The sequence below is a fragment of the Peromyscus californicus genome, unplaced genomic scaffold (genome assembly GCF_007827085.1).
Source record: "Peromyscus californicus insignis strain IS unplaced genomic scaffold, ASM782708v3 Scaffold_4__1_contigs__length_199733344, whole genome shotgun sequence".
NCBI lineage: Eukaryota > Metazoa > Chordata > Mammalia > Rodentia > Cricetidae > Peromyscus > Peromyscus californicus.
In genome coordinates, this window is record NW_026294562.1 from 77,212,529 (window position 1) to 77,278,241 (window position 65,713).

General features: G+C 48.9%; 1 protein-coding gene across 1 annotated transcript; it reads right to left on the minus strand.

The window, feature by feature from the left end:
* Positions 1-28,258: 28,258 nt before the first annotated feature.
* On the minus strand, positions 28,259-52,094 carry Sbk1 (SH3 domain binding kinase 1). The gene is made up of 4 exons (XM_052763002.1): positions 51,555-52,094; positions 33,711-33,943; positions 32,003-32,205; positions 28,259-31,418 (listed from the first exon to the last, which is right to left on the minus strand). Exons 2-4 carry the CDS (start codon positions 33,934-33,936, stop codon positions 30,609-30,611), a joined length of 1,239 nt encoding a protein of 412 aa, XP_052618962.1. The 5' UTR covers positions 33,937-33,943; positions 51,555-52,094; the 3' UTR covers positions 28,259-30,608.
* Between the last annotated feature and the right edge of the window lie 13,619 nt (positions 52,095-65,713).

Sequence of the window (65,713 nt, forward strand, 5' to 3'; positions counted from 1 at the left end):
TTCTGTTTATCTCTGCGATATTCTCCGCAATAAATCCTTCTATCTAATATTTCCTGCTGCTCGCACTCAAGAAAACTCTGGGGAACTGTGGGGTTGGTGGGTAAACGCCCCACAGTACTGGACACAAAAGGCAGTAGTCACAAAAGACAGATAAAAGCCAGGTGCTAATACTCTGGAACATAACCAGCTACAAAGCTCTGCAGGAACTCTTGCTACAAATGTTCATGAGGGAAATTGGTCTATAATTCTCTTTCTTTGTTGAGTATTTGTGTGGTTTGGGTATCCAAGTAACTAGCCTCATAGGAATTTGGCAATGTACTTTCTGTTTCTGTTGTTTGGAACAATTTGAGGAGTATTGGTATTAGTTCCTCTTTGAAAGTCTCATAGAATTCTGTGCCGAAACCATCTGGCCTTGGGATTTTTAGGGTTGGGAGACTTTTAATGACTGCTTCTATTTCCTTAGAGGTTGTAGGTCTATTTAAATTGTTTATCTGGTCTTGACTTAATTTGGTATGTGGTACCTATCAAAAAAATTGTCCATTTCTTTTAGATTTTCCAATTTTGTGAAGTACAGGTTTTTGAAGTATGATTCTGGATTTCCTCTGTGTCTATTGTTATGTCCGCTTTTCATTTCTGATTTTTTTTTTGTTTTGGTTTTGTTTTTGCTTTTTTGAGACAGGGTTTCTCTGTGTAGCTTTGCACCTTTCCTGGAACTCACGCTGTAGCCCAGGCGGGCCTCACACTCACAGAGATCCACCTGCCTCTGCCTCCCAAGTTCTGGGATTAAAGGCGTGCGCCACCACCACCTGGGCATTTCTGATTTTGTTAATCTCTGGATATTCTCTCTGCCTTTTAGTTAGTTTGGATAAGGGTTTGTCTATCTTGTTGATTTTCTCAAAGAACCAACTCTTTGTTTCATTGATTCTTTGTATTGTTCTCTTTGTTTCTAGTTTATTGGTTTCAGCCCTGAGTTTGATTATTTCCTGCCATTTACTTCTCCTGGGTGAATTTGCTTCTTCTTGTTCTAGAGCTTTCAGTTGTGCTGTTAAGTCACCAGTGTGAAATTTATCCAAATTTTTTATGTGGGCATTTAGAGCTATGAATTTTCCTCTTAGCACTGCTTTCATTGTGTCCTATAAGTTTGGGTATGTTGTGCATTCATTTTGATTAAATTCTATGAAGTCTTTAATTTCTTTCTTTATTTCTTCAATGACACATTGATAATTCAATTGAGAGTTGTTCAATTTCCAAGAGATTGTATGCTTTCTGTAGTTTGTGTTGTTGTTGAACTCTAACTTTAACCCATGGTGATCTGATAAGATACAGGGGGTTATTCCAATTTTTTTGTATCTGTTGAGATTTGCTTTGTGACCAAGGGTGCTGTCAACTTTAGAGAAGGTTCTATGAGGTGCTGAGAAGAAGGTATATTCTTTTGTGTTTGGGTGAAGTGTTCTATAGATGTTTGTTAAGACCATTTGAGTCATAACATGTTAGTTCCCTGACTTCTCTGTTTAGTTTCTGTCTGGCAGACCTGTCCATTGGTGAGAGTGGGGTGTTGAAGTCTCCTACTATTAGTGTGTGGGGTTTGATGTGTGATTTAAGCTTTAGTAATGTTTCTTTTACAAATGTGGGTGCCCTTGTATTTGGGGCATAAATGTTCAGAATTGAGACTTCATCTTGATGGAATTTTCCTTTGATGAATATGAAATGTCTTTCTCCATATCTTTTGATTAACTTTATTTTGAAGTTTATTTTGTTAGATATTAGAATAGGTACATTAGCTTGAGTCTTAGGTCCATTTGATTGGAAAATTTTTTTCCCAACCCTTTACTTTGAGGCAATGTCTATCTTTGAAGTTGAGATGTATTTCTTGTATGCAGCAGAAAGATGACTCCTGTTTTTGTATCCATTCTATTAGCCTGTGTCTTCTTATTGGTGAATTGAGTCCATTGATATTAAGCAATATTAATGACTGGTGATTGTTAATTCCTGTTATTTTATTGTTGTTGTTTTGGTAGTGTTGGTGGTAGTGTATGTGTGTATGTTTCCCTTCTTTGGATTTTGCTGGTGTGAGATTATCTATTGCCTGTGTTTTTGTGGGTGCAGCTAACTTCCTTGGGTTGGAGTTGTCTTTCTAGTACTTTCTGTAAGGCTGGATTTGCAGATAGGTATTGTTTAAATCTGGTTTTGTCATGAAATTTATTTTTCTTGATGTTCTATAGGTCTTTGAGAACTAGCTCTAAGACTGCACCCAGGGTTTGCAGAAAAATCCATGAATGTGGCAAGAACTAAACCTTTCTATTGGAGGGGTAGAGAAAAAAAGCATGTGTTCTGATGATAACTTTCTTTGTTACTTCATCTTGAAATCTCTCTTTCCTTGTTTGTCTTTACACACACACACACACACAATATGTGTGTGTGTGTGTGTGTGTGTGTGTGTGTGTGTGTGTGTGTGTGTGTGTGTGTTGGGATATACCCCAACAGAAAGTTCTAGACAATATGTGAGTTACATTTTGAGGGTCACATTACATTTCTTGAGTAAACAATAAGAGCAGAGCCATTCTGATAACACACATGAATTCACACTGTTTCTCTCAGACTTGGAATGTTGTGCTGACAGGGCAGCTGCCGTGGCTGGGAGTGAGTAACCATGGCAATGCTTGACTATCAGCCAGATTTCCTGGTGAGCAGGCTGTAAAGCAAAGATGGGGGCCATGCAGTGCTCCATGCTTTCTTGAGGGACAGTGACCTTAAAAGCATTCCAGGACCTAAACATAAACAGTTAGTTGGCTGAACCTTGAGTCATGTGTCATAAAACTGAGATTAGGAGTTTGTGCAGAAAGTTAGTTGCAGAGAGAATTTGTGAAGGGAGTTATGTCTTCAATGCTATCAGCCAGAGTTTAGCAAGTGGGGAACTGGCACCAAAGTTGCTTTACGCCTGACCTTGGTTCAACAACTCGACACCTGGGAATTTGTCTTTGTGCAATTCATTTGCAGGGGCATCTTTGAATTTGCTCTGAGATTTTAAATCAGCTAATTATATATGATTGTCTTGAAGCCATAAAACAAAGACCTTGCTATGAAAGTAGATTTATTCACCAAAATTACAGTGTAAGAAGGAATCATCTTTCTGTCAATCCACAGACATAATTGTGCCCAATATATTCATGGAGAGAGCATACTACCAATTCAGCCTATGGGAGGAGACCCCATAGCTATTTTTAGGGAAGAATTGTGGTATCATACAAGAAAATTACAGACAGAAGCAGATAGCATTCATAGTCTGTGGCCCCATAAGCCTTGCTTGATGAGGTTCATCCATCAGAGAATCATTCATCTGGTGGGTTGAACTTATGAATATCAGTTGTCATCTGCTATATATTCTTATGGCCTCTGGCATTCATGTCTTCTTCTAACTGGAAATATTGAAAGCACTCCTCAAGAAATTTCTATGGGAGTGAAATTAGCTAGTAAATTGTTATGTAGCAATTTCCTCTGACTTGAAATATTCCTTCCAGGAGATTCAGAAAATAAACAACTCACAAGTCTCAGGAAGTTCCTGAAAGTCACAGAATTTACCCACCAGATCATGGGCACAGTAAATAACTACCGGGGAGGTGAGACTATTGATCAGCTCAGAAGCATGGCTATTGGGAAGAGTCTCTGACATGCACAACGGCCTAAAAGTCCCACAGAGAGCTCTGGGCATGCAGCTTTTGAGTAGCCATGCAGTGTTTTGGTGATGCAGCTGCCTTTGACTCACACACACTGCCGTAGGGCCCTCAGGATGGCTCAGCAGGCAAAGGCACTTGTTGCCAAGCCTGACGACCTAGGTTGGATTACCGGAACCCTGATGGTGAAAGGGAAGAACAGATGTGATGAAGTTCTGCTCTAACCTCTGCTTAGGTGCTGCATCACACACCACCCCTCACCTAGATAAACAAATAAATTAAAAAACAAAACAGGGCTGGAGAGATGGCTCAGAGGTTAAGAGCACTGGCTGCTCTTTCAGAGGTCCTGAGTTCAATTCCCAGCAACCACATGGTGGCTCACAACCACCTATAATGACTGTAGGCAGAATATTGTATACATAATAAATAAATAAATCTTAAAAAAACAACAACAACAACAACAGTAAAAAACACCCCTGTTTACCATTTCCTTCTTGTGACCATGAGTCACGCTGTCCTTATCCTCACTTGCCTCCAGGAATTTACAGTTGCTATCCCTTATGCTAATCAGTTTCTGTTTCTGGGCTTAGTCTGGGAACTCTTTCCAAACATCTGATACCTCTCAATTTGAGTTATGCTTTTCCTTCCTCGTGTTGGTAAAATACCCTCCACATACTCAACTGAGCAGTTGCCACAGTCTGGTAAACAGCGAGTTGTTTCTATGCAGCATTTATAGTTGCTGTCTCCCTTAAGCCAGCCCTTAAATGGAATACCAGAAATTTTAATGTAGATCACCTTAATATTTTCAGTTCTGATGCTAGCATAGTGCCTGAAAAGTGGGAGAGGCTTAACAAATGGAAGCAGTCGACTTCTTACCTTATTGTGGAGAAGGGACTAATCCAAAGATAGAAAGCGAAGGGAAAATAATAAGTTTCTTGAGTGTACCATCCACTCAGAGTGAATTTGTTCCTTGTCTTTGTATTCTCCTCAAAGAACCTAGTATACAGGAGCTACTTAGTGTATCTATTAAAGTTGAAATGGAAAAAAAAACTAACTCATAAAAAGAAAAATTAAGAATGCTTCAGAAATAACAAAGGATTCTAGCTGGTGTTTTCTTTGTAGTTTGATGACTGATTGAGATGAGGAACATTTCAAAAAATTAGAGTTCAGAGGGGATTGAGAGACAGCCTAGCAGTTAAGAGCACTTGATAGTCTTCCAGAGGAACCAAGTTTGGTTTGCAGCACCCATATGGTACCTCACAACTGTCTGTAACTCCACTTTCAAGGGACCATGCCCTTTTCTATCTTCTGTGGCACCAGGCACACACATGGTACAATACACAGATGCAGGCAAAATACTCAGACACATAAAACAAAATAAGCATATTGAGGGGGGAATCAAGTTTTGTCCCATCCTGGTACCACAGTTGTGAGGGGTTAACATGGAGCAATCAGGGAAGAGGTCAGAGGGAGAAAGAAAACATCCCTACCTCACAGCTAGACTATAAAGAGAGAACACCCTCACCTTACAGATGGCATTCCTTCATGAAATATCACTTGACTTTGTTACCCTTGGTGAAGGAGGTGAAGTAATGGGAAAGGGCAGGAGAGGAGAGCTGAAATGAATTATTTCATGTCCAAGTTGCTTTTGGCCATGGTGTTTGGCCACAGGGGAAGACATTTGTTTTATCACAGTAATAGAAAATTCTAATAAAAAATGTCCATCTCCAGGTCTGGTGCCAACCTTAAGATGAAACTCAAGATGTGTGGGAGCCTGTGTAAGAAAACTGAGAATATACTAAGAACTTGGCATTGGGCAGAGTGAAAAATGTTCTTCCCATAAAGGGCTTCCTAGAAAAAAATGCATAAACTAGGTTGAGTGAATGCACTTACAAGCAAAAACATGAAGGGAATGCCCTGGCATGTCCACATTATCTCTGTGGGAATGGCAAAGGCCTGGGAGGAATATTCTTGGTTCTTTTCACATGACCAAAGATGATAAGACATAATTCCAGGTGTATTTCCTCACTGTGCTTATATTTACTTAAGTTAGCTGTAAACATCACCTTATTTTTTGCTTGCTTTAATATTAATAATGAGAAGTGCTTTGTTGGCATTACTCAAACTCAAATTGCTGGAGTCCCCAGGTTATCCCCACATATCAGTTCTTTTGAAAATTTCTTTAATCTTTGGAGACAGCCTCACTGACTGATGGTCAGTGGACAAGTGTCACCCAATGTGGGGCTTGAAGTTCAGGAAGATACCCAGGGAATTGTACATAACATAGGGTACAATACCAAGGCCACCAACGAAACAAAATTGGGGCAAAATCGATGTGCAAGTGTGGAAGTTAAACCCAGGGATGGTTATAAATTGTTAAGAGCTTTATTTAAATCATCTGGAGTATGAACCTCAGGGGGGACTTTCAAGTTCTATGTAAGTGCATGAAAAGACACTGTTACTAAGGGACATTAAGGGGGAAGATCGGAAAGAGGTGGTGTGGAATTTCCAACAAGCTCACCAGAGGGGAGAGGTCATGCCCCTGCAGATTCAGTCCCTTCATAACTTGATCTCTTTAGTTCTGTAGTCAAATCCTCAGCCACTTCAGAGACTGGGGACCCGTTAATGGAAGGAAAACTGGAAAAAGAAATACGAAATCTTTGAAACAGAAAATGGAGGAGGTTGAACTAAAATCAGATGAGAGTTCATGTGAGGAGTCCTTTGAGATTCCACCCCAGAAAAAAAAAAACCCTCTTCTGAAATGGGGGAAGGTTTCTACATTTGCTTCAGGGATAAAAGCCGTTTACAAGGCAAGGAGATTGGATAGGAACGGAGAGGCAGCTCTGGTGTAATGACTTAGATGTAAATCAAGTCTGTTTGTTGCACTAAAGTTTGGGATGAATGACTGCACTCTGCAAGGCCACTTTTCTATTAGCAAGATTCCATAGGGCAATTCAATATCTTATGTAGACTTTGTGGTTAAACTACAGAATAATCTAAGGAAAACTATACCCCAAGCCGATTCCAGGGATATGCTTCTAAGTAGTCTTGCTTTTGTTAATGCCAATTCAGAATGTCAAAGGCTCATATGTCCTCTTCGAGCTGCAGGGGGATGTAGGTTCTGCCACTAGCTACTGCCCTCAACCAGAAAGGAAAAACAAAATGTTTTAATTATGACAATAAGGGTAACACAAAAAGAGATTTTTTTTTAAAAGGTGAGTATAGAATGTGAAAGAGGAGCCAGGATTATGCCTCTGGCATAAAAAAGGAAGGAATTGGGCTAATAATGTAGTTCCAAAATTGATAAACAAAGTAAGCCTCTAACTGATTTGAGAAACTCAGCGACGGCCCCTCCCCGGGACTCTGGCCAACAATGCTGGGAAATGAACAGAATTAAAATGGGGAGAACTTGCAGCTACTCCTAGCAATGCACCTGCTGATTTAAAAGTGAAGTAAGCTGTTTTTTGTTTTTTAAATCCCAGTCAATCAAAATGTCCACATTTTACAAACTGGGATATTTGGCCCTCTCCCAGTAGAATTCATGGGGATCCTATTGGGAAGAAGCAGTTGTACTCTTTAAGGGTTAAATGTCTGTGTCCCCATAATATTGATTCAGATTACACAGGTCAACTCGGTATCATGACATCCATAGACAAAGCGCTTCATCTGCGGGCTGGAGAATGAATTGCGTGCGGCTCTATTACCATATATAATTCCTAACACCGTGCCTCTCCCAGGGCTGGCGGCTTTGGCAGATTTACACTCAGATTTGGTATAATACTTTAATTGCTGAACAGAGACCTTAATGTAGGGTGTGGATAAGAGAACATCAATCCCGGAGCTTATTGGATCCTGGCGCTGAAATGTCAATCATTGCCTTAAACCACTGGCCCACCAATAAGACCAATGTAGAGAAACCCATTCAGGTCTCTGACATAGGGACTGCTTCCCAACTGTGACTCTCTTAGATGCCTTGGGCCAGAAAACCAATAAGCTATTTTAAAGCCTTTGATATTTGATTTGACCATAAACTTGTGGGAGAAGACCGGATGCAAACAATGGAGAACTGAGTTTACAGTCAATAATAGGGAAAAGCCTTTTTGATGGGGTGTGTGTGTGGAGGTGGGGGGGGGGGCATTGATCAAGGACGGCCCCTCAAACGCTGGCGTCCCTGCCAGGGGATGATCTTCAGTCTCCAGTGGCTTCTCTTCCCTTACTAAGCAGTCACTGCATTTCTTTCTTGTATCTGTCCTGTTTCTTGAATTCTGGTCTTGGCTTTGACCCTGACCCTCATTTCCCAGGCTCGTCAACCTTCACACTGCATCACAAAGTGAGCACCTGATACAGGTCTTTCCAGGGGAGCACTCTTCCTCGTGGGAAAAGTTCTGAGCTCAGAGGAATGACTCGATTACACTTTCATTGCACAATCACTTTATTGTGGAAGAATTACTCTCTCTCTCTCTCTCTCTCTCTCTCTCTCTCTCTCTCTCTCTCTCACTCTCTCTCTCCAGGTACTTACTTATATATTTGCTGGTTTAAATTCAAATACTAAAAAATAAGGCCAGGTCTGTGAGTGGCCCCAGAAATGCCTCAGGGATGATTCAAATGCCTTTAAAATAGAACAATGGTGACATCTGGTGGCCGCTCAGCACAATCTACCTTTCTATGTCAGAAGGTTTTGAATGTAAATCTACTAACAGACTTTATAATTTGAGGTGACCAAAACAAATGATCTAACCAAGTCTTTCATTTTAAAATGTCTATCATTTGGTGCATCTTAAAAATGAAAAGTTGAGGGAACCTTTGGTTCTGTCCCTCTCGGAGTAATCAAATGGATACGATCAAATGACCAAATGGATAGAACTCTAGTTTTGGAATTTGGCAAGCAAAAGTATGTCTGTGTCTCTATAGATACTTTCTCAAACGTAACATGGGCAACATCTCAACCTGGAGACTGTTCTGTTCATGTCCTATCACACTCACAGGCTGGCTTTGCCTCTATGGGTAGATAATCAAAACTGATAATGGCCGTGCCTACCTATCTCATGAGGTCCAACATTTTTTACAACACTTTCATGGTACACACAAAACCGAGATACCATATAACTCTACAGGATAAGCCACTGTGGAACACAACCACTGCACCATTAAATGTCATTTCCAAAAACAGAAAGTGGGACTAGAAGGGATAGACTAAGACACATCAACTACAGTTATCTAGAGTATTATATGCATTAAATTTTGAATTATTATAGGATAATGGCCTTTCTCCAATAGAGATTCTCTATTCTAATAACTCAAAGGGCCCAGTGTCATCACAAACTCCTGTTTGGTGATCTGCCCTTGGCTCTCGGCCCTGACTCGTTTAATAAAAAGCTAAGTAGTCAATAGCTAGGCAGGATTTCCAGAAACAGAGGACACTGGGAAGAAGAAGAGTGGAGACGCCAGGAGAAGCAGATCAAGCAGGATGGGCAATACTGAGATGAGGTGATAAAGCCACGAGGCAGAAAGTGCATTAGTAGAAATGGGTTAATTTAAGTTATAAGAGCTAGTCGGAAATAAACCTAAGTTATTGACTGAGCTTTCATAATTAATAAGAACTCTCCATGTGGTTATTTGGGAGCTGGCAGGTGGGACAGAAAAATCCACCTACAAATGGTGTCCAATGTGGGGGCACGTATTTCCACATAAGACCTGAGAAAGCTTAAAAAAGGTTTCAAACACACAAAAATGGAGCCAAACACAGCGCCCTAGCTCTACAGTCTCTCATGAGGGTCATGGTACAGTCACATCTCCCAGCCGCTGCTTGTGGGCTTGAGCCTCCAGCACACCATGAGCTAAGCTGTGCAGTGGTTTAAGTTTTGTTCATGCAGACAGAAAAGATATACAGTAGAGCAGGTTCAGATGGGGAAAAAACCTCTAAACAAGTTACAGTGTGTTTAACAATGTGCATAGGCTTAAGAAAAAAAAGAAAAAGGATATAGACAGTCATAAAAATAGTTTAAAAATAATAAAATAAAGTCTTTAAAGAGAGAAGTAAAGTAATAAAAAATAATAAGCCATGTAGAGACGGGAAATATTATAACACAAGGAGTTTGGACCTTTATGGTACTTTGTTAATTTTAAATATTTTGATTGCTGGTGAGCAGACAATAGCTGCTGAGAGACATTGGATTATGGAAACTACTAAATTAAGCCAACACATATATTTTAAAAATGTCTTAACTTCAAATGGAAGTTTTAAAAAAATGTGCCGGGTGGTGGTGGCGCACACCTTGAATCCCAGCACTCGGGAAGCAGAGCCAGGCGGATCTCTGTGAGTTCGAGGCCAGCCTGGTTTACAGAGCGAGATCCAGGACAGGCACCAAAACTACACAGAGAAACCCTGTCTCAACCCCCACCCCCAAATGTTACATTGGGGAAGAGGTTATGAGGTTATGCTATTGTTTCCACAGAAAACGAAAGGCTGAAAAAAAAAAAAGAAAAAGAAAAAGAAAGACTATAAATTCATTCAAGATTGATAGAGATCAGATTTGATCATGGGAGAGCCCTTGAGAATCCTGACTACAGACATAAAAAATAAACTTAAAAAACCCCTACAAGACAGGTGACATATATTTTACCTGCTCAAACATAAAACAAACAAGCAAAAAAAAATCTTTGGCTGCCTTGTACAATGCACAGTTCATACTTGTGTTAATGTAGACATGTATGTTACCTTTGAAAATTTATGTTTTCAGAGCAAGGGGGACCAGACACCAATGAAAACAAGTGGTCCAGGTGATCCAGTCTCTCAGAGTGCCTCTGTTGCAGTTTCCTCAGAGTTTTGCATCCAGAACAGCTTCAAAGCTGCTGGCTGAGATGGTCCAGCCTCACAGACTATTCTAGCCAGGACTTGACCATTATCCTAATTTTCTCAGGATCCCCCAAAGATTCCAGTGCCCCCAGACAACAGGAAACAGTCTAGAGAACACAATACTCACATTCCTGGGAGGTGGGGTGGGTGGTTTTGGGTCATTTGATGGGTTATGGATGTTTGTCATCATTTATGGGGGTTAGTTACAAGTTATTATTGGTCATGGTCAGGAAGAAAGCTAAACAAAAGAGATTAGATTCAAGGATCTTGTTCAAAAGGGAAAAAGGGGGTATATGATATAGAAATGATGAGATAAAAGGGTAGATTGTTGAGTTTACTTTTGCTTTTTTTTTTTTTTTTTTTTTTTTTTTTTGGTTTTTCGAGACAGGGTTTCTCTGTGTAGCTTTGCGCCTTTTCCTGGAACTCACTTGGTAGCCCAGGCTGGCCTCGAACTCACAGAGATCCGCCTGGCTCTGCCTCCCGAGTGCTGGGATTAAAGGCGTGCGCCACCACCGCCCGGCGAGTTTACTTTTGAACAACCACTAGACTCAAATATTTTACATTGGTATGGATTTTGGGTTTTTGTTGTTGTTTTTTAAAGGTGTTAGCCACCACTGCCTGGCAAATATTTATTTATTTATTATGCATACAGTGTTCTGCCCGAATCCCTGCAGGCCAGAAGAGGGCACCAGATTACATTACAGATGGTTATAAGCCATCATGTGGTTGCTGGGAATTGAACTCAGGACCTTTGGAAGAACAGCCAGTGCTCTTAACCTCTGAGCCATCTCTCCAGCCCGGATTTTGGGTTTTTGATACAAATTTAGTTATTTTTGTTATACTGAATGCATGTTTCTATTCTTGTTTGGGTATTGTGCTTATGCAGCTCATTTTAAAATGTAATGTATAATTAAAATGCAGGTTAGTAGTTAGTCATCTATAATAATCAAACTTGTAGTTATGTTAGTTTTCAAGGTCATACAGAGATATATTTTAGATAGATGATCTTCAAACACTTCAAAGACATACAGAATATGGCATTTAAAGCATTTTAATAACATAAGACTTTTCTTGACAATGAGACACATCTACTCCTGGCAGCACTAATTTACTTCCAAGAAGGATGATGGAATATTGAAGAACCTCCAATTGGAGCTTACTTTCTTTGTGACAAAAAGCTAGCCATTTTGCCCACAGAAATCCACAAAGATACCCACACAACAGACTGCTGGCAGTGGTCGAGAGACAGCCCGAACTGACCTACTCTGGTGATGGGATGGCCAAACACCCTAATTGTTGTGCTAGAAACCTCATCCAACTACTGAGGGATCTGGATGCAGAGATCCATGACTAGGCCCCGGGTGGATCTCTGGGAGTCCAATTAGCGAGAATGAGGAGGGTTTATATGAGCGAGAATTGTTGAGACCAAGGTTGGATAAAGCACAGGGACAAATAGCCAAATGAATGGAAACACATGAACTATGAACCAATGGCTGAGGGGTCCCCACTGGATCAGGCCCTCTGAATGGATGAGACAGTTGATTGGCTTGATCTGTTTGGGAGGCATCCAGGCAGTGGGACCAGATCTTGTGCTCATTGCATGAGTTGGCTGTTTGAAACCTGGGGCCTATGCAGGATTGTTTGGCTCGGCCTGGGAGGAGGGGACTAGACCTACCTGGACTGAGTCTACCAGGTTGACCTCAGTCTGTGGGGAAGGCTTTGCCCTGGAGGAGATGGGAATGGGGGGGGGTCTGGGGGAAGGTGAGGGGGACGGGAGGGGGGGAGAACAAGGGAATCCGTGGCTGATATGTAGAACTGAATTGTATTGCAAAATAAATTAATAAAAAAAAAATAGGGAGAGATAAAATGGAAAAGTAGGTGCAATCTTAGGAATATTTTTCAGTCAAAATTTGTATATTAAACATATGTTTTCCCCTGAGAGCTAAGTATGTCAAATTGGAAGTATTAATTGTCTTAAATTTTCAGCAGATTTGAATGCACTGCTGTGAAGTAAAAGAAAAGGCTTTATGAAAATAGAAAAGGCTTTAAGAACATGGAGGATGAACCTTAGAAATTTAGCATATGTATAATGTTTGCCTCTCACCTGACTAAATCACTCTTTAACACTGAGGAAGTCATTTATTTCTGTCTAAAATAAAACCACCTGCAATGCAAAAAAAAAAAAAAAAAAAAAAAAAAAAAGCTAGCCATTTTGGCAAGAAATTGCCCTTGCCTCAACTGCTGACAGTGTGCTATCCAAATCGGACAAGCAGAACACAAAGGAGTGACTGCTGAACTTTGCCAAAACAGGGTAAGATAGTCCTTCAAAATTTTCCTGCTTCACAGAAAAGTCTGTCAGATATTCTAGGCCTGTAGGTTGAAGATGGATGCCCTAACATTGCAGAAGAACCTTGGAGTGACTGTTCAGACAGTCAGATGTCTCTGTCATTTCTATAGTTTTGGAAGTTGCTTGCTCTGCACTTCCTGTTTACTAAGGTAATATTATATCCTTCTTGAGTCTCTGATGGAGTTGAAGATGAGATAGTTATAGTTCCAGTTTCCCTCAGTCATGATAAAAAATAAATTAGGTATAAAACTTTGGGCTCCTCAAGAGAGGATAGATAATGGAGTATTTTCTCTAAATTTTTCAAATACAAATGGACTGGACATTGTGAATGTAATTCTCATTTTATAATTGTTCTTATTGTATATAGTTTCATTTGTTAAAGTTAATAACTTTCCTTTCTATTTAGACAACACCTGATAATTGTTCTTATTGTATATAGTTTCACTGTGTTAGAGTTAAAACCTTTCCTTTTTATTTAGACAGAAAGGGGGAATTGTTGTGGAATAATCTTTTTGTGCCCTGTGAAGATGTGTGATTGGTTTAATAAAAAGCTGAATGGCCAATAGGTAGGCAATATTTCCAGACACAGAAGATGCTGGGAAGAAGAAGGGCAGAAATACTAGGAAAGACAGAACAAAAGAAGAATGGGCAATATGAAGATGAGATAATAAAGCCACAAGGCAGAAAGCAAATTAATAGAAATTTAAGTTATAAGAGCTAGTTAGAAACAAGCCTAAGCTATCAGCTGAACTTCCATAATTAATAAGAAGTCTCTATGTGGTTATTTGGGAGCTGGCAGATGGGACAGAAAAATCTGCCTACATTGCCATGTCCACATTATTTCTGTGAGAAAGGCCAAAGCCTAGGAAGAATATCTTTGACTCTTTTCACATGACCAAAGATGATAAGGCATAACACCAGCTGTATCCCCTCACTATCCTTGTATTCACTTTAGCTAGCTGTAAACATCATCTCATGTTTTGCTTGCTTTAATAATAAAAATGAGAAGTGCTTTGTTGGCATTACTCTTTAGTTCAAATGTCCGGAGTCCCCAGAGTATGCTCACATATCAGATATTTGGCAATTTAGCAAAGTTCCTTTGATTCTTGGAGACTTAGCCTCACTGGCCATGGGGCAGGTCAACAAAGAGACCTTGTTCTGACCCAGAGATAATGGAGCACCCACCTTAGGGGCTGATGCCCACACAAGGGGATGGGTTGCTCACCCCAAGGGGATGGGTTGCCCACCCTGAGGTGATGGATTGACCACCCTAGGTGATAGATTGTCCACTACAGGAGCCTGGGATCATTCCCAAGTGAGGCAGCTTGTGTTCTTCCTGGACTAAGGACACACCCACCTGGGCACAGGGTGAGGGGTGCCTGCGGGTATTTCATTGCCTTCTGTGTACATGGTGGCATCCTGTAATGATTTTGCAGCAGGAAGGACATTGGACGCCACATACCCTCAAGGCTGGGGTAAAGGGGAACCATCAGGAGATGTACAGCTGTCAGGGCTGCTAATGCAGGCAGAGACCCTGTGATCCTCAGCTGATGTCGTTTATCTTCTCTGGGTTTATAATCAGGCAAAGCTGGGCTGTAAAACAGAGAAGCCGTGATGACAACTATTCCTTGCCTAGTGAGGTTCCATCTATTAACTTTCAATCATTTGAACTTATATTTAAAGTTACATTAGCTATTTTATCTGTGAATCTGTGACTTCCCATTTTATTTAACTGATCTTCAGCTGCCGGAAAAAAAAAAGTTGCTTAATTTTTTTATTTCATTTGTTACTTGTTTTCTAGAGCTGTATACCTGCTGTGGGCTACTTCAGGGCAATGGATACAATGACTCTATAGAATTAAGGTAAGATTATTCCTAGAGAGAAGTATACATAGTAAATAAATAAAATTTTAGCTATTTTTCTCCTATTGAAACACAAACATGCATACAGATAAGAAAGCTAGAACAGAAATGTCTAATAGTAGTACACAGATAAATATTCAGTAAAATTAGTAATCCATAAGACGAGATATTGTGAACATTTAAATTATGAGAAGTAAGGGTGGGTAGGTAACTCTACGGTAGAATACTTGCCTAGTGTGTGGAAAGCCCTGGGTTCAATTCCAGTCAAGAATTATAAAGCATAGAAAGAAATAGTTATACCTTTATATTTAAGACAAAATATATAGTTATGCCAGATTTTGTATATGTCCCCATTTTATAAGAAATAAAATAAAATCATAGCAACACAGACCAGCCAGGACACATAGCCTAGAAAAATTGATTTAAGTCATTTTGAAGTGAAACAAAATAAAAGCAACTGTAACGACTTTACAGGGGCCTGGGGACTGACACCATCAGCAAACTGCTTTCCGACTTAAAGCCACAGGTCAGCCTTCAGCATCGCATTAAATGCAAAATTAAATTTAAAATGTATTCCCCCCTCCTTTTTTTTTTTTTTTTTTTTTTTTTTGGTTTTTCAAGAAAGGGTTTCTCTGTGTAACCCTGGCTATCCTGGATCTCACTCTGTAGACCAGGCTGGTTTCAAACTCACAGAGATCCACCTGCCTCTGCCTTCCAAGTGCTGGAATTAGAGGTGTGTGCCACCACCACCTGGCTAAAAATGTATTCTATGACCAGGTATGGTGACTATGCCTGGAATCCCTGCACTCAGGAAGTAGAGGTAGGTGAATCTCTGTAAGTTTGAGGCCAATCTGGTCTACAGAGTGAGACCCTGTCTCTCTCTATATATATATAATCTCTGCATTTAAACTAGCTCTGGATCTCTATAACAATCACCATATGTTTAAAAAAAGAAGTTGCTATGATGAGGGGTGAGCTGTGGGTAGGTGTTTAGAATACAGTTAGGAATTATGTTTGTTGTATTTTAAAAGCGGCATGAAGGAGTCAAATCATACAGCAGGGCCATGTGGGAGGTTTATTGAGGGGAGGGGAGAGAATGGGCAGAGAAGGGGGCGGAGAAGGGGGCACAGACTGGTCCCTGGGGCTGAAAGCCAAATGAAGAGAAAGAGAAAGATGAGAGCCAGGCAGGGCCTGCCTTTTATAAGGGAATGTAGCAAATGAGCACAGTGGGTGCTCTTAGTGGCTGCAGCTGAGGATGTATCCTGTCAGGACCCTAAGGGCAGGCCAGTACAGATGCCTGAATGCTAACAATGTTGTCTCAAGAAAATGGCCATCTGCATGTTGTAGCTTAAGTTTTCCTGCCTGGCCCACAGTCAGGACAAATCTCTCTCATCTGCCAGTCCCACAGCCGTCAGACCCAACCAAGTAAACACAGAGACTTATATTGCTTACAAACTGTATGGCTGTGGCAGGCTTCTTGCTAACTGTTCTTACAGCTTAAATTAATCCATTTCCATTAATCTATACCTTGCCACATGGCTCGTGGCTTACTGGCATCTTCACATGCTGTTTCTCATCATGGCGGCTGGCAGTGTCTCCCTGACTCAGCCTTCCACTTCCCAGCTTTATTCTCCTCCTTGTCCCGCCTATACTTTCTGCCTAGCCAATGGCCAATCAGTGTTTTATTTATTGACCAATCAGCAACACATTTGCCATACAGAACATCCCACAGCACTTCCCCCTTTTTTTTTCAAAAAGGAAGGTTTTAACCTTAACAAAGTAAAATTACATATAATTTGGGAATTTGGGCATAGTTTCTCTTACTGTTTCCTGCTGGAGGGGGGCTCTGTATCTTATGGGGATACAAAGAAAATTTTAGAATTATGGAATAGTCCATGAGGGTGTATCGTCTGAGCCAGTTGCCTTCAAATCGTTCTGGATGTTGGATCATCTGGGCCATGGTGTCATCAGAGACCTTTCAGGGGGTCTTGGCTGGTCAAACCTGATGTATCTTAATCTGGAACAAATCCATAGCCTCTGGCTTTCTGTGGAAACAAAAGCAGAGTCTTCTTTCCAAAGTAACATATCCTTATATTCAAATTTTGAAGTCAAGGTACCTTTAAAATATACATTTTGGCATAACTCAGCTTCCTTTACAATCAAATATCTCTCCGCAGTTAAGAATCCCAAAGACAACACAATCCAGATTCTCTGTGTAATATTCATCTTTATGTGGCTTATTTTCTATATTAATTTTACTGTCTCTTTAAAGACTTTATTTTTTAAAACTATCTATTTGTTTCTATAACTATATATATATCACCTTTTTTGTCTCTTTCAAGTCTACGTATATTTTACACACATTGTAAACTATTACATCTGAATCTGTCTTATTGTGAATCTATTGCTTTAAACTGCAGCAGCTGTGGCTGCTGGCTCCACCCACCTCAGCTTCCCAACATGGCTACGTTTACCACCAGCTCTGGGAGCTATCGTGGGTCTCTATGCTTTTATCCAAGCAGCGTGTAGTCCAGAAACCTCTTTTTTTGTTTTGTACTAGCAAAGGCTAAATCCACCATGCAGCTTAATGTGCCACTTGCAGAGGCCTCATTCCCGCCATATGGCAGCAAGTCGAGCACGCACTCTAGGAACCTACCAGTAGCTCAAACTGGCAGCTGCCGCTCATTTGAGAGAGACAATTAGGAAGCTGTTTTTAGCTCCGTTTAAGAATCTTTTCTCAGGTTTTAGGTGGAAACTCTTGCCACCACGTTGGACACCATTTGTAGCTTAAGTTTTCCTGCCTGGCCCACAGTCAGGACAAATCTCTCTCACCTGCCACTCCCACAGCCGTCAGACCCAACCAAGTAAACACAGAGACTTATATTGCTTACAAACTGTATGGCCGTGGCAGGCTTCTTGCTAACTGTTCTTACAGCTTAAATTAATCCATTTCCATTAATCTATAGCTTGCCACATGGCTCGTGGCTTACCGGCATCTTCACATGCTGTTTCTCATCATGGCGGCTGGCAGTGTCTCTCTGACTCAGCCTTCTACTTCCCAGCTTTATTCTCCTCCTTGTCCCGCCTATACTTTCTGCCTAGCCAATGGCCAATCAGTGTTTTATTTATTGACCAATCAGCAACACATTTGCCATACAGAACATCCCACAGCAGCATGTGGTTCTGCCCTAATTGCAAGCAGCTCACTGGAGGTGCTATAGTAGATAGAGGATGGAAGATTACGGAAACAGCTATGGGAACATTGTCATCTATGTTGGGGTGAGGCTTTCTGGTGATGCGGCTGCTTTGGGATCACCCACACTCCTGGAAGTGACCTCTCACTCATGCTCTGTAAGGAAGCCGAATAAACTCATTGGTTCTGCAGCTTGGACTTAGGGTTAGAAGGGGGATACTTCAGGTGGGCATTGTTAGAACCTTAGCAACTGAGAGGTCGCTGGCCCGTAGGGAAATACTTAATTAGACTGGAGTAGACCTAGTTGTACGTATGTGTCTCTGTGGAGATGGCTGCATAAACCCATCTACCCTATCTCAAATGGGCCATTAGGTGAGCTAGAATGGCTTCCAGGTTGGATTTAGGATGACAGGGCAGGCTGTGTAACAACTGTAGCAGCACAGTTGGTATTACCCTGGAGTTACTATTTTTCACAGATGTAATCTTTTCATCTGACTTGTTCACTTACTGTCTATGTGTCTGAGAAGTGGGCATGTACGCGTTAAGGCACACATAGAGGTCGGTGTCAAGACAATTTGCAGGAGTTGCTTTGCTCCTTCCCCTGCGTGGGTCCCGGGGATAGAACTCAAGCTGTTAGATTTGGAAGCAAGCACCTTTCCCTGTTGATCCATCTTACTGGCCCAAGTTAACCATGTTTTTTTCCCTGTAGCTCAGTGTCTAGTTTGCTTCATGGAGTCGAGAAGACAACACTCGATCGATCTCTTGTAAGCCTGGAATTCTCTTATCACAGTGTGAGCAGCCGACGTTTCTCCAGATTTGTTTATTGGCCTCTGGTGCTGGACTCCATTTAGTGGTTAGCTTAGGATCATCCTGTTGGGCTTTTCTAGCAGCCTTGGAGATATCTCCGTCTGTCCGTTGAAGGCAGCACTCTCAGCTGCATGGTAAAGAAGATGGTTCGTCCGGCTTCTGTGTCTAATGTTGAAATGCCCTGTAACTTTATAATGTGTGATTATACAGCAGGGAACTGCATCATCTCTGAAAATTCCTTCATATAATACTGTTCATTGCTTTACATCCTTTGCAACTCAGGAACTCTCTTTGCTTCTACAACTCCTCAGTATCAGTGAGGAGACAGTAGGTTCCAGTGAGAGTAGACACCGCCACCTCCTGGACCGAAGTAAGCATTGGCAGAGGCACTACTTCCACACTGTTGAAGGAATCCATGCCATTTTCCACAACGAATTGATGCTGCTTTAAACCAGGACACCTCAACATTGTCCAGGGAAATCCTGAGGATGCTTTGGAGCAGCTGTAGGTGGGTTGTTAGAATTAGTCAGATGTGTGGCATCTCATATGAAGGAGTGTTGTGGGTTCTGGTTATTGCGGGAGAATGATGTGTTGAACTGCTGGGGGAGAGGTTTGCAGAGCTCACCTGGGAGAAATGTGCAGCAAGACGGAGCCCATGATTCTTTGCCAGTTGGGTAGACCACCAGAGCAGCTTTTAGAAAAAAAGGGAATCTGTGGGTGACAGGACCCACTTTACCCATAGGACTCCAAAGATAGTGTGAGTTTCTGTGTTATTAGATTAAAATCACCAATAAAACAAGATGATCAATACGATGCATAAAGCCACCTGGTACTCTTGACCCTCTGCCTCCCCTGCCACAATAGAGTGTATGCTTTCTTAAACTGTAAGCCCAAAGCAACCCTTTCTCCCTTAAATTACTCCTGATCTAATATTGGTCACAGTAATGAGATAATAAACTAATGGAGCAGTCCGTGCCAACCGTGGGTGTGTTGCTGTTATAAACCTGAAGCTTTTGGAACTGATTTGTGGGAGGAATGTGGAGGACTCTGCAGCTGTGGGTTAAAGAAATCTTGAAATGCTGTATGCAGAGTTTAGTGGGCCTTTCTGGGGCCATTAGGAAGACAAGCATGCTGAGAGAAATGCAAAATATGGAGGTCTCAGAGAGTATGTTCGTTGCTCTGTTCATTGCCGTGAGCAAGTACTTGATAAGAAGCAGTTTAAGGAGGAGGCGTTTATTCTGACTGACAGTTTGAGGGGTCCTATAAACACAGGGAGGCATGATGGCAGGGGCAGGGGGACAGCCGGTCATATTGCAGCTATAGCGAAGAAGAGGAACATGAACGTTACTGTTCTCCCTTGGTTTAAGTCCTTGACTCCAGCCCATGGGATGTCACCACCACAGTTAAGGTGGGTCCTCACACCTCAGTTAACCAGGTTAACCCTTCACAGACATGACCAGAAGTGAAAGGATATGGAGGTGAAGGTGAAGGTTAGAAGGACCAAACCTGTCATAGGTGTGAGAAATTACCATCAGCACCACCCCACCCAAGAGTACCTGGCGTGTATTCCTCTAGTGAAAGAGGACGTTCTGGGGAATAGATGCATTTCTGTGACAAATACTGACCAAAAGCATCTCGGAAAGGGTTTATTTCATCTTACAACTCTCAGGTCACACTCCCATCACTAAGAAGAGTCAGAACAGGAACTCAAGGCAGGGACAGTCTACTTTGTTTTGCTAGGTTGGTATGTTGTTCAAGCGCCTCCTAAATACTTATACATATACCCATAGACTAGTGCTGCCTCCAGCCTTGACCAAAGAAGCGTCTCTCTGTAGCGAACGGTGGTTAATTCAGAAATCCATGGCTGGATAAAATGCTGAGAACAAGCGACTAGTGAGCGGTCCACCTTAAATGCACATCACATCACCCCCTCCAAGGATCAGGGGACACAGCACAGAAGAGGGTGCAGAAAGAATGTAAAAGCCAGACAGTGGGGAGGAGGGCCATGGCATGCTATTTTATGATATGGGCTGTGACACTCATCAACATCTGTAGTTGTATGCATAGGACCACAAAACAGCCTGTAAACAGTCACAGATGAGGCTCATGGGGCCCTGTCCCCCCTAGGTAAGCTAATGGAGGAAAGGAAATCACTGTCTTCAGGGGTCTACCCTGCTGATGCTCCAGTGGGCAGCTCCACACCCGTGCCCATGGGCCTGGCCCTGGTTAAACCCAATAGGTCACAAAGCAAAAGCAAAACCAAACAAAAAGACAAGAAAAAGGAGATAGCAGAGCATAAGTTTGACCAGAATGCATTGTACACGTGTGTGAAATTTGTCAAAGAAGAAATTTTAATTTTTAAAATGGGGGCCAGGAAGGTGGTTCAGTGAGTAAGAGTGGCTGGTCCGCAGGCATGAGGACCGGAGTTCAGATCCCCAGCACTCACATAAATATGGGCATGGCTGGTGCCTGTAAACCCAGCCTGGGGCCAGAAGCAGGCAGATCCCAAGAGTTCGCTGCCCAGCCTGTCTAAGTAAAAATGATGACCTGGTTCAGTGAGAGACCCTGTCTCAAGGCGGTAAGATGAAGAGTGAGGCAAGAAGACACCGGAAGTGCTGCTCTCACTCTGCACACACACAGGCATGTGTAAGCCACATGCACAATCATTTAGGGTAAGTGTATAAGTGAATGAGATAAAGGAAGGAGGCAGGGGCAGAGAAACAGAAAAGAAACCGTGTGGGGAGTGGAGGACGTCCTGAGTGAATCTGTGTTGTTGACATAGGCACAGCCATATCAAGGACTCCAGTGCTTCAACCCCCTAGGAATGGCTAAGCCTTCCCTGGGTGAAGCTCGGATGGATGGCAACGTCTTCCCTTCTGGTCTGAGTGTGGATGATGGAGTGTGTGCTGAAAATGCCCACCATAGCAAGAACTATTTATGATATTCCTGGCCTGAAGACTGCTCCCCTACAGAGACTGTTCCTAACGAAATTGGCTAAACCTGTTTTCTTGATCCAGCTGTAGAGCATAAACCCTGCCTCCTTATTTATCTGTATGCAGTAACGCTGCCTGTCTGCTCAACTATATATAACAAATACACTGAGCTCCGGGTGTGCTTCGGTTTCTCCATCCAAGAGCCCAGATCATCTGATCTCAGCTGAGATGCTTTGAATGAGAATGGACCCCATAGACATATATTTGAGAATTAGGAGGCATGGCCTTGCTGGAGGAGGTGTGTCACTAGAGGTGGACTTTGAAGTTTCAAAAGCCCACTCCATTCCAATTGGCTTTCTCTCTGCAGACCTCCAACTTGCGGATCAGGATGTAAGTTCTTACTCCAGCACTAATGCCAACCTGCTGCCATGATCCCATCCATGACAGTCACAGACTCAGTCTCTGACACTGTAAGCAAGGCCCCAGTGAAATGCTTTCTTTTGTAAGCTGCCTTGGTCGTGGTGTCTCTTCACAGCAACAGAACAGTGGCTAAGACGACAGCTGTCTGTGTGTCCAGGTGTCTGCCTGTTTGGCATCTCTTCATTCCGTCAGCAAGTCAAGCCAAGTCCCTGGGAGCCGAGGATGATGCAAAGCCCAAGGTGAAACAGTCGAAGATGAAAAGAGGGAGAGGAGACTGGGGCGACGGTGCACGCCTCTAATCCTAGCCCTCTTCTAGCATATGGGAGGCACAGGTGGATCTGGACGAGTAAGAGGCCAGCCTGTTCTACATAGTGAGTTCCAGGAGAGCCGGGGCTGTGTAGAAGGACAAATCTTATTCCTCAATAGCAAACAACAATAATAATTAATAATAATAAAAGAGAATTAGATAACTGCAAGAAAAGGAATAAAAATGAAAACATAAAGCTTTATTCTGAGTCCTCAAGAATGGCATTCTTGTTATTTTTGTGATTTGGTCTGGTGTTCAGATGTCCATCCGAGATGACTTCTCTTCAGTAGCTGTCCTGGTTAGTTTTTATTGTCAATTTGACAAGCTAGTGTCACCTGGGAAGAGGGAACCTCAACTGAATAATTGCCTTGGTCAGATAGGCCTGTAACAAGAATCTTAAGAGGTCTTATTAATAAAACAAACCTGGAGCCAGGTATTAAGGTGAACACTGGAAAATCAGAGAAGCAGAACAAGCCACAGCCACCTTACCTGGCCATCTTCTCAGCTGATCCTGTTTCCTCAGACTGGATGCCTCTCAGCTGAACTGTGCTGCTCAAAAGCCTAAAAGCTTAACCAGGCCTAGTTCCTGGTCCTCACGCCTTATATACCTTTCTGCTTTCTGACATCACTTCCTGGGATTAAAGGCTCTTGCTACCACGCCTGGCTATTTCCAGTGTGGCCTTGAACTCACAGAGATCCAAGGGAATCTCTGCCTCTGGTATACTAGGATTAAAGGCGTGTGTGCCACCACTTTCTGGCCTCTATATCTAGTGGCTGTTCTGTTCTCTGACCCCAGAGAAGTTTATTAGGGTGCACAGTATTTTGGGGAACACAGTATCACCACATTGGCCTGCGGCCATGGCTGTGAGAAATTGTCTTCATTAATGATTACAGCTACAGTGGGTGGCACCGTGCCCAGCAAGGTGGGTCTGGGCTGTATCAGAAAGCTGACAGAGCAAGCGAGAGGAAGGCAGAGAACAAGCCGGTAAGCAACCTTCCTCCAAGGTTTCTGCTCCAGTTTCCTGCCTTGAGTTCCTGCCCTGACCTCTCCCAATGGTAGGCTGTTAGCCGGAAGTGTAAGCTGCACCTTCCCTGCACCCCAACTTGCTTTTGGTTGTCATAGCAACAGGACAGCAGCTTCCCTTCTTTGTATACCAAGAGCTTCCATTGGCCGTACTTGGTTTTGGGGGTCTGTGGGCTGGGTAGATTCTCCTTTGCTCCCGAGTTAGGCTCCCCAGGTTATGCACCCAGCAGGGGACGGGGGTAAGGGATGGGAGGTTAGTGCTCTAGGCCAGACCGTCTCCAAAGTGTAGTGGAGATGAGGTAAGCAAGCACAGATCTGGACATGCAGACCAGTCTCCATGCTTTCAAGACCTACTCAGCATCGCGTACCCTGCTAGCAGGATGAGGTTGTGGGCACCAAGAAGTCTGCAGAGCTTTGGATGTCTCCATCGATGGGGTAATGAACCACAGCAGACAGCCAGCTCCAGAGTCTGACCCCCAGCTGGCCTTGGGCTTGGAAATACCAGCCTCCATGGTTATCCTGAGGTGACAGGCTCACTGGCCACTGAGAATGGGGCTACCCTTGCTTCACAGCCTGGGCTAAGCCTTTCCCATGAGCTTTCTTTGGCATCCTGCCTCCCCGTGACTACCTCCAATGACTGTTCATCACCCTGGGGTCATGGCTAGTTGACTCAGGGCTCCCTAACTTATATTTTTCCTTGTTCTCAGGTCTCCAGGAATATCTGTCTTAAACAATTAGTTCTAGCTCAAAATGATGCACAATCCTGGCTCTGTGAGGAATGAACCTCTTTCCCGTTGTTGACCTGTCCCACCAGAAGACTCAATGTGTCACCAAAACTACTGGATTTGAGGCACACGAGGACCACCAGCTTGTCTCATTGGTAAGACTGTGGTTTCTTTTCACTGGGACCACCTTGAGGCAGATAGAAAGACAAAAGGGACACAGGACAGGGAAGAAGCCCCACACCCCAGAATCTGGATGCCAATGAGAAACTGCAACATAAGTGATAATTAAAATTGCAGATTCTCCATCCCTAAGGATGCCTCAAGCAGGGATGCTAAAACAGCAGATACACCATGCTTGTTATCCAGGACCAGAATGTTTGTGACCTCTGCGTTAAGCCAGCAGCCCTCACATCCCTACAGCTAAACAGTTTACCTTATAAAGCACCTTACAATTTCATTTGCAAAGGGAAATTCCTTAAGAATAAAATATTTTTACACTTCATTAAAAAATGTATCTTGGGGCTGGAGAGATGGCTCAGAGGTTAAGAGCACCGGCTGCTGTTCCAGAGGTCCTGAGTTCAATTCCCAGCAACCACATGGTGTCTCACAACCATCTAGGATGAGATCTAGTGCCCTCTTCTGGTGTGTAGGCATACATGCCGGAACTCTGCATACATAATAAATAAATAAATTTTTTAAAAAAATGTATCTTTTAATGTGTATGAGTATTTTGCTTGCTGTATATACGTATGTGCACCATATGATTGCCTGGTGCCCTTGGAGGGTCATGTGTGTGTGCGCGTGCACACGCCATGTGCTTGCCTGGTACTCTCAGAGGCTGGAAGAGGAAGTTGAAGCCCCTGAAATTGGGTGGTTATGTCACCACGTACGTTTGTGGAACTGAACCCAGGTCCTTTGGAAGAGAAGCCAGTATCCTCTCCAGCCCCACTTAATTTTTAAAGTTTGAAAATTTAAAAAAATATTAAAGATCTTGCTTAATCTGTAAAGTCTGTTGTAAGTCACATTCTTCATACAATGTAATTTACACAGCATCAATCTGTCCTGAATCACGGAGCACTATGGAGGCAGAAGATCTCAGGAACTTTGAGACCAGCCTCTTCTTCACAGCGAGACCCTGAACGGGAGGATAGTCAGTAAGAATCTTATCTTGGAAGAGGAGGAAGAATAAATAAGGAAGGAAGGAAGGAAGGAAGGAAGGAAGGAAGGAAGGAAGGAAGGAAGGAGAAAAGGAAGGAATCATATACCCAAGGACAGCTCTCTCTAGGGCTTCCTTCTGAAGTATGTTCTATCCCTCATCTCTCCTTAAACATGCTCACCTCACCTCACTCTGACTCTTCTGAAATTCTTCTCTGTCCTATATTCCAGGGTCCAGCTTTACCGGAGTGAAATGGCAGTGTTGGACTCCACCTCCCTGCCTCCACCATCGGCCTGCTTCGACTTCCCGGTGAGATTTCTTTTCCCTCTCCTGCAAGGGGGTCTGCACAGCTAGAATGCTAGCATGCTGCCTGCTTCCTTCACTTGTCCTGCTCCTCCACACTCTTTAAAAGAGATCTGTGTGTGTGTGTGTGTGTGTGTGTGTGTGTGTGTGTGTGTGTGTGTGTGTGTGTGATAGTGTGTACGCTGGTACTTCAGGAGGCCAGAAGAAGGCATCAGATCTGTAGCTGGAGTTTCGAGCTGTTGTGAGGCACCTGACTTGGGTGCTGGGAACCAAATTCAGATCCTCTGGAAGAGCAGGACACACTCTCGACCACCGCCTCCTCTCCAGGCCTGTGTGATTTCACTCTTTCTGGAATTAGGATAGGACAATGGTTCTCAACCTATGGGTCACAACCCCTTTGGAGGTCAAATGACCCTTTCACAAGGGTCACCTAAGGCCATCGGAAAACATGAATATTTACATTGATTCCTAACAGTAGCAAAATTACAGTTATGAAGTAGCAACAAAAATTATCTCATGGTTGGGGTCGCCACCACATGAGGAACTGTATTAAAGGGTCCCAGCGTTAGGAAGGTTGAGAAGCACTGGGATAGAGTGTGTGTTCATGGTCATCCTGCTTGGCTTCTTCCTGTGTCACAATACCAGGTGTCACCACTAGATGGCATACAGGACCTTCAAACTTGCTTTTGAAATTCCTCCTTCCAATATCCTTTGTGTTGACATACTTACCAGGGACTGGCAAGGAGCTGGAAAATTTTGCAGTGTTCAATTAACATTTTGTGCAGAAAAGGAACTTACTTCTGAAGTTCAATGTCAATTGGAACTTTTAAAAAATTATATTTATTATTTACTTATTTATTGGAGTAGGGACACATGTGGTCTGTAGGGGGGAATATGGAGGTGTGTATGGAGGTGTGTATAAAGGGTGTGGTGGCGCACACCTTTAAGCCCATCACTCAGGAGGCAGAAGCAAATGGATCTCTGTGAGTTCGAGGACAGCCTGGTCTACAGAGTGATTTCCAGAACAGCCAAGGCCACACAGAAACCCTGTCAGGGGTGGGGGGGTGAGATAACTCACAGGACTCAGTTCCCTCCTTCTACCGTGTGTGTTCCAGGGACCCAACTCATGGTGGTAAGGTACTCTTACCATATGAGCCACCTCACTGGCCCAATTAGAACTTTTGATACTGAATTAGTCTAGAATGAACAATCTGAACAGGAACAGGCACTAAGACCCCAAATTGAACATCTCCGGGGCTGAAAGGACACCCTGATCCTCTAGTGGCATGTAGTGAGGTTGGATCCTTTATAATGAACACACTAGCAGGGGGTGGCAGACAATGCTTTTATCTCTAGAGGCTGCAGGGGTGTTAGGTTTCACAGTAGGAGGTTCATGCCCCCTGGTGGTAAATATTGACATTCTCCTCTAATAACTTGGGAGGCTGTAAACACCAAGCTGGGTCAGCATGCTGTTTCCATTTGTAGATTTTTCCCTCCGCCTTCCATCACTTCAGAGAAGTGATAGGCACTCTGGAGTGAATGTTTTATTTAATCTTGCGCAAGAGTTCTCACCTCTGATCTGCCCAGAGTGGTGTTTTCTTTCTTTTTCTCTCCCCTCTCCCATTCCATAAATAATTATGTAACCTGTTAAGATTTTGTTTTAGATATTGAGCTTCAAAGGATGAGCTAGGGATCGTCTGTCTTGCTTATTTGTAGATCCTTGGCCCCTAAAATAGTCTTGGGTGTTCATTCATGAATTTGACAAATTGTGATGTGGTTTTCCTATGTGCCCTCTGTGGGACACGGAGGAGACGGTGAGAAGCAGCGGCTCGCCCTCTCCTGTCTCTGCTCTTATGGAATTGACAGTCTAGCCAGGGGACAAGGATGATAAACACGTGGCCCCGCAATGGTGGTAGTTGCAAGGAAGCTCTGTCCTTCTGCTTGATTGACTTTTTCTTTGGAACCGAGCAAGGGTCCGAAGGAGGGAGGGGAGGAAGGCGGCCTGGGAAGGTCTGGGAGATCAGAGGGAAGTTAAAAGCCCTAGGGTGAGAGCATGCTGAGTGTCCACAGAAGAGGACACCAGCAGCAAGTGGTACCAGGAGAGGTCGTGGAATGAGCGCCAGCCAGACCAGGTAGAGCCTGGAAGCCCACTCCAAGGACCTCAGCTTTGACGTGGGGTGTCAAGGGGAGCTACTTAGGATTTCTTAACAAAGTAATACCTTGCCCAGTTAACTTAAGAATTCTCAGGCTTGTCTTTCCAGAGCTTTCCCTGGCATTCCCAAACCTGGGGACCTTGGTTACGTACTTCCCAAGCCCTGGTCTTTGTGAGCGCCATGCTTCTATCATTACGGTCACTGCTGAGTGCTGTGCTGCCTGTACAACTGACTTTTGTACCACTGACATGCACACCATACGTGCTTGCTGAATACTGCCAAGAGTGGTGGCCATGAACTTTCCGCTTGGGCCCAGGCTGAATGAGTCAAAGCTAAAGCCGAATTCCAAGCCAGGACAGCTCTCTGCCCCTCCCCCAGAAAGTTGAGGAGCATACTTCCCCCTTCAGTCCTGGCCTGGACACGGCAGAGGCCACCTCAGAGCACGCCAGCATGCCGTGGCAGGAAGACCGGTGTGCCCCGCCCACCTTACAGCTGAAACAGTCATTTTTCTAAATTTTTATTTTATAGTAATTGTCATAGTTAGAGAAGTAAATAACACATTTAAAAACCTCCTCAGGGCCAAAGGATGCCAGAGTATTTACAAACACATGGGGTGGGGGGGCAAGACAGGAGAGAGGCTCTAGGGCTTGGGTTCAACCCAGGCCCTGCCCCAGACTTGGACAGATGCCAACCACCAGCACTGTGCTGTGAGCTCAGGGAGCATCACACAGCCTTTGGGCTCTGTTCACAGGATCTGGTGGGAGACCTCTAGCTAACTGAAGGCCCCACTTCCTATCCAGGGAGCTCCCCTACACCCCACAAGCCAGCTCAAAGGGGCCCCTGGGAAGCACCAAAGGACAGGGGCAGTGTGAGGGACACACAGGCTGGGACAGGTGTCAATAGATGATCTGGCCTGCCCTGGGGTGAGACAGAGACACGCACATATGTGTGCGTACATGAACAAACTATACCTTCACAGAAAAATTGCAAAGGGGGAGGTTTCTTCTGTGGTTTTTGTCTTCTAAGTCTCCATGTCTACGATGTTATTAATTTTTTGCTATTATTATGTGTTTCTTCAACAGTGACAAACTGAGGTAAACTGTAACCAACACCTCTCCTAAGGGGCAAAGGGTCCCAACCCAACCGACAGAGACAGTACCAAGGACAGCAGCAAGAGCAGAGCCTGAGTCTGGTTCAGGGCCAGGCTGGCTGCCGCCTCTGAACAATGGGGCTGGGCTACGTACCTACAGTCTCTTCTGAGGACTACCATCCTAGATACTACAAGGGAGAGGCCTCCCACACAGGATCTCAACAGAGAGGGCGCACGCGGGATGCGGGATGTCTACTGTGGAATCTCGCTTCCTTGTTATTGCAGATCAGGGTGGAGAGGCCTAAGGCAAGAGGAGAAGTAGCCGCTGGGAAGGAGGGCCTGCTGGCCCCAGGTGGGCCAGGGCAGTGATGGGGGCCTTCTGAGATTCAGCTCTTGGCAGGAGGAAGGGTTTGCTACTTACCTGGCATATGTGGGCCCTGTGTCCACTAGGGAAGTGGTGGTACCCCAGGAAAGAGGGACCAGGCCCTGGAGCAACCACAGTTTGTAAACTGGACTCAGGCAGGGCAGGGAGACCTATAGCCCTTTGTGGTGGGAGTGAGGGGGTGCGTAGAGAGGTGGGGGCTCCAGGCTGAGGGGTGGTTGGTGCCCCTTGGAGCTAACCAGCCAGCCTCCTAGAATGACCCAGAACTTTTGGAGGGACCCTAGGAGAGGCAACCCAGGCTGGTCAGTTGGGTAGTGCCAGGCAGGAGGCGCAGCCTCCCTGTGTTGAGGTTATTGCAGGGGTTCCTTAAGCCTCCTGTTGAGTAGGGGTCCCAAGGGAGAGCCAGGGCAAGGTGAAGTTGTTTTGCTGCCTAAGAACCTGAGCCAACAGCAGGTGTCTCCTGGGATTCCCTGAGGAGTGTGGTAAAAACACAGGCCTGGCTCTCGACAGCTGCCTGGTGAGGTGTCTGGACACTCAAGGAACCAGACACACATCACACTCACTCTCACTTCCACGACTTCCTGTCCCATCCATGGATGTGCTCCTCCCCTACAAGGGCACTGGCCTACAACTGAGGCTTATACATGTGACTCCGACAGAGACCCGGGAATAACTGGCACAATCATTACCCTGCTTGTCCAGTGCCCAGGGAAGGAGCAGCTGGGCTGTGAACGCACTCCCTTGCCCCAGGGACACAGGAGTGCCAAGCCTCCTGTTCTCCTGCCATCTGTTCTCCTACCCCCAGGAGGACCACCTACTGGAGCTCTGTCCCCAATGGCTTCCGTGGCTGCAGTAATGGCTCTCCCTTCTGGGTTCCAAGTCCCCATCAGCAGGAGGAGGTGAGGGGGTATCGCTAATATTCAGGTCTGTTCCTGCACACAACTTTTGCTACATTTAGGGGGCTTGGCCTCTCCCTCTGACCTCCAGGGCACCTCTGTTGTCAACCCAGTGCCCAGTTTCTAAGGGTCTCATGCCCATCTCTGCCCAACACCAAAGCCCCCTTTCTGTGCCCAGGTTTGAATGGAAGATTGTAGGGTGATCTGCCAAGGGGTGTGAAGCTCCAGGAGTGTCCAGGTTCCAGAGCTCAGTCTGGCCCACAAGCTCCCAGCCTTTGTCAGGGGCCTCGGCTCCTCTGGGCTGAGGCCGGCCACACACACGGTCATCTGCTAGCTATGTCACCAGCCCACCACCGACCCGGGTGTCTGGGCCTCCTAGTCTACGCTACTCCCTCCCGCCGCGCAGTGGCTGCTCCTTGGCCCCAGCACAAGGTCGGAGCACACGCGGCTTCCCGCAGCAGCGGCTGTGCTGCTCTCAGCAGCTCAGACGCAGATCTCGATGGCCGTGGCCAGCACCACCTGCCCTTTGCTCTTGTCTGCACGGCTGTCGGTCCTGCCCGGGGGTGCGGGCGGAGCCAGACCAGCCTCGGGCACGGGCACGGGCACCGGCACGGGCACCACGCTGGGTGGCGAAGACCGCGAGCCGCTGCCACTCTCGGTGAGCACGGTGCGCTTGAGCGGTGCGGGCGCCTCGAGGCGCAGGGGCCCGGGCAGGCGGTCTCCGGGCGGCTTGCGTGCGCGGTGCGATGGCCGCCGCCGCAGCTCAGACGTGAGCTCGTGCTTGAGGAAGCGGAAGACCTCCTTGGCGGGCCCGCGCCGCTCGGGCTCCAGAGCTAGCAGCCGCTGGAACATGCGCAGGGCAGGCTCGGTGAAGCGGCGCCACTGCGACGGCAGCCCCGGCAGGCGGCCCCGCTGCCAGCGCACGAACTCCTCGAAGAAGGCGTCGGCGCCCGACGCGGCCTCCCACGGGAAGTTGCCGGTGAGCACACAGAAGATAAGCACGCCGAAAGCCCACACGTCCACGCCCGTGTCCACCGCGAAGCCATCGGCACGGCCCGCCTGACACACCTCGGGCGCCGTGTAGGGTATAGTACCGCTCACACGCTTCACGCGGCAGCCCACGCGCCGCGTCATGCCGAAGTCGGCCAGCTTCACGCGGCGGCACTCCCGGTCAAACAGCAGCACGTTCTCAGGCTTGATGTCGCGGTGCACCAGCTGCCTGCTGTGCATGAAGTCCAGAGCCAGCCCCAGCTGCTGCACACAGCGCTTCACCGTGTCCTCGGGGAGCCCCACCTGCGGGGAGTGGGGAGAGCTGCTCAGAGGTAGCCAGGCCGGCCTGCCCTCGCCCCACTTCCTTCTTTCAGGCCCTGCCACCTGTTCACTTGGGGGTCACAACTCTCCTGCCGACCTCTGGGCCTGCCTTCATCCTGGTACCTGCTTGTCCTCCTCCCAGTCTGGCCGGATGCCCCTCGTGTTCCTTTGCTAGGTGTCTTTTGACCCCAGCCCTTAACAAGTGGGAAGATCCAAACCAAGTACCAGAACCCTCTCCACTTGCTCCAGGGTCGCCTCCTCTGTGGCCTCAGTACTTGTTCATTTGCTTATTATTTGCAGTGTGGCGGAGTCAACCCAGGCTTGTATGTATGGCAGACCTCTAAGCTACACTCTCTGTTTTTTGAGATAGGGTCTCACTACTCAGCCCAAGCTGGTGTAAAACCCATGATCTTTCCACCCCGCCTCACCTCCTGATTGTTGGGATTATAGGCGTACACAACCACACCCTGCTCACTGATGGATCAACCGGTCCAACTCCTTCCAGGATTTCATACTCTAGTAGCCCCAAAGCTCATCCCCCGTCTCTCTGCCACTATCTGAAGTACCTGGGGAGGGATGATGTCAAACAGGTCCCCAGCAGGCGCGTACTCCTGGGCAAAGACATAGCATTCCTCAGTCTCGAAGACCACATCAAAGACCTTGATGATGAAGGGGCTGGATGACAGACTGTTGCTGATGCTCACCTCACGCAGGAAATTCTTCAGCTTTGTCTTGCTCTTATTCACAAATTTCAGGGCCATTTTGGTGCCTGGCAGGGCCACAGTAACAACGGTGAGACGTCTCCCTTACAGAATAACCCCACATCTGGCTGTACAATCTGTCCCTGCAATAAGGCTAGTGGACCCGGTCAGCATGATGTCCTCATGGCACAGTAAAGGGATCATGGCTGACCTGGGTCTTCTACATTACAGCCCTTGGTGAGAAAAAATAGCCAGGAACACTTTCTGCCTCCTGCCCCAAGCTATTTCCTGACCTACTGTGTACTCATCTGTCCTCTTTGTCTCCCCAGCTCAAACCTGGCTCCCCGAGGCACAGGAACCTGCTGTTCATGGTAAGTGCTCAGCAAATGCTAGCCAATAGGTGAGGAAGAGAAGCCCTTGAAGGGCACTGGCTCCCAAAACTGGGCAGGCGTGTGTTCCCTGCTGGGCATGCGGCTATGCAATAGCAACAGAATGCTATACAGCACAGGCCCGACCTTCAGCACTTCACACTCACATCACACACTAATCAATGCCCCGGCCTTCAGCACTTCACACTCACATCACACACTAATCAATGCCCCGGCCTTCAGCACTTCACACTCACATCACACACTAATCAATGCCCCGGCCTTCAGCACTTCACACTCACATCACACACTAATCAATGCCCCGGCCTTCAGCACTTCACACTCACATCACACACTAATCAATGCCCCGACCTTCAGCACTTCACACTCACATCACACACTAATCAATGCCCCGGCCTTCAGCACTTCACACTCACATCACACACTAATCAATGCCCCGGCCTTCAGCACTTCACACTCACATCACACACTAATCAATGCCCCGGCCTTCAGCACTTCACACTCACATCACACACTAATCAATGCCCCGGCCTTCAGCACTTCACACTCACATCACACACTAATCAATGCCCCCGGCCTTCAGCACTTCACACTCACATCACACACTAATCAATGCTCCAATAAGGTCAGCATTGATTCCCTTCTTTCCTAAACACAGGAAACGGGTTCCACTGCCCAGGGTCACACAGGTGTCCCCATGCAAGTATTCTTCCTGCTGCCTTAGTTGTCCCAGAGGCCCCTCCTGCCCTGGAAAGTATAGCATGTCATCCTAGTTCAAACCCATGGTAGCTCTGTGACCTTGGCTGACTGGCTGAACATCAGGATCTGTGTCTTTATCAGAGAAACATGTCCAGACCAACCCATTACAGCCATCTTCCCATACCCTCTAAGTAAGATGTCCTGTTCCCAAGGGCCTGTCCTCAACTCTGTCAGCTCCCTAGCACAGGTATCACCGATGTTCTCCAGTCAAAACGTCCAGCAGTGTCCTGTCCCTGGGCACATCTGTCTCAAAGGCACCCAGATGGCCCCAAAGTAGCCTACCCCTCAGTTTGGGCGCTTTGCTTATTACTCCTACTGTGCATGCATCCTTCCCATATGACTACCTGCTCTGCACCTTTGCTGGTCCTCTGTCCAGGCATGTCCCCACCCCAACCTTAATACCCTGCCATCCCACCAGCACTCACCTGTGCCCTTGTAAGCCACCAGGTCCACCTTCCCATAGGTCCCTTTGCCCAGCTCCCGGACAAGCTCGTAGTGCTTGGTAACATCGCTGGCAGCCAGCGTGCGTAGCGTCAGCGCCTGCATGTCCTCTGTGAGGAGGGGCACACCTGCTCCTGGTACAGGGGCGGCCCCCGGCCCACAGCAAGGCAGGGAGTGGAGCGGTTCAGGCTCAGGGCAGCCCATGCTCATCTTCTCCCTGTGGTGGGGTACGGCATGATGAGTGACAAGCAAGCCCCCTGCTCCATCTCCCTCCTGCTTCCCTAGCACCTAGGAAATTCCCAGCTGGGCCACAAGGAATGCTAAGCACTGTTAATGCTGTCACCGTCCCCGAAGTTTCTGGAGATAGTCACTGTCCCTTGTTAGCACTGTGTATCACAGACCCATTTGTCTCACGCTCTAACCCACACAGTGCCCAGCAAGCACATAGGTTTATGTCACACTGCAGCAGCCACACATATGCTCCCATTCACAAGTTTTCGTTTCTGTTGTGGGCGGTGCTGGGGTGGGGGTTAAAATCCAGAGTTTTGCATATACTAAGCATGTGATCTGTCACCGAGTGAGTACAGCCCTAGCCTCGATCACAAGTGATGATGAAGCACCTGTTTGCCAGGTGTACATCAGAGCCTTTGGGGACCCCAGCACTGCAGAGCCTTTGCCCTTTGAGGGTTTATGTGTCCGAAACATGGACAGTGAACACAGAAATGTCATTTTACAGTCAGATGCAGGGTGGGCTCAGTAGCATGGACTGGGGTCAGTTAATGTTAGCCTCTGCTCTATCAAATACCTCAGCCACACCACTGTGCCCCACACAGGCAGGAGATTGCCAGTGTGTCCACACAGTGACAACACAGTCCCCTCTGGTACATAGAGTGCCTGTGGCCCTGGGACCTATCCACAGCAGCCCTGCTTGTCCTCCAGTCTCAGCCTGAGACCCCATTATGTCCCCGGCTGGGATGGCGCTCATGGATATGCCCTCACGGCCACTGTATGTTTCCATACAGAGCATTTGCCTTGAATGGCCCTGCTGCTGTCAGAGGGGCAGAGCACCTCACGGAGTGAAATCCACAGCTGGACACCGACTCTGGGAGTGAAACCAATACCCGGTTCGGGGCTTCATTTCTGTTTTCCACCTTATTATGCTTGGCTTCATTTTTCCATGGTTTTACTGGGGTTTGCTCGGTATATGATAAACTACATATTTAAAACACGATTCGATGAGTTTTGACACATGAATATTCATGAGGCTATCATTGCAATCAACATAATGAGCGTATCTGTCACTCCAACAGTTCCCTTTTGTTCCTCCAAGCCTGCTCTATCTCCATCCTTATCTTCCAGGCGGCCATCCAGAACTTTCCCTTCTCAGCGGTGGGGTATATGTGTGCGCTGTGAGCAGAGCCTCTCCCAGGTGCACTGGGCAGGTGTGCGCATGTGCATGAGTGTATCAGCCAGAGGTCAGCATTCAGGCCCCATCAGCTGCCTCTCAGCCCAGAGACCCCTGCCCACATCACAGCTATTCTGAGTCCTCTGCTCCCTGAAGGACATGGCAAAGAGCTCCATCTAAGATGAGGCATGACTTCCTAGCCACTCAGGCTGGGTTTGAAGACCAAAGGTCACTTAACGAGTTGGACGTCCCTGGGCAGGTTACATCTGTGTCTGTTTCCTCATCTATAAAGAGAGTTCATAACAGAGCCCGCTTCCCATGAGCCATCGTGAGAGTTAAACAGGCATGAAGCACCTGGTGCCCAGGAAGTGCTCTGTAAGCGTGCGCCATGCCAAGTCTCCAGAGTCACAGCTCCAGATAGGCTCTGCTACAGCCATAACCAGGCTCCACCAGGTGACAGGTAAGGATGGTGTAGTTCCTCCTCGGCTTCAGGGCTGTCAGGACCATACGCCCCATGCTCGTTTGTGCATCCACTCTTTTTGGATAAGGACTACAATTCCTACCTGAAAGCTGGGGGTGCTGGGAGCGCCCCATAAGCCCTAGCCAGTCACTCCCTCCCAGGTCAGGCCCTTTCCCTTGACTCCCCTTCCTTTTAGGCAGCACGACCCAGCCTCCCACTTCACAGGAGAGGAGGAACATCAAGAGGAAACTTCCTGGCCTCCCACCAGACATAGGCGGAGCTCCATCTGTGCTGCCGTCCTCAGCAATGGCTGGGACGAGAGAGGCCCCCTCCCTGCACTCGCTCCCACTCCTTCCACTTCCCCAGGCTCCTGCTCTCTCCATTCATGAGCCAGCTCTGTTCATAGACCCTGTTCTCACAGCACTGTCCCGCCCCCAGCTTCAGCCTTTTTCTGAGTCTTATTTTGACTCTAGTGGAGAGGCCACACCATCACCCTGGGAGTCTGGTCTAGGGCATGGTGACGTTTCACAAATGCCCCAGATGATGAGGAAGAAAAAGTCCTGCTTCCCCTTCCTCACTACCCGACTGGGCTCTTGCTGCCAGTGGCCATAGAGTCCCGGTCCCAGGCTAGGATTCTGTCCCAGCCATGACTGGGCCATACTGGGGAGCTGGAGGTGGGGGGGTTCTCAGCTTCAGGGCTTCTGGGACCACAGCCCTGTCAAATGTCCAGCAACTATCTTATGAGGAGGACAAGTTAGTACCCCCATGGCTGGCTTCATCTCAAAAGGGAAGGAACACCAATTTTGAGGGTGTTCTCAGGTCACTGTCCCTAAACTTTCAAGGGCAGTGTGAGGTATTCCTGAGGGTTTCTGGTAAGTACACAGCCCTCTTAATTTGGAGCCTTCCCGCACTCACTAGGGAGATGCTGGGCTTCTGTGCTGGCCATCTGATATGTGTACACTCCTGAAGACAGAGATGGACAGCCCAGTGTGCAGGCATGTATACTCTCATGATGCAACTTTCCCACTCAGAACATCAGCCCTGCACACTCACCTCAGACTGCTTCTGTGTCCTCTGGGACTTTGAATGGCAGCTGCAAGAGGCTTTATTCCTTCCATACACAGGCCCAAGGGTGCCTGCCCCCTGGGCCTCAAAACTGCCCCTGGACACTCAAACCAATGTTCCAACCGCCACACCACACTGTTTCTGCAAACTTTAGAGGCTGTTAATCAGGCCAGTGTTCCTGAGTAACTTCTACTTTCCACTTCCTGTCCCCCTGCCTGATTTCCCAAGTGTCACTGTCCTCGGGTCCCTCTCCTCTATGAACCTCTGTTGCCCCAACACACTGGCACTTGGAAGAGTTTACATCTGTGCATCCCCCACTGAGCATGTTGGGAAGATGTCTCACCTGTGCCCACCTGTCAACAAGCCAGAGGCCAGACTAATTCCATCCTCTCTTGTATCACCCCCTAAATTTACTGGGTAAGTTTTGGGGATACCCAGCCATCCTCTTCCCGCAGTCACGTTCTCCACAAGGGGTCAGTAGGAGGCAGTGACTGAGTCCACGTCTGTCCCCGCTGCTGTGTCAACCCCTCAGGTACATACTGCCTCTGACCCAGGTACCGAACAGGACACAGATGCACAGTGGGGAGCTACAGAGGTGGCATGTGCCTGAACAGTCATGGTCTTGATCCTACTGTGAGCCATTTCAGCTGGATGACGTACAGTCCATCCTGGGCCTCAGTTTACATCTCCACATGTTAAAGAAAACAAAAATGCCGAGCAGTGGTGGCACATGCCTTTAATCCCAGCACTCAAGAGGCAGAGGCAGGTAGATTTTTGTGAGTTCAAGGCCAGCCTGGTCTACAGAGCAAGTTCTAGGACAGCCAGGACTACACAGAGAAAACCCTGTCAAAAGAAATAAAAAACAAAACAAAAACAAAAAACTCAAACAAAAAACATTAACCGAACTGTACCTACGCAGCCAAGCCATCCTGAGGACTCAGCTAATCTTCTTAACTCTACAACGTCGTACTGTTATTATATGATGAAACCAAGCACACCAACCAAGTGGCTTGCCCACAGTCACACAGCTAGCATCGGAACTGGATCCAAATTCCATCCTTAAAATCAGTTACTTCCCAAGACAAGTGCTGGGAACAATACACCCAGATCCTGCAGTAGCTGGGTGGAGTCTCAGCCAAGCATACCCATGTCATCCTCACAGCTCCTGTTGGCTGTCTGGTGCCACCCATTTGTTCCTCACAGTGATGTCACGTGGCTCCTGGTATATATGACAACTTGAGACAGAGTGAAGCACGACAAGCCTAGCTCCTGAGTGGTCGGAACGATAAAGGACACATCTGACATTAGGGGACCGCTGTCCCCCAGGTGCTGACACACATCCTCTCGAATGCACTCAGCTACAGACCACACCCGTGAACTCCCAGCACCAGGAAACAGGTCTCTGCTGATCTCTGCTTCCTCCCCGCTGGTGCTCAGCAGAACATCCACCCACACTCGGGGTGGCTGCTGCCCCAAGAGACCCTTTGGGTGGTACACTTCCAGGGTGTGTCCTCTTCTGGCCCCGATGCCCGTCTGCGCAGCTGATCTGGGGCTTTCCCCACCCAGCAGGTGGGCTGCTGTCTTGACCATGTGATATGTGTACACTCTAGGAGACGGAGATGGGCAGCCTAGTGTGCAGGCATGGCAGTCCTGGCTCTGCCACATGCTGGAAGGCCACCATGATGGGGGAGGGTTTCCCAAGTGAGAAGCAAGACTGAACCGCCTACCACTTCCTGTTGGCAGGCAGCCTGGGCTGGGCGCCACCCTGTGATGCTACACCCAGCACAGCACCCAGCTCTCAGTGCTTTGGAACTCTCACTTCTTACCATAAGCAGAGACAAATACACACAAGCCATAAATGTATGCACACACACACACACACACACACACACACACACACACACACACAAACACACGCACACATACAATGGCATCAGCTTGGCAAATGTTTCCTTGCTGAGTCCTCACAAAACCCCGAGGAGAGGGCAAGGAGCTGCCTGTGTTGTACAGAGGCAGCTTACCTGTGGTGTGACTTACACACCCATGAACACGTTAGTGACTTGAGTAGATGTACAGAACCGGGCAGCCACTGCCGCTATCGAGTGAGGTTTTTTGGTCTACAGATAACAACTGAGGCTCAAGAGTGTGCTGACTCGTCTGTGGCTGTGGCAGACAGCCAGCAGCTAGCAAAGTCTCCTCTTCTACAGTACAAAGTCACCACCCTCATCAGCTTCCTTCATGTGGCCATGTGGCTGGCTTCCCCCACTGGGATGAGAACACAGTGACGTGTGGTATTGCCAGCTCAGGACTTTTTCCAGTCGCAGAAGCCTTCTGGAGGCTGGCTTGAACAGAAGACCCCAAAACCTCAAATGTGGTAGAGGCACAATGGAGGTCCCCAAGGAAGAGGGTGAAGACTACCCACCCTGTATTGTTCTGTGAGCTTCTAGTGTGTTCCACACTGAGGGATGGCTTGTCACAGCAGCTACTGCTAGTCTCATTCAAGGGCTATGGAGCCAGGAGACAGAAGTATGCTTTGTACCTGCCTGGAACATGGCCAGACTCCCCAGAATGGTGACCACAGAGACCAAGGACAGAAATGCAATCACAGGAGTGGGTGGAGGGTGGTCGATCTGCAGAGAAGAGGGCTTACCTCATCCTCTCCTGTGGGAGAATGGTGTCACTGTATTTACTGAGTATTTACTCTGTTCTTGATGCTCTACACATTGTGTGCTACATTTAAATCAAGTAACACCACAGCAAGTGATGTGGCTGCTACATCCTCACTTTATAGAAATATTCCCTCCGAGCCACACAGTGAAAACTAATTGCCTCCCCGCCCACATATACACACACACACCTTTCTTCTTTCAAGATAGTGTCTTGCATAGCCCAGGCTGGCCTCAAACTCTTGTTCTTCCTGCCCCAGTTCCTAGATGTTGGAATTATAGGTAGGCCTGTGCCACAACACTCTCAGTTCTAGCTGCCATTTTAACAGTTTTAAGAAGTGATGATGAGGGAGACCTGGTGAGATGTCAGAGCAAATACCTTTAATCCCAGCACTGGGGAGGCAGAGGTAGGTGGATCTCTATGAGCTACAGAGAGAGACTATCTCAAAAGAGAGAGGAAGAGAGAGGGAGGGAGGGGGCAGGAGGAGGAGGAGAGACCTGGGCAGGGCAGGTGAGGTGGCTCTGTGGATAAAGATGCTTACAGAGCAAGTCTGGCGGCCTGAGTTCGATGCCCGGAATACTCTAAGGAAGGAGAGAACTGACTTCACAAAGCTGCCCTCTGACCCTCATTCACTCTGTAGCACATGTATACCTACCTTCCCATACACATGTGCCATGTACACGTTCACATGCACCATATACACACAATACTAATAAACAGGACTTAAAAAAAAAAAAAAAAACAGGCCTGGCGGTGGTGGTGGCGCATGCCTTTAATCCCAGCACTTGGGAGGCAGAGCCAGGCGGATTTCTGTGAGTTCGAGGCCAGCCTGGGCTACCAAGTGAGTCCCAGGAAAGGCGCAAAGCTACACAGAGAAACCCTGTCTCAAAAAACCAAAAAAAAAAAAAAAAACAACAACAACAACAAAAAAAAACAGACCTTGGATATTATTTAGAGGCTGGGTTCCTTTCTTTCTTTCTTTCTTTCTCTCTCTCTCTCTCTCTCTCTCTCTCTCTCTCTCTCTTTCTTTCCTTTCTTTCTTTCTTGGTTTTTCGAGATAGGGTTTCTCTGTGTAGCTTTGCGCCTTTCCTGGAACTCACTCTGTAGCCCAGGCTGGCCTCGAACTCACGGAGATCCGCCTGGCTCTGTCTCCTGAGTGCTGGGATTAAAGGCGTGAGCCACCACTGCCCGGCTTAGGCTGGGTTCCTTTCAAAAGTTCATCCTGGCCTTTCCCTGTTCCCTTCCCACCTTCCACCATAGGATGCCTGTTGACCTTGACATCCTCTAGAACTAAGACATATATCTCTGCTCATTATAAACCACCCAGTCAGAGGTTTTCAGTGGCAGTAGAACTAAGCAAACCAAGACAGCTACAGGGGCACACGTGGGCTCAAAGCTGGCATCAGGCAGAGCTGGATTCAGATCTGAGGCTCCTGTCCTGTGAGGTGCTTCAAGCCAGACACAGGCAGACATGGTACAGAAGAGTGTATCCTCCATCCCTGGGAGTGTGCAGCAGAGGCTAGAGCCTGTGTGTGTGTGTGTGTGTGTGTGTGTGTTTGGGGGCTGGATACTGTGAAGGGTGAGGCAGGACCCGAGGACGCCAGCCAGGCCTTTCTTTCTTATTTGTTTTCTGCCCTGACTGACCTGGAACTTACTGTGTAGACCAGGTTGGCCAAGAAACTGTGGTCCCCTTGCCCCTGATTTCCAAGAGCTGGGATTACAGGAGTGAGCCACAGTACCTGGCTCTAGCCAAGCTTTTCTGATCCTTACACTAGAGTCCTAAAATTCTCGGTCTTATGTTCAGGTTCCCTCCTGGACCTTCACTGTGTCCCTGACGAAGGCAAACTCCAAAGGTATCTTAACACAAGCCTGGCCTACAAGAATTCCCAACTGGAGGATCCCCCGGGCAGGTCACCTCACCTCTCTGGATATGATTACTCAAAGTCCCTGTGGAAAAAACAGCTGTGTGGCAGAATTTCAGAGCTGAGTGGAGAGCAGTCCGATGACCTCTCCCCCTCCACCAGTAAAGGCTAGTGAGCTGCCACAGCGCTCTTCCAGCTGTCGTGAGGAAGCCAGCTCACCCCCTTCAGTCCCCTCTGCACTGCCTCCTCCCTCAGACCTTCCTGGGATTGAAGTCAGATAAGCGGCTTCTTTCCTACCCTGCACTCGTTTCGGTCACCACACACAAGATAACGGGCCTGTGGCATTTCCATACACGCCCGTCACTGCACTCTGCCCCACGCTCCACCCCAGCCAGACGGAAAGTCCGATTTGACTCAATTCTAGCCCTGCTCCTACATCCGCAATGGTATTTTCTTCATTTGCTTGTTGTTCGAGACATGGTCTTGCCAGGGTGACACTGAGTTTACCATCCTCCTGCCTCCACCTCCCGAGTGTTAGGACTACAGGTGTGCAATACCACCCTTGGCCTTTGCAGTGTTGCTGTGGCTCCTTGAATAGCCATGTGGTATTTCCCTGCTCAGCATCAGTTCCCCTTTCTTCGGGTAGTGGTCCCACCCCTCTGCCTATGTGTTCACAAGGGTACTCTCTACACTACTATCAGGGACAGGTCTGACTGACCCATGGGCCCATTATTCTATCTGCCTCAAGATGGACATGTGCCCAAAGGTGACCCACTACAAGCCTTGGGACTCCTGCTGGAGCTGTGAAGAAACACATCCTCCATTCTGGGCGTGTGGCAGAGCTGGAGGACACAGGGGTACAGCTGTTGGGAGCTGGCTGGCCACACCAAACCTGCCGGACAGGGAAGAGAAGGATGTGCTGACGAAGCGCGCCTGAGGCCAGTTATACTCCTGGACATTTATTTCATGAATCAGTGGGTTTCTGTTCTGGCTTAATTAAGCCAGTTGATTGGGTTTATATAACTCTCCAGCTAGACTCCAGACAAGTGTACCTAAAACCAAGCGAGAAAGCCATGAGCTCCTTGAAAGCCAGCCCCTGCCTTAATCATCTTGCTATTCCCAGCTCTGAGGCAGGGGGTGACAAATGCCGGTGAATAATTCCTTACGTGTTTGGGAAGTTGTAACTTTTTATAACTTGGCTTTCCTGAATGTGACCCTGCAGGCATACCGTTATTTTTCTAGCACCACATGAAGGACTGTTGGCCCCATTCCGCAGACGGACAGACTGATGGCCAGGGGCACTTGCACCTGCTGTCAGTCATACAGGTCAGTGACGGGCTGGGTCAGAAGCCAGGATGTCCTTGAGTATACAGTGCTATGGCCCTCTAACAGTCCCAAGCCCCAGGTGGCATGAGGGAGCAGCTGTGAGGAGATTAGTCACTGTGCACAGAGAGGTGGAGATGTCAACAGAAAGAGACAGTAATGAGCTGATAACCTATGGACCCATCGAATCCTTACAGTGTCCCATAGCGTGAGGACTATTACTGACTCCAATTTACAAATGAAGAAACTGAGGCACGGGTGTTGTCTTTTTTCTGTGTTTGATGCTAGGGATTGAGCCTAGGTAAGTGCTGCACTCCTAGCCCTTTTTATTCTGAAACAAGAGTCTTGCTATGTAATCCAGACTGTCCTCAAGCTTTGGACCCTCCTGCCTCAGCCTCCCAAGTAGTTGGGATGACAAGTAAATGCCAACAGGCCCAGCTTGGTCATATCATTATAGCAAAATCATCCATCCAGGAAGCCGTAGTACTAGGCATCATCATTCTGTGATCCGAGCTTACCCACTGCTTTACTCTCTTTAAAGGGAAGTGATGAAAATGACCACTTATTCTGCCACTTAATCTCAGCAGCAACTCCTTTGTTACAGCTGAGGCTCAGAGGAGCCTGCCCAAAGTCATGCAGCCTATCAGTTCCAGGACCAGGACTGAAGCCTCAGCTCCTCGGGCTACACATCCTCTTCTTTACCCTTAAGTCTTCAGCTCTGGGTCCGTTTGCCTTCAAACCTACCTTCAGCACCACAGGCCTGGACAGCACCCAGCGTAGTGCCTACTAGAGGAAGAGAAGGGGGCTCGGCAGACAAGGAGCTGGCCAGCCAGGGATGGGCAAACGACAGAGCTTGGCCTCCAGTGCCAATGCCAAAGCTCTCGTAGTTGACATCCAAGATGTGCCCAGCTTTCTATTATTGCTATAAAAACTAAGTGGACTTGTACAGAAGCAAGTTGACACTCAATGGATGCAACTGTATCTATATAGTAGCTTCTAGAAACAGGCTTGTAAGTTAAAGGGGGGTGGGGGGAGTGGTTGGAATTTTTGCAGAGAGCCCTGGACCAAGTTGCTAAGCTGCTGGCACCCTATCAAGTAAGGAGGCTGCTTCTGAGAACACAGCAATCAATGGCCTCCAGATCACTTCACACGGTCAGATGGTTAGTGTGGGGCTTTGACAAGGGGAAAGTAAAACAGGGTTCTCATTTTCGTGCACTTGATTGATAACTCCAGATGCCACACATTAGTGGTGGTGCTTGACCCTGACCCAAACTGGCTCCCAACTTCCAATCCTCCTGTCTCACCCTCCACAGTAGCTAGGATTACAGGTGTGTGCCACTGTGCCAGGCTACAGTCTGTTCTAGAGACAGCATCCAGAGTGTTACTCCCATTTCCACCCTTCCACTAGCCTGTCACATTCCAGTCTTTCCACTGGCCTTGTCCTCTGTGACTTGCTCCTGTGCCCCACCCCCCACCCTGGTTTCCCTGCTGTTTCCAGTCATATTCCAGCCTGGGGCTGTTCCTTCTGCCTGGACAGCTCTTCCCTCTATGCCTACGTGGCTCTCCCCTCGGTGTTCTGCCTGGATGACACCTTCGAAACCAGGGCCTGGTCCCGCCCTTCCTTCCCCCGCACCCTGCTCTATTTCTCCCCAGTAGGACGTAGCACCTTCGAACGCATTACATAATTGGCTGACTATGATGACACCTATTAGCCGTGTCTTTCTCCCACTCAAAGGAAAGCACCCAGCGGGCAGGGATCCTGTGGCTGGTCCTGTTCACTGTGGAGCCCCCAGGAGCTGCCACGGCACCTCGCACAAAGCAGGTGCTTAGTAAACATCTGTTGAATGAACAACTGAATCTCTTGCGGAGGTAGGGACTGATCGAGGAAAGAGGAAACTTGACCAGGCCCAACCCCGCATGGCTTGGGGAGCAGAAGGAAAAGGCTGGGTGAGTCCAGGTGGCAGGTCCTGTTAGAGGAGGGCAAGCGAATGAGAAGCCTGCCCTAGTGGTCCATCAGCACCAGGACCCCTCCCAAAGGATGCCACACCCTGTGCTCAGCAAGGTCCCCTCTGGCCCCAGGACAGGCATCCTATCTGCTGACCATCTGCTCCCGAATGGTCTCCCTGAAGGTTGTCCCTACGCTCCATGCTAGCTTACCCAGGACCACATCTGCCTGCACTTTTGACTCTTCTGCTTAGTCCTGGGAACATTGTCATAGCACATGCCTGTTTCTATACCCAACACTTGTGGGTCAGGCCCCCCAGGAAACCAGGGGATTCTAACAGGTCCTCTCCTCAGCCTTATCTTTTGAGTCAGGGTCTTGCTGCTAAATAGTCCAAGCTGACCTCAAACTCAAAACCTTCTTGCCTCTTCATGAGTGCTGTGGGTACAGACACGCAGCTACCATGCCTGGATTGTCTCAGTCTTTTGACAATAATACATAACCCATCAAGTAACACATTCCGATCCAAAAAGCAGAAGAGGCACTAGCACTTCAATCCCCTTCAGGGCAGAAATGCTGGCACCGTCCCTTCTTAGCAACATGACCGTGGGTAGGTCGTGCCCTCTACCGATGCCTCGGTCTGCTCATCAGTAGGAACAGGGCTGAGGAGGACCACTGGACACAGTGCGCTCCAGGGAGAATGGAAAAGGCACTTCTTAAATGCCTGGCATGAAGCAGATACAAGAACTGGCCAGATGGAGGGACCTAGGGCCCAGTTCTTCTGCTGACCGTGAGGGCAAACCTGTCCTTCTAGTTCACACACAGAGGCCATCTTTCCGCTGCGGAGACTTACTCCTGAACCAGCCACAGTTAGAATAAGTCTGTGATCACCAAGCTCACCCTCCCCATTTGCCAGATCTGGAAAGTGGAGACTTAGGAGTGTCCCCAGGTCAAGCCACGAGACACAACCTTCCTCACTGTCCTTGACACCAGAGACGCCTGCAGACCCCTGTGCTCTGAGGCTTCAGGACCGACTTAGAGTGGCCTCCCTCTCTTCTACCTGGCAGCCCGACCCTTCCCTAGGCACAGCCTTGGTAGCTATTTAAGTTGGTAACTCTTGTTACCAAATGGGTTGTCTAGCCTCTCTGGTCCTGTGGCTCTGTGAAGGTCCCCAAAACTCATCACCTAGAAGATGCAGGCAATGTGGCACTCCGGGCTTGGTACAGAGTAGGGCACAGTGGGCACAGAGGTCACCTACCATTGGCTGATGGGCCAGTGACCTTGGCTAAGTTGCCCCCAGTGAACAAGCAGTTCTCTCTGGAGAACTGGGTTCCTCTCCAGCCCCAGGTCTTCCCTGAGCGACAGAGGGACAGACAAGCCTGCGGCCAGCATAGCAGCCTACGTCAAGGCTCAGGTGTTCACTACTAGCCCTAGCCAGAAGGTCCTGTGCAAGTTGTCTGCCCCTGAGTTTCCATTTCTCCCAGTTAACTGGGTGTCGGAGTTAAAGATGTGGTTCAGTGGCAGAACACCTGTCTAAGACGGCCCGGGTTCCAGTGGCAGGAGGAAAATGGGTATAAAATGCTTCAGGTTCAAGCAGTATTTACAAGAGCCACCACTGAGAAGCCACTTAAAACCGCTTTGGACACACTGCCTCGTTTAAACCTCGAATGCCCTCGGGAGAAGCTAGTTATGTCCTTATAGCCAAGGAAACTGAGGCTCGAAGAAGAAGATGAAGTGGTTATGTCCCGGGTCACACAGCTGGTCACGGCTTAGAGGCGATTTGTCTGATCCTAAAACATTTCATCAAGATACGTTGTGCACCTACTATGTGCTCTGCACTGGCCCTGGGTCTGAGAACAGCTGGGAGTCCCGCAGCCCAGGTTTGAAGGCGCTTACCTTGTGCAGTGCATCAATGGTGAAAGAGACGCATGTCAGGCAAGGGGCTATGCCAGGGGAAATGCCAGGGAGAGAAGGGAAAGAGGCTGCCAAGAATGACAGTACAGACCTCAGCACGGAACCAAAGCCTGGGGACACCGTGCTGGGGCGGCAGAGGACTCGGCAGAGGCCCAAAGTGGGACTGTGCAGGTGCCGAGAGCGAAGAGGTCAGCAGGGTGAGCCAGGAGGAGGTAAGGAAGGGTGGTCCCTGTCCTGGGGGAACTCAGGAGATAACCCAGAGAAGCGGCTTTCCCGCCCAGTAGCCTGAGAAGTTGTCAGAGGCTGAGTCTTGTTCCCTGCGGGAGAGGCACAGTGTGTGACCTGGGCCTTGTCCTGGGAGAGTCCCGAGCAGCTGGGCTGCAGACCCCTGGGACAGGCTGGTGCCCAGGTGATGTCCTGGAAAACGTCAGCTCCACCAAGCCTTGTGCTGTGTGTTTGAGAGAAAAGTGACCAGCACCTTCCCTGAACCCCAGGACCGAGAGCCTTGGGGAGAGTGCTTCGCCTCAGGGCCCTAACTTTTTTTTTTTTTTCTTATTTAGACAGGGTCTCACTACGTAGTTTCGACCGGCCTGGAGTTCACTATTAGATCAGGCTAGCCTCAAACTTAAGAGATCTGCCTGCCTCTGTCTCCTGAGTACAGGGAAGAAAGTTGTGCGCCACCATGACCAGCCAGAACCCACTTCACCTCTAACAGTGGAGCTGCTGTCCCTTCCCGCTCAGGGCTGCTGAGGCCTGGCATGAAAGGCAAACCTTTGGGGTACACCAGTTGCTAATCATAGCATGTGACAAACACCCAGTCACTCATCCCTCCCAACAGCCCTACCAGACAAGCGCTAGGATCCTTTCTTACAGAAGAGAGATCTGAGGCACAGAGAGGCTAGGCCCCTGGCCCAAGGCCACACAGCTGGGCCCAGAGTACTTCTGAAAACTATGTAGCCCTAACTGCTCCAGAGGAGAGCTCCCGCCTCCTGGGTCAAGACTGGCAGGAGCCCCAGGGTGGATGGAATCTGAAGAGCCTTGGTGTGGTCAGAGTCCTACGCCCAGGAGAAAGAGCAGCAACCCCTACAGCCCAAGAGGGTGCTGACAGCCAGGGGGAGCTGCACTCAGCGGGTGGAGCTGTGTGACAGCTATGGGCTCATCCTCTCAGGTCTGAGGAGGGGAAGAGGTGGTTCTCTGATGCCCTGCCCTGCCCAGTCTCCCACCCGGAAGCCCAGAAGCTGCCGGTATAGTCTAGAACCCTCTAGTGACTGTTCAAGAAAGGCCGTGGGAAGTCACAGCAGGTCCCCTGACTGGGATCCGCTCATCTGCATATGGCAGCAGGGTGTGGGAGAAGACCATGGCAAGCAAAGCTGAAGCCTGCCTCCCTGGCTCCAGGCTTCTGGACCCTCACGACCACCCTCGCTGCTGGGAGCTCCGAGCACCCCTTTTGCAATAAGCAAACGCAGCCCCCCTCCCACTAGTCCAAGGTCAGGTTGGTTACCGGTGAACACAGAGAGCCTGGAACTGCGGACTAACAGTAAAAACTGCTCTCCTGCTTCTCTCCAGCCTGACATTAATGACATGGCTTCCTGGGTCGGGGAGGAGCTAGGAGTGGCAGGGGTATGGCAAAAAGGAAGAAGAGGGAGGCCAGGAAAGGGGACTGGCCCCTCCAGGCCTGATGAGTCTGCTTCCTGAGGCCTGGAGGGTCTACTTGGTGGGGCAGAAAGCCTTAGGCCACCACTACTGTCACTAAGACCCTGCCCTGGGGAGAAGCAGGGGATAAAAAGGGCCTTCCTCCCAAGGTCTGAGCTAACCCTACAGACCTGCCTTCTGCAGGGCTCCAGGACTGGGCTAAGAGTCCTCTTTGCTCCCCATCCCTGACAACTACTGTCTCCAATGGCCTCTCCACGCCCCAAGCCCTACATTCTCTAAAGCAGCTCCCAAAGGAAACTCGACCATCCCCTTACAGTACCACTAAGACCTCACAGTCTCTCACCTCATTCTATGTGGCAGACCCTGGCCCAGGCCCCTTTCTGGCTCTAGTTCACCCTACACAGTATTCTCCCTATTGTATAGATAAATAAACTGAGACTCAGAGCAGCTAAGTACATCCCCAGCACAGGGGGAGTCCAGATTGGTGCTCTTCACATGGCACTCTGCCATCTCTTTTGGCCTCGGGCTACAGCAGACTTCCGTCCAGGAAGAAGGCATACCTTCCAAAGCCAAGGCCAGTGGCTGGGGCCTGGTGCCGTCGGCCTCTGGCTCTGGCCCAGTTATTTGGCAATCGGTTTCATGTTTAGGGAATGTCAGAAGCTGGGAGAGGGAAAGTTACTTTGTTTTGTTTGCTGGTTTGGAGATGGAAACCTTGCATAAGACGGGCATGAGCATCATCCTTGGCCGAGTGTTCAAGCCCCCTCCCGGGCCACCTATTCAAAGCACAGAATTCAATCCTGGAAAGTCAGAAAAGAGGAAGCTTGGAGAATTTTCACTTCAATCCTCTCTGCACAGATGGGTAAACTGAGGTCAGCAGTAGCCTTCCCTGAGTCCTCTGTCAGACTTAGCCTAGATCTTTGGTCTTTTGCTCCTAGCAGAGGCCATGCTGAGTGCTTCCAGTGATGGGAGTATATGTGTGCTGTGGGGAGGTGGAATTTGAGTGGAATGTGGGGCCAGTCCGGGGCCGTCCTGGCTCCCCTCACTACTGACCCTAACAACCGTAGATAGGCACTCTGTGCTTGTCTTAAGCCGGCCTAACCCAGGCAGGGAGCACATGTGCTTGTGGACCACGCACACATGGCCACTGCTTGCTGAGCAATCGTTTTTCCAGGTTCCACTCCACCCTGCAAACCTGGAGGTCAGCAGCAAGGCTGTAAGGTCACATCAATAAAGAACAGGTCAATAGTTCTTGGGACAGCTGTGGGGAGGGGGGGGGTGCCCTTTCCAAACAAGATGGCCATTCTCTAGCTCTGGGCCTGAAGCTGCTGCATCCCCTGATTTTTCAAGAGGATCCCAAAATCAGCATCTGAATGTGAAATCTTCCAAAAAAATTTTGAGCATCAATAACAAATACAGACATGTGAAATACACTCATCAGCAAAATGGGGCTCTAAGCTATGTCTTCCAAATGCTAAGGCATCAGTTCAACAGTGCTGATGTGGCCAGGACAAGACAGCCCCAGACTCCTGAAGCGGAGCCTGGATGTGCAATCTCACAGCACATGGAGACATATGCCACTGTCTTCTAAGCTGCCCAGCCACCAACCAATCAGACTGTGTGCCAGTCCAAGCCAGAACCAAAAGGGAAGTAGAGGCAGAAAGAGTTGCCAAGCCATCCTAGAGTAGGGCTCTGGACATGGAAATGAACCAGGTGTAGTGGGGGTGCCCCAGAAGTAAATTAGGGCAGGCTGCTGAGAGCTGGGCTGCCAAGTTACTTTATTAGGACTACTCAATGGGGAGCCACTGCCGCTTAGAAAGGAAAGCAAGTCTTCCTACCAGTGTCCGCCTGGCCTCACAATGGTGCTCTCTGGTCACAGTCATTTGAACCTCTGCTCTCCAGCCTGTGGGGTGTGCGACAAAGCCCTGGGCTCCAACCCACTGCACAGAACACTTCCAAGATGGTTAGGACACACCCCGACGCTTCTGACAGTCTGCCTCCAAGCTACATCCACCATGCTGGCTGCAGGGTAGGTGGTTCACTGTCATTCTCTCTGGGAAATGCCACAGGCTTGATCAAGGTCACCCAGTCTTCAGGGCAACTGGCTTCCTCACGTCCTCTGCTGGGGGTGACTGCCTTGACTGCCCTTGAGTTTGCAGGCGGATCTGCAGGAGTGCTGACCCAGGCTACATCCTCACTCATGGGGCAAAGCCAGCAGCAGGGTGGAGTCGAGGCAGTGGTGAGGAGAAGGCATCAGCTGCTCGAGGCTAATATGAGGGATCAGGTGTCTCAGGGATGGGGCCAAGGGCTGGGCAGCTGGTCCTGACAGCATGGTCCGGGCAAACAGAACAGCCCAGGGCTCTGAGGTCAGCTGATCAGGAAGAGAGGAGGGGAAGACCCCCGACTCCAGGGCTGGAACTTCAGACACAGTAGAGGTTCCGATGAACGGATAAACCAACGAACAAAGGAACTTCCAGAGGGCTCTGTGCCCAGGGTCCTGCCTTCCCCAGCCTGTCTCCTCATCTAGTACCTGACTGCACCAATGCCTGTCTGTGGAAGGTTGAGAAACCCTTCCTGCCCTTTCTTGGGGTCTCTGATTCAGAATTCCAAGGTACACCACCCCCAGGGTCTTCCAGCTTCCCCTGGATCTCGGGGTTTAGGACTTTGTTGAGGGTCTCTTGATCGTAGATGCTTTGGAAAGCTTAAGCAAAAACCCAGACTCAATCCTTCACTGTAGAGGACACAGTGTCCCAGTCCTGGACTTGGCCCTAGGTGTTCCCCGAGTCAGGAAAAGGAAAGGGACTCAGGTTTGCTGTCCTTCGGACTTAGAGGGACAGGAAGATGCTCTGACCTGAAATGGCTTCTTCGCTTAGGGTACCTCCTCTCCCCAAAAACTAGCTGCTCACTTTGAAAGGGCTTGCCCTCTCCCTGTTCTGCAGGGAGCACAAAGAGGGACCTGGATAAAGAACCCCACTGGGATCTGAGTTGGGATATGGAAGTCAGAGAAAAGAGATTTCTACTCATTCTCTCAAACACGCCCCTTCTCTGCCCTCTCAGACAAAGGCACACACCCAAAGCCCCAGCTGTCACCTGGAGCTGCAGAATGCAGGCACCTCTCACCTGTGGGCGCCCCAAATTTTCTTTCCGGGGGTGGGGGGAAGGCTCGCTTAAGAACTCAGCCTGGCTTTTGAGGGAGGGACATCTATATCTCTTTATTCTTCAAGGACCGAGGTCTAATGCTCCAGGCTCGCTTTTTGGGGGAGACTCTCCACCCTCTTACCCCTCTCCAGGGCACAGCAACAACTCTCTCTGGGGGTCCGGAGCTGTGCCCAAATCTCAGGGTTGGGGTGGAGGGTGGGGGAAGGGAGAGGAGGAGGGGGCGGCTCCTCCAAGCGAGACACAAAGAGACGTCCTTCAGCCTCGGCTCCATGGCGACGCTGAGGAGGGGGAGCGCGTACTCAGTACTTCCTTCCCCACCTGCAGGACTCGGGGGACCTCGGTGGCCACTCACCTGCCGCCCCTCACCTGGGTCCCGCTTACCTGGGCTGGGGCCGCGGGGAAGCCGCGGCAGGGGGTCTGGGCGCCGTGTCGATCTTCGTCAGCCCGGCCCGAGAGGGGCTCAGGGCACCACCACCACCATGAGCCGGGACGCGGAGGGCGTCACAAGGGGCTCGGTCGCCCGGGTCCCGGGGCTTTGGGGTGCCCGCGGCTTCTTGTTGGCAAGAGGATCTGACCTCGCTGTCCTAGGGTTTGGGGCTCCCCGTGTGCCCCTGGAGCAGCAGGGAGGGCTACCGCCCCGAAGCTGGGTCGCTCTGTGTCTTGAGGTGTGCAGTTGTAGCAAGCAGATCTTAGGGGGGCCCGGGTTGGAGCGGTCGCCGCGCGCTGGGTCCCGGTAACCGCGTGCGGGGCTGGAGGTCACCGCTCAGCCGCTGGGGGGCTCGGGCGCCGCCGCTGCAAGCAGCCCGGCCCTGCGGGCCCCTGCCCCGGCCTGGCGCGGGCTGAGGCTGCGGCTTCGGCTTCGGCTCCCGCTCCGCCCGGTGCTCGGGCTCCAGCGCCGGCGCCCGCCCGGGCTGCGCTCCATCGCGGCCTCGCGGCTCCGCCTCCCGCCGGCGCGTACCTGCCCGCCCGCCGCTCCGCCCTCCGCCTCGCGCGCCGCCGCGCGCGCCTTTGTCCGCCGCGCCGGGCGCGCGCCCCGCGCACGCGCACTCCCGCCCGGCGCCGCGGGCCGGGACCTCCTCCCCTCCTTTTCCCCCGCGCCGCGGGAGCCACGCGATGCCCCGCCCGCTTTCCGGCCGCGCCGGGTCCTAGCGCCCACCTTCGCCAAGCTGCCACAAGCTCTTTTTCTAGGTCAGAGCCCACGAGGGGGCGAGAACGAGGTTAGAGAGGGCTCCCGGGAGTCGCAGAGGGTCACCTGGTCCAGCTGCTTGGTCCCCGAGGGACCAGACTGTCCCAGACTCTGCTAGCCTGTGCTTGTGGGGCGGAGCCTGGATCTGTTTCAAAGAAGGAAAATAAATCCTAGTCCCCCTATTCAGAATGCACTCACTCATTCAACCACCGGTCCATCTGTTCACCCGCCTGTCTGCCCATTCATCCTTCCACCTATCCATCCGATTTCCACGAGACACCAGAAAACTACCAGACTACTGAGAGACCTGGGGTCTGCGGGTCCGTGTATGGATGGCTCAGGCCGAGCCTGGGAGCCCTGCTGTAAGGAGGCGGTGAGGGCTTAAGGAATAGCTGAGATGAAAGGTGTATAACCTGAACGGAAGAAAGGGGGTTCCTGGCCGCGGCTGCAGCTGTGCAAAGCCACCCGGGTGTGAAGAGCTCAGTTCATTAACCGGAAATTGGTAGCCTGGATGCAGGTGGGGCGGACAAGCAGAGATGGCGATGGAGTGGGAACATCGCGTCCTTCTGGAGGCCCAATCTCTCTCTTTTGTGCCTCATCCCCTCAGCACACTATCTTCTTCGTGGAAAAAGCCCCCAACACGCCCAGAATCTCCCCCTCCTCTTGTTTTTTGTTTTTGTTTTTTTCGAGACAGGGTTTCTCTGTGTAGTTTTGGTGCCTGTCCTGGATCTCACTCTGTAGACCAGACTGGCCTCGAATTCACAGAGATCCACCTGCCTCTGCCTCCCGAGTGCTGGGATTAAAGGCGTGCGCCACCACCGCCCTGCTTCCCCCTACTTCTTTTAATCTCTGATCAGATTGTTTTCTAAAACCAGCATCCTCTTCCCAACCACTCTGACAGCTTGGGTTCTGACCACTCAGAACCGGGTATTGCAAACTTAAGTAACCTTGGGCTGAACTGGGGAGATGGCCAGGCAAGCATGAGGACTTGAGTCGGTCTTCGCACCCGCATAAAAGCCAGTGTCATGACTCCTGTGATTCTGGCACCAGGGAGGCGAATGCCAGGGAGGCGAATGCCTGGAGCCTGCTGAGTCTGATCAGTGAGCTCCAGAGTCAGTGAAAGGCCCTGTCTCTCAAGGAAAAAAAAAAAAAAAAAAAAAGGCGGGGGGGGGGGGGAGGAGCTGGGGAAAAGAGTGAAATAAATTGTTTTCCTTGAGCCTAAAGACCAGGATTCAGATCCTCAGGATTTTCATCGCTGCTGGGCAAGTGTAGTAATTCCAGCATTTGGGAGGCAGAGCAAGCTGACTAACAAGACTAGCCCAATAGGTGAGCTCTGGGTTCAAGCACGAGACCAAGCATCAATATATAAAGTAGAGAACAACTAAGAGACATAAATGCTGCCATCAACCTGTCTCATGCATGTGCACACACATACATGCAAACACACATATGCATGTACACCACACATGCACACCCACAAAAAAGAAATAAGCTGGGGAATGATTGAAGAATACACCTAGTAATGTCAACTTCCAGCCTCTACACAAACACACACACACACACACACACACACACACACACACACACCTAAGTTGCATAAATTCTTTACAGGAACTGGAGATGTGGCTCAGGAGCAGAGTGTTTGCCTGGCATATGGAAGGCCCTAACTGGATCCCCAGAACTGGAACAAAAATAAAGCTGATGCACAGTCTTTTACTTGATATTACTACATTTAATTCCTAGCCTACCTTCCTCCAACCTTTACCTAAATTCAGTTTTCTGGAAGCCAACTCCTTTGTGGCCACCAGCTCTGCTGAAAGAAATTTTGATTGGGTTGCATTCTTAATGAACTTGCCAAGCATTCCCTGTGCCCTCCAGGGTATGTTCCTTACCCTGTGAAGTGGTTTGAATGAAAATGGCCTCTCTAGGCTCATATCGAGCAGCACTGTTTGGAGTAGGTGTGGCCTTGTAGGAGGAAGTGTGTCACTGGAGGTGGGCTTTGAGGTTTCAAACACCCAAGCCAGGCCCAATGTCACTCTCTCTTCCTACTGCCTGCAGATCCAGATGTAGAACTCTCAGCTACCTCTCCAGCACCTGTCTGTCTGCATGCCACCACACTTTCCACTACGACGATAATGGACTAAACCTCTGAACTGTAAGCCAGCCACAATTAAATGTTTTTCTTTATCAGAGTTGCTGTGTTCATGGTGTTTCTTCACAGCGATAGAAATGCAAGCTAAGACACCCCATGTTCAAGGCTTCCAGCATCTGGTGTCTGCTTGCCACATCACCCCTGGGAACCTCTCTTCTCCACTCAGCCTTGGCCTCAGCAAGGTTTTCTGGAACATCCGCTTTCTTACTTTTCCACCTCTTTGTACATTTGGTTCCTCCTGTCTACAACATCATTCCCCTTGTCTTCTGTTTTCCACACAAGTTATCCTCCAAAACAAGCCTGCGGCTGCCTGTTCTCTTCCACTTCATCCTACCAATGTCAGCATTTTTAAGTCGACCCTCTCCTTGTCCTAGTTCTCACCAAATGAGGTATTAGTGCTCCAAACAAGCAAATTGGGGGTGTTTGTGTGAGTGATTGAGTGTAAGAGCCGGCAGAAGAAAAGGTGTCCTGTAACTGAGTCCCCAGACACTAGGACTTAGAGAGCACTTCCTCATCCAAGGAAACAGGCCTTGGCATGGTCTTGGCCATGATTTAGCCTTGCTATTAGCTTGATTCTTAAATGTCCCCCAAAGGCTTATACAAAAAGCTTGTCCCTTGGGCTGAAGGAATAGCTCAATACTTAAGAGCACTGGCTGCTTTTTCAGAGGACACCGGTTCCATTCCCAGCACCAGATGGTAGTTCACAACCATCTGTAACCAGTTCCAGGGGATTTCATGCCTTCTTCTGGCCCTCTCAAGCACTGGACATGCAAGTAGTACACAGACACACATGCAGGCCACACACTCATAAAGCAATTAAAAATACCTTTTAAAACAGAAAGAGAAGCCAGGCGGTAGTAGCACATGCCTTTAACCCTAGGACTCAGGAGACAGAAGTAGGTAGATCTCTGAGTTTGAAGCCAGCCTGGTTTACAAAGTGAGTTCCAGGACAGCAAGGGCTACACAGAGAAACCCTGTCTCAAAAAAACCCAAAACAACAACAATGACAAAAAACAGAAAGAGAAGTTTGGTCCTAAAACTTAGTGCTATTGAATAGTGATGGGGACCTTTAAAAGGTGGGGCCTGGTGGGAGGTTTCAGGTAATCTGAGGACATGCTCTCAAAAGAATCGTGTGCCGGGCAGTGGTGGCGCACGCCTTTAATCCCAGCACTCGGGAGGCAGAGCCAGGCGGATCTCTGTGAGTTCGAGGCCAGCCTGGACTACCAAGTGAGTTCCAGGAGAGGCGCAAAGATACACAGAGAAACCCTGTCTCGAAAAACCAAAAAAAAAAAAAAAAAAAAAAAAAAAAAAAAAAGAATCGTGCAGCATTCTTCTCTTTTTGTTCCTGGTCATGTTGTAGTCAGGCTTTCTTCTGCCATGTTTCACAGGTCTCACCATGGTACACTATCTTGCCACTGGCCCCAAATCAACAGAGCCAAACAAACAGTTAAAGCCTCCAAAACTTTGGGCCAAAACAAAGCTTTCTTCTTTATCATTCTGTTATCACAGGTGTTTTGTTATAGCAACAGACATCTGACTAACTGTTGGCAAGAGTTACCCAGTTCAAAGTTCCTTCCTGCAAAAATCCTTGATTCCTCAACTGGGGTCTTGATTGCCCACAATGCAATTAGTAAAGGTTTGCCAAAATGCATTGTGGGCAATCCCTTCCCAGCTGCCCTCCCAGCAATGCAGGATGGGAAGTCCTTATTCCCACCGGCAAAGCACTCTTGCGGGAAACACATACTGCCCTTAAATATAAACTAGGAAACTGTAGACTCCACATGTTTGGGGACTAGCAAGGAAGATGAGTTACAGCCTGGTAGAAGGGGCAGGGCGGCTTTCACGAAGCGGGGAACAAGAAAAATCCCTGCAGAATCTGCGTCTCGGTTGATTATGAAAGCCAAGCATTTGGACTTGTTAGGACTGCGGTTTGTTTGAGTCATGCCACTGGGTAACCCAGTCACAACCAGCCAAAGCCTGAGTGAAGGCTGTGGTTAATTTAGGACGTGCTTGGGGAGAGGAGGAATGAGAGCATGCTATGGCCCCCAGCTGCCTGCAGCAAGGTGGAGAGAGAACAGCTTGTTTCTTTCACCTTCCTCTTCAAAGTTTTCGGATAGGAGGGGCCTCACGGGATCCACGGAATTGTTGTTCAGTGAAGGTGGTGGGATATGCTGGCCTGAACTTCCGCCAGTGAGACTATGCCCTTTGGGACTGGGATCAGCCACCACCACCAGCAGCAGCAGCAGCTGTGAAACTGACCTGTGGTTCACAAAGGAGTCTCCCCTTTGCTTCCAGTGGCTGATCCTCCAGCCAGGGAACTAGGATCCAGCCATTCCTTGAGGACACAAGACTCCTTTAGTGGCAGCTTTGGGTCCAGGGCTTCCCATTGGCTTTATGGAAGCATCCTAGGCTCTTGCTACCCAACTTGACCCTCCCCACTCTCCTCCTTCAGTGGCTAGGTCTCTTGCATTCTGACACTTGTCCAAGCCTCCACTAGGTCCCTCCCAAGCGTTTGCTGCTATAAATTGCCTGTATGTCTGACCCCACCGTGGCCTGTGTCTCAGAGGATGGAACCAGCTCAGTCTATCTGACCGGAGGGACAAGGCAGCTAACTACAATGCTACATACAGTCCTTTGTCCCTGATGCTTAGAAATGTACTAATCAAAGCTGTCCCCACAGCAGCGCTGCCCTTCTACAGGGCCCTCATGAACAGTAGAACGTGAAGATAAAACATGGCCATGATTTCCACAGCCACACAGAATACCGGAAAACAGAGATCTCTATGCAGATTCCCTATATCCAAACACACAGCTCTCTTCAGTAAAGAAGTCAGTTTTTGTTTTGTTTTGTTGTGTTGTGTTGTGTTGTGTTGTGTTTTGTTTGAAGTACTGCCTTGCGGTGTAGCTCAGGCTGGCCTTAAACCCAAGGTCTTCCTGTTTCCGCTTCCCAAGTGCTGGGATTACAGGGGTATAGCACCCCACCAGCAAGGATGGCATGCTCCTGAGCACCTAGGGACTGCTTCCTGCACAAGGAAACACGGGAAGCCCAGAACCTCAGAGCCCCAGGGTCTTCGGATTGCTAAGCATACCCCCTGGGGCTTAGTCAAGTTTCCAGTTCTTGGGGGGTGGGGGAGGGGAGATGCAGGGAGGAATCACACAAGCCTGTGCTCTAGAACCTGTACAACACAACATGCGAAGCAGAGTCCGGGGGACGCTACTAGCTGAAGAGAGTGACCTGGGAAGCACTTGCATTTGGTTTGTCCGTCATCTCCATGCTGAGGGGGGAGGTGGATACCGGGGCATCTCTGGCTCCTCCTTTTGCTCTCGTCCCAGTCCTTACACAGATGTGTTCCTGAGTTGTTGTTTCATGTGACTATGGCATTGTTGTGCCGGAAGAACCCCCTCCCCTGAACCCCCACCCTAGGCTTAGAACACTGATCCCAGGACCAGCTTATATAGCTTAATGGTTCAAGGACTCTGGTGATACTGGTGGCTGGGTAGTTCAAGGAACAGATTAGGTTTGAGATAACAGATATGACGTCATTTGGGTGCATAGATATGGAAAGCGCAGGCAACTGGAGCAGAAATGTCCAGGGCCCCTGAGGACAGAGGCCACAAGCTGATCTGGGGTTCCATCAGAACTCACGAGGGTTCAGAAAGAGAGGGGCAGCCGGAGTGCAGTGGCTGGGAGGCAGTGGGTCTCCGAAATCTGTTTGAAACGCATCCCACGGGAGCAGCAGAGTGTTCCAGCAGTGTTCTTGTGCTCTCTGCCCCACGTGGAAATACAACTGTGACCGTGGGTGGCCAGCAGGAAGCCACTGATGCTGACAAGAGCCTTGTGATGGCAGTCGGAGCAAAGACCTGCTTCTCTGTGGTTCTGCAGGCCTGCTGCGCTTTGAGGCAGGAACTCTGCTCCTTGCTGCTGAGCCTGCCAAAGGCAGGAGAAGAGTGTCTGTAATGTCAGGGGAGTGGCTGCTTGTGGAATACATTCAAGATCTGGGATGGGGGTCGGGGGGGAGGTCTGATGGGATTCGTGTTGGTTGTGGCTCATTTCTTAGTAAAAATATGAGGTGCGGAGATGTTAAACTGTTAGCATTGGCTTCTGCGGTAGTTTCCACTCACCACAACTACACAATTTTCAAAACAATTGAAAATTGCTCTGTGAAAGTTTTGACAAATGTGACTTTCCCCCTTAATAGAGTCTATATAGATATAGATATACCAGAACTCACCGTCCATCCTCTTACCTCAGCCTCCTCACAGGTCCGTCTGTCTCCTTCCCTCCCTCCTTTCTCTTCTCTCTTCCTTCCTTCCTTCCTTCCTTCCTTTCTTTCATTTGAGGCAGAGTCTCCCACAGCCCACACTGGTCTTGAACTTGCTGTCTAACTGAGCACAACCTTGAGCCTCTCCTGGTCCCCCTGCCTCCACTTCTCAAGGGCTAGGACTACAGGTGTGGATCACCAGGCACAGCTTTGAATTTTTCCACTCGGTGAGTATGTTTCCTAAAGCCAGGTCTTAGAACTATCCAGAATAAACCCTAATGGGGAAGCTTCCACCTATAACCTCAGTGTTTCAGAGGTTGAGGCAGGAGGATGTCGCTAATTCAAAGCCAGCCTTGACTATGGAGTGAGACCCTGCCTCAAAAAGAAAATGAAATACAAAAGAAACACATATAGAAAAGCACTTGCTCTGGATGACCTCACCAGTCATGCTTTGAGAAGACCTTGGCACTGCTGGCCCCTCCCACACCCTGCCGCCATAGTGATAGATGCCGTGCCCTTAGGGCTGGGATGCAGCTGCTGCTTTTGGAAGTGAAGGAATGAGGGCCTGACTCCAGCCATGCTTACTGTATCTCTGTAATCCTCCAACTGAGGCCCGGGCTCTCAGGGCTCACCCAGTCCCTGCACCTCGCAAAATGACCCCCCGGGAATACAGACATTTGTAAGGGATCAAGTGTGTCTAGTACACATCCCTGGAGGCTGGGGAGAGGGGGGCTGTCTTCAATGGTGTCCTAGTTTGAGTTCTCTGAAACAGACCCTGAGACTAGGAGTTGAGTAAGTCCTTTACCTGGTGGGTGACCTCGGGCAGGGGAGTGGAAAGAGAGCAGGGAGCATGGGCAGGCCGTGGATCATGGAGCCAGCCACCACTGTGAAACAGATACACACCACCGAGGAGCTCTGAGACAGTGTAGGACATGCTGGCCACATCCTGGAGGCAGGGATGGAGAAGAGCTGCTGGGGTGGGAGTAGGGATGGGGGTGGAACCAGAAAGCCCTCAGGAAAAGAGATGAAGATGCAGGAAAAGCTGGGAAAGAGGCCAAGGACATCTGGGTGGGGCCTGGCAGGGACTGCTGCACATGCCTGCATTGGGAACTTTCCTAGGCTTGGCACCATGCCTGCACAGTCCAAGCAGCACAGACTCCGTTACCTAGCATCTGTCCACACGTTCTGCTCCCAGACCCCCAGCTTCCCTTTGGGAACCTACATTCCCTGCCATACCTTTCCTTACCCCTTAGGGGATCTGACGATGAGGGTATCCGTAAGAGGAGCACCTGTTCGACTCCTGGGCTGGTCTGTGACCCAGCTCTACCAATCAGTGTATAACACATTCCAGGCCACAGGGGGCCTTTCTGATGTGTACCTGCTCCAGCCAGACCACAATAAAAGATAGAGTGTGAGCCTGGAGTCGCCCCACTGGGGAGAGCCTCCAGAGGATGACGCCAGCATAGTAGATAGAGAACCAAGAGGTGGGTTCAAGCTTTATCATCATCTGAACCCCTTGACATCCCTGCGCTTGAAGACTTGGACCTTTTAGTTCTGTGACCCAGTAAAGTCTCCTTTGAGTTTAAATCAGAGTGACTTGGGTCTCTGCTACCTTCAAACCCAAGCTTTCTGCACTGTGGGTGAACGTGGATTTCTACAATGGTTAAAATCTAGGAGTGAATTAAACACCTGCTCATCTGACCCAGGTGAGCAACCTCCCCCCCGACACCCCATTCTCTAGCTTTTCTTTGCTTTTGAGGCACAGCCTCACAACATAGTCCAGGCTAGCCTCAAACCTGATCTCCCTGCCTCAGCCTCCATAGTGTTGGGATCATGGCTATGTGCCACCATGCCCAGATCTGCATGCCCTTTCCTCTGTCCCAGGCCCAGCATATTTCTGGCATACTCCAGACCATAGACCCAGACATGGTATTCCACCTGGCTTTCCCCACCCTTCTCCCAGTTCCTCACATTCCCACCCCTAGCCTCTTCTCAAGGCCACTTACTTAGTTAATAAACACAGATTTGTGCCAGGCCATATTCTATACGTACTAGCACCTTTATACCTGGCTGGGTCCCTTCTGCGCAGGAGCGTTCCCTCTGCATCAGGGGCATAAAGAGAAGGCAGGCTAGATAGAGCTTTCATACAGCCTGGGACTCAAATCCACATTGCCTTCAGGGTCCAGGCCCTGGCATCCCCTCATGCTCCCCAGCCCAGCTGCTCCTAGCCCTCCTCGCCACCATGTTCAGGCTCATCTCATCCCATTTCCCCTCTCTCCATCCACTGCCCTGACCTGTTTTCCTCTCTGCCTCGTGCTGCTGCTACAGAAGGCAGAGTCCTGGTGCCCTGTGATGGGGAGCAGGACATGAAGTGAAGGCCAGGATGCTGAAGACATTCAGGCACCACCTACCCCATTCCCAGCCTGTGGGGGGCTTGGCTGAGCCAGGGCCAGGAAGAGACAGGCAGGGGTGGGAGCGAGAGGGGGCTGGGTGGAGCTGGGCCTGCAAGCCCTAATTAAGTGAGTTAATTAGGAGGGGAGGAGAAGCCTTGTGGGAGTTAATAAGCTTAGCTAATTAAGTGGATCCTAGAGAATGGCTTGAATTCTAGTGGCTCAGGAGATATGAGGGTTTAGCCAGAATGGAGGACAGGGAACGAGGCACAGGCACCTCCCAGGTGTCACCGGGACTTGTTGGAGGCTGTGCTCAAGGCCTGCAGCTACCATCAGGATCTAAGGACACTACTGAGTCCTGCACCTTCCCCCAAGTATGGCCTGAAGTCACCGGCAGTGTCTGCAGCCCTCACTGAAGCCATTACTATTTTGGTATATGGGCCTGAGGTCACTACTGACCTCTATCTTGTCCCTTGTCAAACTTCCTTTCGGAATAAAAGCTAGCCCCCCCCCCCTTTGAACGTTTCAAGGGATACAGATAGAAGTAGAGTCTTGACATCTGGACTGTTCAGAATAACCACAAATGAGATCCATAATGGGTCAGGGCCACACTCACTTCCTGTGACTGTCAAGAACCACGACTGCCAATCACTGAATGCCCCACCCACCCTGTGGTTCAGTGTGCAAAAGGTTCTTGCCTAGTTCATAGAGGTGACAACAGAGACCCAGAGAGGAATCCAGTGGCCGGCTCCAGCCAATTCGGAGCCTGGTACTTAAGCTACCAGGGGCAATGCCAGATGCCAGCCATCTCAAAGGTCAAGTGTCCCAGGAACCTAAGGGCTCTCTCTTGCTTAGCCTTATTCTCTCTAATGTGGGGTTCAAAATTACCCCAGTTCTGACAGCTCCAGTGGACAAATGTCCAACCTTCAGAATGTGCATGCCAGATACACACCCTGGGTCCAGGAGCTGACCTGTGTCACTCTGTGCTCAGAATGTAGGACAGAAGAGTCTCCTAGGATCTTCTCCCTGGGTTTCACCTCTATTGAATACCATACTCCCTTGGGCATGGGGACATTTGTAAGACGGTGCAAACTCTTACAGGTACCTAGGGCCTCCCTGACGGTGATCCATCCCAATCCAGTCCCCAGTGGAAGGGTCCCATGAACCTTCAGTCACAGAGTCAAAGACAGATAGAAAACTTCAAGACACCAACCACAGGGTGTTCAGCCTGAAGGCAGGCTCTGTGCTTCTGTGTTGACAGGTCCAACAGCATCCCACAGCATCCCGCTCAGGCCCGGCTGGATCACTTAGTACAGTCATTGCCTCCAATGCACTTATACATCCACCCACTCAACAGGCAAATAGTTCCTTTGTTTGTTTGTTTGGTTGGTTGGTTGGTTGGTTATGTTGACACAGAATCTCACTGGCCTGGCACTCACTCCGTAGACCAGGCTAGCCTCAAACTCATAGAGATCTGTCTGCCTCTGCCTCCCAAGTGCTGAGTTTAAGGCCTGTGCCACCATGCGCAGCCAGGCAAATACTTTTTTTTATCTTTTTGTTTCCTCTTGCAGTTCTGGGGATCATTTCAGGGCCTCTGACATGCCAGACAAGTACTCTGCCACCAAGCTACAGCCTGACCCCAAATATCAAGTCCTCCCACTGTGCTAAGCACTGTGTGCAAGTCACAACACAGAAAAGCCCCGGCCTTTGCAGAGCCTCTGCTCTAGGACAAACAGGACACAGAAGTAAACAACACAGGTCAAGGCATTAATGTGAACAGAGATAAGGCAGGGAAAAAAGGAACGGCATGCCGGGAAGTCCTCACAGAGATGGTGGTCTCTGAGCAGAGACTTGAATGAGGTGAGGGGGGTGTCGTGCCGACAGGGGAGCCAGGCCTAGGAAACAGCTCGTGCAAACAAAGGCCCTTCAGTCAGAGTGCACTTGGGATGTTCAGCAGCCGTGAGAAGAGCTGGGGCTGGGGCAACAGGGGTGCTAGGAGGTGACGGGGTCACTGGAAGTCTTTGGCTTTCACTCTGAAGGGTTTTGAGCAGAGAAGGGTTGGGTGTGTAAGGAGAACAGACTGTGGGAAAGGGGACTCAGAAGGACCAGCCAGAAGGCTGTCTGATTCAGATGGGAGGCATGGCTTTGACCTGAGCCAGAGCCCTGGAAGTGGAGTGGTCAGAAGTGATTCACCCTACATCTGTGTGAATGCACAGCCGGTGGGTGTGGGAAGTACAGAGGTCCTTGTTTGTGCTCACAGGTAAGCACTAGGGAAGCTAGGAATGTTCAGCACATAGGGTTGTCTCTTCAAATGGAGGGGTGCATAACCTGTTTTCTGCCCAGAAGGCTGGGAGCGGACATGATTAATAGCCTGGTGACTTTCGTGCTATCTGTGTGGCTGAGACCACACTCGATCCTTCCCTAGACCCTTATCATGAGTCTGCCAATCTGTAGAACCCATCTTTATGAAAGATGCCACAGGTACTTTACAAAGAGTTTCTATGTAGTCATGTCTTAAGCCTTATTGTGCACACAGGATTGAGTTATCACCAGGAAATTTCTTTTGTTTTGTTTTTTGTTTTTTGAGACAATGTTTCTCTATATAGCCCTGGTTGTCTCAGAATTCTCTCTATAGACCAGGCTGACCCCAAACTCACGGAGATCTGCCTATCTCTGCCTCCCAAGTGTTGGGATGACTAGGAAAATTTTTACTAATTTGTGGTTTGTTTAAACATGCCTAAAATAAACTACTGAGGGCCAGACTCCCAAAGCTTGAACCAACACTGGTTACTCAGTTAAGAAGTTGTTACTTCTTGCCGCCTATGTATCATCTCCACATGGTCGTGTCCAAGGTGCCCATGTGGGAATGTGGACTCAGGTTCTCAGGGCTTCCAGCTTTCCAAAGATGTTGGATATTTTGATATAAGGACGGAATGTCCTGGGTTTTAAGTGTTGGCTCATTTATTTATTTATCTATCTACTTCTTTTTATATTTTTCTCCTTTGAGCCAGGGTCTGGATATATAGACCAGGCTGCCCGTGAACCCAGTGTGTAGCCCTGTAGAAACTTAGGCTGGCCTCAAACTCACTATTCTGACACAGCTTCCTAAGACCTGGGATAATAGGCATGCATCACTACACACATTTCTGTGTCCATTTTATAGCTGATGAAACCACATAACAGAACCTTTGGGTTACTGTGCAAGGCCACATAGCCCAGAAGTAATGGACCTGTAGTATATGGTTTCAAAATCTGAATCTGTCCAGAAAGTCATCAGAAAAAGAAGCCAAGGTTGAGCAAACAGCGCCTTACTGGGCCAGTCCCTGCAAATATGAACCCAGCACTCCCTCTAGTGGCCAGTTTTCTACAGTGCAGGACGGGCCAAAGGACTGTGAGAGCACCGTTCCCCACCTCAACCCCCAACACACTATCCTGTATTGGGAGAAAAGAGCATCCTCTGCTCCCCATCACCCAGGACATTCAAGCCCAGGCCCTCTGGTCCACTCAAAGCCCCTCCCCTGGCTGTGACTGAGCAGGGCCAGCCCCAGGGCACCATGCCGTTCCCCTGTGTGTCTTATTCCTCTGTCAGGAACTTGGTCTCTGTCCACACTGTGGTCCAGAAGCCCTGCTGCTCAACGTGACATATAAGAAACCTTTAGACATCCCATGCCAGGCCATGCCCCAGAGCAAATGACTGTGTTTAGACTTGTGAGGGATAGAGCTTAGAGAACAGAGTCATATCAGAGCGCTGTCCTCTCAGTGCTCAGATGTCCTGATGTCACCTCCAACCCACTCTGCCCCTCTGGGCTGTATCCCCAGGTACAAACCCCAGACCTTACCCTTTCAGAATCTCTGACTTGCTCCCTTACCATCCCTGCCCTCTGTCTACCCCCCTGTTCGTCTAGTTCTTGCATGTGACAGCCCTTTGACCCCACAGAGACAGCTACCCAGTGCCATTTCACCTTCCCACTGCCTGGAAGCCTGGCAGCCACCACTACCCACCTCATCCTGTGTGGACTCCACTCTCCATCACAGGACTGACACCTGGAAAGCCCCCCACTTGCTCGCCCAGCTCTCCCATTGGGCATCTACTTGGAATGACACCAACCACCCATCCTGTCCCTGCCTGCACCAAGCAAGTGGTCCCTCCAGGGAGAGCCCCATCCCAAGCAGCCTTGTCCCTTAAGCCCCAGAAGCATGTCTAGAATGGGAATTCATTGTTGCCTCCCAGGCCCCTCTCTTTCCTGTCTGCTCTGAGCATCGCTACCCAAGCTCCCCTAAACACCCTACACTTCACACCAGCTCCAGGTGATGCCCACGTGGCGTCCATAGCGTGGTAAGGCACGGCTGACTCTTGCCAACTTCTCTCCTCTCCCCAAGGCATGGCTCTTGCCTCACCAGGAGAGCACAGGGATCTAAATCACTACACTGACTCCTGCTACCAAGTCACAAACCCAGCAGCCACTCTGTAAATCAGTGTGGAGGACCCTCAAAAATGTAAATAGAACTATGTGACATGACATAGCCAAGGGACCTAAGTCAGCACAACA

Bases quoted from the DNA above. Each gene is read 5' to 3' on its own strand.
- Sbk1 (XM_052763002.1), bottom strand. From the start codon at position 33,936: ATGAGCATGGGCTGCCCTGAGCCTGAACCGCTCCACTCCCTGCCTTGC. The intron at 32,206-33,710 runs GTGAGTGCTGGT...TGGCCCTGCCAG, and splicing joins GGTGGCTTACAAGGGCACAG to GCACCAAAATGGCCCTGAAA. The intron at 31,419-32,002 runs GTACTTCAGATA...CACTCCCCGCAG, and splicing joins TTGACATCATCCCTCCCCAG to GTGGGGCTCCCCGAGGACAC.